This window comes from Bidens hawaiensis, unplaced genomic scaffold, assembly GCF_021521415.1.
Source record: "Bidens hawaiensis isolate Kalapana, Puna unplaced genomic scaffold, B.hawaiensis_p1.1 tig00021722_1, whole genome shotgun sequence".
NCBI lineage: Eukaryota > Viridiplantae > Streptophyta > Magnoliopsida > Asterales > Asteraceae > Bidens > Bidens hawaiensis.
Window position 1 is genome coordinate 276,707 of NW_027493381.1, and position 72,089 is coordinate 348,795.

At 36.2% G+C, this 72,089-nt stretch overlaps 2 protein-coding genes and 3 pseudogenes across 5 annotated transcripts; all 5 read right to left on the bottom strand.

The window, feature by feature from the left end:
• Window positions 1–1,451: 1,451 nt before the first annotated feature.
• LOC143564106 (ADP-ribosylation factor GTPase-activating protein AGD5-like) lies at window positions 1,452–25,389 on the bottom strand (annotated as a pseudogene). Its single transcript, XR_013140790.1, has 11 exons — window positions 25,262–25,389; window positions 22,807–22,865; window positions 22,615–22,705; window positions 22,481–22,535; window positions 22,315–22,405; window positions 22,038–22,229; window positions 8,630–8,813; window positions 8,289–8,470; window positions 5,835–6,089; window positions 1,917–1,975; window positions 1,452–1,821 (listed from the first exon to the last, which is right to left on the bottom strand). The product of XR_013140790.1 is annotated as an ADP-ribosylation factor GTPase-activating protein AGD5-like (transcript).
• Window positions 25,390–27,344: 1,955 nt separating this feature from the next.
• On the bottom strand, window positions 27,345–29,375 carry LOC143564113 (uncharacterized). Its single transcript, XM_077051488.1, has 5 exons — window positions 29,016–29,375; window positions 28,650–28,727; window positions 27,917–27,951; window positions 27,679–27,818; window positions 27,345–27,594 (listed from the first exon to the last, which is right to left on the bottom strand). The coding sequence occupies exons 1-5, from the start codon at window positions 29,373–29,375 to the stop codon at window positions 27,536–27,538; spliced, it is 672 nt and encodes a 223-aa protein (XP_076907603.1). The 3' UTR covers window positions 27,345–27,535.
• A 1,495-nt stretch (window positions 29,376–30,870) lies between these two features.
• Window positions 30,871–33,344, bottom strand: LOC143564102 (uncharacterized). The gene is made up of 4 exons (XM_077051482.1): window positions 33,027–33,344; window positions 32,831–32,953; window positions 31,812–32,102; window positions 30,871–31,116 (listed from the first exon to the last, which is right to left on the bottom strand). Exons 1-4 carry the CDS (start codon window positions 33,273–33,275, stop codon window positions 30,919–30,921), a joined length of 861 nt encoding a protein of 286 aa, XP_076907597.1. The 5' UTR covers window positions 33,276–33,344; the 3' UTR covers window positions 30,871–30,918.
• Window positions 33,345–38,826: 5,482 nt separating this feature from the next.
• On the bottom strand, window positions 38,827–43,046 carry LOC143564103 (uncharacterized; annotated as a pseudogene). The gene is made up of 10 exons (XR_013140788.1): window positions 42,871–43,046; window positions 42,681–42,794; window positions 41,103–41,367; window positions 40,894–41,007; window positions 40,007–40,156; window positions 39,863–39,940; window positions 39,560–39,781; window positions 39,398–39,484; window positions 39,104–39,316; window positions 38,827–39,013 (listed from the first exon to the last, which is right to left on the bottom strand). The product of XR_013140788.1 is annotated as an uncharacterized LOC143564103 (transcript).
• A 1,144-nt stretch (window positions 43,047–44,190) lies between these two features.
• Window positions 44,191–48,103, bottom strand: LOC143564107 (lysine-specific histone demethylase 1 homolog 2-like; annotated as a pseudogene). The gene is made up of 2 exons (XR_013140791.1): window positions 46,215–48,103; window positions 44,191–45,186 (listed from the first exon to the last, which is right to left on the bottom strand). The product of XR_013140791.1 is annotated as a lysine-specific histone demethylase 1 homolog 2-like (transcript).
• Between the last annotated feature and the right edge of the window lie 23,986 nt (window positions 48,104–72,089).

The window sequence follows — 72,089 nt, forward strand, 5'->3', positions numbered from 1 at the left end:
TATTAATGACTTCAGCTATTGAAAGTCAAAGCTACGTGTTACTTTCATCAAATATCTTACTTGAGACATATCGAAGATTAACAACAGCACATCATTTCCAGATTTCTCTAAGCACATTAATTATATGCTGATTATCTTTCAAAAAAAAACTATATGATGATTTCATCCAATTTTCAAGGGTCAAAATACACAAATAAAATAGCCTTAGGCCCAAAATGATAAGCCCGATTTTTAAACAAGGGTTATTACAAATATCCAACTTTTTAGAACCCGTTCAATAGAGAACAATTTTTAATATAAAATTTTTTAATTGTTTTTAGTGCTTATGAGATTTAACTAGTATTAAGGCATTGTGCAGCCGGGGGGGGGGGGGGGGGGGGGGGGTAAAACCATGAAAAAGATAACGTTTAAACGTTTTATTGAGCTCGTGTATAATAAATAAGGCAATACATGCATTTTTTTTTTTTTTTGTAAATGCCAGATTTTTTAACCATTTTTGTTTAGATTAATTTCTTATATTATTCTTATAAACATAATCATTATAAATCCAAACAAATTCCAACTAAAGACGGATAATCACTAAAAACTGACAGTAGGAAAGCAAACCCATAGTGTGTGTGCTACACGTTAAAATTAGCATCGATTTTTCAGCAATAAAAGCCAACGCCAATATGTCTCAACTCAAAATGAATTCTCATTACGCTTTGTTAGGGTATCACATATGTTGGGTTGACGGGGTTGAACCCGGATACAACTAGTTATTAATGTTAAGCACGTCAACCATAACTCAAAAACACTGAGTATCAAGTTGTGTTTCAAGTCGGCCCTTTTAATGTTCATTTACGAATTAAAGGGATACTAAGTCACTTGTTAACAATTTAAACAACTAATGAGTCCATCTCAAATGATTAAAGGGAGACTAAAAATAAAAGTACCTTGTACCTTTTAGGTAACCCCTTAAAGTCAAAATAGTAACATCTAACATGAACAAAAAAAAACTTCAAATTTTAATGGATAAACTATGTTATTAAACATATTGTGTTCGGGATAATCCCTTAGTGTTATACTTAGTTAATGGTGAGTGATGATGACTTCCACGTTGGCCAAAGACACGCACTCACCATTGGTTGTCTTATACAGTTGTACCTAGTGAGTGATGAAAATTTTTTCTTAAATGTTAAATGAAACATTAAAATAAAATATAAAAAGTAATAATAAGACATCCCCATGTAACTGGCTAGCTAGGTTATCAAACATCATCACTCGTGAACACTCTTCGTTCAGTTCACCGCTCATCTCACACAATCATACATCCCGGCATGGTATTAAGTGAGCGTCACACTCCTACGTGACCTACTCTCCTCTCACGGTCGCAATGTACACTATATACCAGATATACTATCAACATTAAAATAGGTAGAGCATGATCTTATCATTATACATAACAAAATAAATCATCCTCTTGAATGTATCATAGAAACATATGAAATCAAAGTAAAAGTTGAAAACTGTATCTTCCCTCTACAAATGGTTTACAATCCCCAACATAGGGAAAATAAGTTGATCCTTTTTCTTTATGAATATCACGCTTTATCATACACTTTAACCACCGCTCATGGTTTTGAGAACATCCCTTGAGTTAAAGACGAGAAATCATAATCTTTTGCTGACTGGGATGAAGATGTAGATGACACCTGAGTAGCACTAGACTGCGGTTTCGATGCTCCAGATGACCCCATGGTATTGAAAGAAGAATTTCGACCCATAATTCCGGGTGGCGTCATGCCATTGGTACTAGTGTTCATGCCCATTGTGTATATGCTGATTATACCCAAGAATAGATAAAAGCTAATTAAACTAAAATTCTCAAAAAACAATAAAAGCGTGGTGTAAATATAATCAAGGTAAAAGTATACCTGGATTGTGGAACCTGAAACGAATTTCCAACTGGATTTGCTGCTCCCATGTTTCCCATCTGGTTAAAATATGCAAATTATATGAGATTGCAAGCAAACACTCGTTTATTCAGCACTACCGTTTTGTTCGGTATCTATATTTGTATAGAAAATATTCGAAAGAAAAAAAAAGAATAGACAGAATTAAACCTAGACAAAAATCTGACCAATTTACCCATAAATCTGTTTGGTTATGTTTAAACTCTAACCGTCAAAGTTTAAACAAATTGGATAAAATAAAACGCTTTAAAAATGTTGAAACCTCAAAACATTTTATTAAAAAAATTCAATATCATTGAAACAATTAATATTTACTAATTACTATTTGCTAGCTGACTGTTAAATGTGTTAACAGATAAGCCTCTAAACAAGAAGAATTTCAGAGGAAGACAATAGTAGGTGCTTAAGGTCCATTTCGGCCGGTTTTGGGGACAAAAGTGCAAACCAAGCAATCCAAGTTGATTTGGTCGGGCGGTTTTAGCTTTTTGAACCGATATTTTCTTTTCATAAATAAGTAGTTAGAATTAAACTTATAAAATGATGTAGAAGGTTTATGAAATATTTATATGATACATAAACATAACTGAAGATTCAAAAAAGTGAAATAAAGGTTGAACGGGGGACGGTTCAGCAGTTTCAAGTTTTCTAAACCACCGGACGGATAGTTAAACAGCCAAAACCAAAGCGTACAAATCTCAAATCAGCCAAGTTACTTTAATTTAGATAGTTTGGGCGTTTCAACAGTTTATGAAATCAACACAAATGAAGCCAGGGTACTTTTGTTTTCTGATCTGATTTATGTGCCCTCTTTTCTTCATCATGTTCCTCCCAACGAAATTAATTCTTCGTTGATTGTTATGTTTTCTAATGGTTATGTTTGAATGTTTATGGGTGTTTTGGTTGCTTTTTAAAATTCACTAGTAATTAGGTTTTCTATTGATCCATCCCCCTTTTTAGAAATATATTGTTCTGAAAATCACGTGAAATTTCAAGCAGAAGTTTTGTAAGCGTTGTGTAAGTCTATTCAAAAAGCCCATGGCTCGCTCAAAAAAAAGCTTGTTCGAAAAAAGCTCGATATAAAATCGAGCCCAGGTGGCTCGACTTGATAGATCGTGTTATATACATATTATGATATAATTATCAACATGGGTCAAGTTATTCTACAAAGGGGAACAAAAATGAGAAGGATGAGAAGCCATAATTAGTTGACATGTGTCATGCAAGGACCAAAGGAAAAAGGGTATAAAAGTAATATTACACATTTTCTCTCTCCACATGCAAGTCACATGTTAATTCCCCCATTATTTTTAAACGTCTATAACTTTTTCATATGATATTTTTTAAAAAAATAAAATTCACCATAATAACAAGCGTTTTTTTACCTTTAATATGAGTATAATTTTGTTATATAAGAATAAAAAATAATTTACGTCATTGTGTCTTTTTGCTTACCATTGTGTCTTTTTTCGTCATTGTGTCTTTCTGTTTGTTATTGTGTTTTTTCGTCATTGTGTCTTCCATTTGATCATTGTGTTTTTTTTAAAATACTAATAACACCGTTGTGCAATAGTATATATATAATGAAAAATACTAACAAATTATCTAATACATAAAACACAATGATGAATGCATATTACACAATAACCTGAAACGTAAAACACAATAATGAATATATATAACACAATGACCTGAAATGTAAGACACAATGGTAAATGCATATAACACAATGGCCTGAAACGTAAGACACAATGGTAAATGCGTATAACACAATGACCTAAAACGTAAGACACAATGGTAAATGCGTATAACACAATGGCCTGAAACGTAAGACACAATGGTAAATGCGTATAACACAATGGCCTGAAACGTAAGACACAATGGTAAATGCGCATAACACAATGGTAAATACGCATAACACAATGGCCTGGAACGTAAGACACAATGGTAAATACGCATAACACAATGGCCTGAAACGTAAGACACAATGGTAAATACGCATAACACAATGGCCTGAAACGTAAGACACAATGGTAAATGCGCATAACACAATGGCCTGAAACGTAAGACACAATGGTAAATGCGCATAACACAATGGCCTGGAACGTAAGACACAATGGTAAATACGTATAACACGATGGCCTGAAACGTAAAACACAATGGAATCTATATATTACACAATGCCTTGAACGTAATACACAAACAACATAATGCTATTTTTCTCAAATTAAGTGAATATTGATCACAATGACTAAAACACAAAGATAAGTATAAAGACAAATGTTGAGCAGAAGGACACAATGACGCACAAAAGACACAATGACGTAATCTTTGTGTTAATTTTTATCTTTCATATGAGTATCAGTTGAAAAACACAATGACCGATATATATAACACAATGCATAAAAAAACCCAATTAAAAACACAATGAACAACCAAACAACACAATATAAAAAAACCCACCAACTTTTTTTTTTATTTTTTTATAACAATATGATATTCATATTAAAGATAAAAAACGCTTGTTATTATGGTAAATAAAATTTCTAAAAAAATGTCATATAAAAAAGTTATAGACGTTTGAAAATGATGGAGGAATTAACATGTGCCTTGCATGTGGAGAAAGAATGTCTTCATAAGTGGGTTATTACCTTTATGCCCTTCTCATCTATTTTTATTCTTGAATTAATCTCCAACATCCAAATCTAGGATCAATGGATTAGATTCCTTCTCATTTTTGTTGTCCTTTGTATTTTAACTTTACCCTTATTAACATAGCATATTATATACATGATGGATGGTGCAAAGCTAGCTGTACAAATTTAAAACTTTCCAAACGTTAGTTTTTGTTTCCAAATTTTACTTTCAAAACTTTAGTTTCTAAATTCCGCTTGACGATTACGTTTCCAAATTTTAGTTTCTAAAGTTTAAAATTATAAATGAAGTCACCATAGCCCATTAAAGATTTTCTTTTTTGTTCAAAACCCATCTTTTTTTTATTTTACAAAATCGTGTTAGCTCGTCGAGCCACGAGCTGGCTCGAGTTTTGTCCGAGCCGAGCTCAAGCTCAGTGTCACAGCTCGTTAAATAAAATCGAGCCAAGCCGGCTAGCGCTCGAGTGTCGACTCGAACTTAACTCGATTCGGCTCGGTTCGCTTTTATTTAACGAGGTGTGACATTGAGCTCGAGCTCGGCTCGGACAAAACTCGAGCCTGCTCGTGGCTCGACAAGCTAACACGATTTTGATATAAAAAAAAGGTGTTTTTGAACCAAAAAAAGAAGTCTTAAATGGCTATATGGTGATTTCACTTTAAAATTTCAAAGTTTAGAAACTAAAATTTGGAAACGAAATCGTCATGCAGAATTTAGAACTAAAGTTTGGGAAAAAAAACTAAATTTGGAAACAAAAACTAACCTTTGGAAAGTCTTTAATTTGAACAGCTAGCCATCATGTATAATTATTATTTATAATATGTATATAACACGAGTTATCAAGTTGAGCCTACGAATCGGGTCATCGAGCCGAGCCACCCCAAGCTCGAGCTCGACTCGATTACAAAACGAGACAGCTCAGCTCAGCTCGGCTCGATTTTATATCGAGCTTTTTTCGATCGAGCTTTATTAGGACGAGCTTTTTTCGAGTTACTTTCGAGCAAGCCGCGGGCTTTTTGAACACCCCTAATCAAAGATGATGCATATGATGTAAATCATGTTTTCCTAACATGAACCATTTTGATCCAACTTAATTGATAAAAAAACCGTTTTGATCCGAACCAAATTGAACAATTTTTATAACGGCCCGTTCTGACCCGCCACCCAACCCAACCCACCCGTTTAGCCAGACCTACCAAAAACCTAAAACACAGTAAATGAACTTTATACCTGCTGCAAATATTTATCTAATTCAATTTTTCCAGGAGCTGGCATCTGCTGCATTCCTGGGATTTGATAGCCAATATTTGGCCAATTTTGATTGGACGAATTTGTAGCAGTGCCACCTGGCACTTGTTGCCCATTCCCGACTAAATTTGGCAACCCGCCTGATTTAGCTGCAGCAGCCATAAGTAGGTACTGCTGTTGAGCTAGCATAGCAAGTTGCTGTTGATGAAGAGCATATGGTGATGTAGTAGTGTTACCCTGCTACGTTCATAAAAGTAAATTAATTAATATTTGTTATCTATGATTGTTATCTAAACAAAAGAACAATAATGTTCACCAATTGAAAAAATGTTGCTAATAAACAGCCAATATAATAGACTTTGTCAATGATAAATTGTGAAAACAAACAAGCTTATAGTGCGCACTAGTTTCTTTATAAATAAATTAGTGTGTCAAATATGACAAACAAAAACTATATTATTCTGACAATAAATCAAGTTTTGAATATAATGATTTACGAGATTTTATAGTTAAAAGTAAACTTTGGAAAATTTTCTCCACATTAGCCAAGTTCTGTTAAAAAAAACACAAGCCAAATTGACTCAATTGTAAGTGAACAGGTTGAAACAAGCAACCTCTGTTAGGCCCGTAAACGAACCAACCAAACACACACAGGACATGTTCGTGATAGTTCGTTTAACATTAACCAAAACGATCAAATATAAACATTTAAACAAACAATGTTCTCTTGTCTGTGTTCATTTGTAAAGAAAATGAATGTGTTTGTGTATGTTCATTAACTACATAAACGAACAGTTGACAAACACCAACGAACAAACATAACTGTACATAAATTAACGAATATAAACAAACATAATTGAGTGAACATGATAGAACCCAAAACTTAAAATAGGAAATTAAAGGATAGTTGACCCGATTCGAGATGGGCTAGTCTCCAGTTAGCCGATTCGAGATCGTAATTCTCCTAATACAAGGTTAATAAACCCTAATATTTTTATATCATAAACATGGATATCAATAAACTAAAACACCATCATATAAATAGACCTAACTATATTTATAGTGATGGGGTTACTTAGACCCTTCAGCATCCTCACCCATTTATTTCCCCGACCCTTCTACTTCCCTGGATCTGGCCCTAATACCCACCCGTATAGAAGATGGGTTCGTATCAATACATCCCGCCGGGCAAAACGACTTGTCCTCAAGTCGAGAAGGATATTTCTTGTACCAAGCGATTAACCATTCAATTGTAGCTTGACCAGCTTCTTGGACCCGGTAACAATCTGGAACTGATTGAAGGATCCAGAAATAACCTCGGATGGAACGAGATTGCCGATTGATATCCCCATATTTAATTGTTGGAAGAGGCATAGGTGTGTTGTGATTACTAGTTGAAGCACAAAGAGCCATTGCTTGTGACTTAATTCCACTCATGCTTGCTGACATTAGGTAGCACAGAACACCAGCCTTTTGGTTCTGTCCCTCTTCAAGTCTAGGTTGTTCTTCATAGACATGAAATTTTTAACATACAAAGATTCAACATCAGAATGTTTCTGAACTTCCTCAGTGACCCCGACACATATCAAGGTTGCTTAGTGTTACTTCTTGTTCAAACTCCTTTGAGCGGTTTCGTTTATCACAATTTTTAACACCCAGAGACTGATCTTCAATCTTCGATTGAACATCTGAAACATGTTCAGACAGATCTTCGGTCTTCAAATGAAGATCTAAAACCTGCTCAAGTCGATCTTCGTCAATGCTAGGGTTGTTGTCTGGGATTTTTTTCGTTGACCAGATCTTGATTGTTGCACGGGAGGCGTGTTCCAAACATCACGGATTTGATTTCTGCAACATCACCCCTCATTTGGGAGACTATGGCGTCGAGCTTGGTAGCAATGGCTGCCAATTGGGCGGCGATTTGATCGGATGTAATACTGCTACCATCGTTACCTTCCTTCTGGTAATTTCGGGCATGCACCATCGTGAATCCCGGCAATGGAACCAAATGATAGAACCCCAAAACTTAAAATAAGAAATTAAAGGATAGTTGACCCGATTCGAGATGGGCTAGTCTCCAATTAGCCGATTCGAGATGGCAATTCTCCAAATACAAGGTTATCAAACCCCAATATATTTTTATATCATAAACATGGATATCTATAAACTAAAACAAGAACATATAAATAGACCTAATTGGGATAATAATTGCAACATTTATTTCCCTAAACTTTTCCTCTTCATATTCCCACTTAATTAACTGCCTTGACCCACCCATGTTGGAACCGGGTATGTAGCAGAACACCAATTAAAAGTAAACGTGAAGGCCTAAAAATATAATATTAAAACTAGTCTAATTTGTGATGTGTGATATTTTAATTTCATAATGCATGACTATGTTTTAATGGGCCTAAAAAAATTAAAATGAATACATACCTTCTCAAAAAGACTCATAATATCATTTTTAACATCTTTTTTAGGCTTTTCTGATGCAATGGGTAGTGTGACAGCAGGTGAATCTTTAAACAGATCTTCTATTCCAGAATTGGGCTTGGGCTTATTGTCAGCAGGTTTTGTAATGTCTGTGGTTCCTGTGGTTGGTGCTTCTACAGGAGCAGCTGCAAAAAGTCAAACACAATACAATTAAAGTCAATTAGTTTTGGTAAGTCAACTCTGAAAATAGAGTGTTAGATGATGATGATGATGATGATGATGATAACAACAACAACAATAACAATAATAATAACAACAATAATAATAAAAAAAGTGAACCATACATTGAAATCCAGCCCATAGATCATCTGTAGAAGCTGCTTCTGGGACTTTCTCAGTAGGAGCATCGTCCATAGAAAGCATGTCAAAAAGATCAGTAGCAAAATCAACTTTGGGAGGAGTGACAGTTTCAACAACCTCCTTTGCCACCTCAGCAGATGGAACCGATGGCTCAACTTTTTGTACTATCTGTTGAGTTATTAATAACTTTTCATAACATAGAACATATAACAAATACTTATATATTAAAAGAACGTAAAAGCTTGTCCTAAAGATGATCATTTTGACCGATTTACTTATGAACGGGTCAATTTGGTTTGAGTTTAATCTCAAAACATGTTGAGCGTAACCCAGAGTCTAATTTTAGTACGTACAAATATACAATCTTTAAAATTGTTTCATTCAAGATTTAAAATGCTACTGTAGTAAAACTGTTTGTGTAATCACAATTAACAGATAAACTATTAATAAGAAGTTTTTAACAAATGAAAAAAAAATGTTGTTAGCCAACCAACCCAGTCTGTTTCAGCTAAAAGTGTGCACAAAACCAAAGTAACCAAACCATAACCCGGATAACCAATGTAAAAAACCAAAATAACCAAACCCAATAAAAAACCAAAAGTTTGGTTTTAAGCCTTTTAAAAAAAGAATTTCTCAGTTCGGTTTTAATTTTGCTATCAACCAAAACCGAAAACCCAAAAACCCGAAAGCCAATTTTTAGTACCTGGCTGAGAAAGAGTTACGGGGGTGAGTAAAATAGAAAAATACGCTGATTTATAAAAAAGTTTAATAAAGGGTGCAGTCCAAAAAATGTTAGTTCCAAATGTGTAATAATACATCAATCATTAATTAACAAAGCATACAAGGCCCAATGTCATTTATTTGGGCTATTTTTTTCGGCAAAAAATTTTCTAGCCCAAATGGTAAAAATGAAACCAAACCGAACCCATTGTGAATGGTTTTAAAAAACCAAAATTTCGGTTTTTGGTTCGGTTTGAGCCCAAAACCAACCCAAACACAAACCGATCCATACACACCCTTAGTTTCAGGCTTTCAACCTACACTAATATATGACAGTTAATCTTGGTAAAGATGTAATGTGTATTGTATTACGTAACATCATATTACAAAGGATATAAGTAATAAACATAATTACACACAAGCCCTTCTATTATACTAATATGTATGTATGTATCTAAAATGTCTAATAGTCCCCCTCAAGCTAAGCCCGGGAAACTAGCTGTAGCTTGTCCCGTAGAAGCATGAATCGATCTGAGGGCAGTGGCTTGGTAAAGACATCAGCAATCTGGTCATGTGTGGAGATAAACTGAACAGACAGTCTTCTTTGAGCAACCTTTTCTCGCACAAAATGAAAATCAACTTCAACATGCTTTGTGCGAGCGCGAAAGACTGGATTATAATCATAAGTATGTGGCACCAAGATTATCACACAATAAGACAGGAGCAGACTTAACTGGTACTCCAAGTTCACGGAGAAGCGCTTCAAGCCAAGTTAGTTCAGCAACTGTATCGGCTAATGCTTTGTATTCAGATTCAGTTGATGACCTGGATACCGTATGTTGTTTCCAAGCTGACCAAGAGACAAGATTAGATCCAAGATATATGGCAAAACCCCCTATGGATCGACGGTCATCTGGACAACCTGCCCAGTCTGCATCTGAGTAGACGGTGAGAGGTCGATAGTGAGCATCAGTATAAGCATGATGTGGAGCCAGAAGATCGTTGAAAAAGAAGACCATGATCTAAACTTCCCTGAAGATAACTGAGGATTCGTTTAACAGCTGACCAATGATTTTGTGTAGGTGAATGCATAAATTGACAAACTTTGTTAACTGCAAAGGCGATGTCCGTTCGTGTCAGGGTGAGATATTGCAAAGCTCCGACAAGCTGACGATACTTTACCGGGTTGTCAAAGGGGGAACTGTCACCAAGAGCTAGATTAGCTGAGGTGGAGCACGGAGATGAAACAGGCTTCGATGTGGAGAGACCTGCTTTGTTTAAAATCTCCTAGATGTACTTTTTTTGTGAAAGCAATAAATTAGGCCCGTTGGATGTAACTTCAATCCCCAAGAAATAAGACAGATTTCCCATATCGTGCAGAGCAAAGGTAGTACTCAGATGTTGAACAACTTTGTCAATGGCAGCCGGACTGTTGCCCGTCAAAATAATATCAACATACACGAGCATGTATAAAAGAGTACATGCTTGGGAGTAAATAAAAAGTGAAGGATCAGTATTTGACCCTTTAAAGCCAAGATGCTGAAGAGCCCCAGATAAGCGTTGGAACCATGCTCGGGGTGCCTGTTTTAGACCATATAGAGATTTGTGCAACAAGCAAAAATGGTCTGGCTTGGCAGGATCAATAAATCCAGGTGGTTGTCTTAAATAAACTGTCTCACGCAAATCACCATTTAAAAATGCATTTTGAACATCTAATTGTCGAAGAGACCACCCGCGGGTAACGGCCAAGGAAAGAACCATGCGAATTGTGGTTGCCTTGACAACTGGATTGAAGGTTTCATGATAGTCAATACCAGCCTGTTGATTGAAACCTTTGGCAAAGAGACGAGCCTTGTACCTTGTAATGGCTCCATGTTGATCCCGTTTGATCTTATAAACCCACTTGCAATCAACTACATTAACATTCGAAACTGGTGGAACCAAAGTCCATGTACCATTTTTCACAAGTGCGTTGTATTCAGCAGCCATGGCATCCCGCCATTGAGGGTATTTGTGAACAACGGTGAAGGTGGTGGGTTTAGTTTGGGTAGGGTCAGAGGTGGCGATAAAGGCAGATGGTTGGTAAGGTTTAGTTTTAGAGGGATTTGGTCTAAGGTTGGCAGGACGGGTGCGGTTGGGAGGAGCAGTGGTGGATGGTTGAGTGGGTTGGGTAGACTGTGTTTGTGTAGTTGTGGATTGTTTGGGACGTCGCTGATAGGTTTGAATGGAAGGTGTGTGGGTTGTTTGAGGTGAAGGTGGGGCTGGATTAGGGATGTTTGTGATGACAGGTGGTGTCGGTGTTGTTAGGGTTGGAGACTCGAACAAAGGGTATTAGTGCAGCCGGCCCTAATTAGGGTTAGCCGGCCCTAATGGGTCCCATCTTATTTGTTTGGGCCTAACTTGGAGAACAAGTTAGGAACCCTAGATTTAGTCTATATATACCCTAGTTGTAATTGTAATCTTGTGTGCCTTGAGCTTAATAAGAAAACCTAGTTGCAGCCCGTGGACGTAGGTCCCCTCGCGGGGACCGAACCACGTTAAATTCTTGTGTCGTTTATATTTTCGTTTATGTGTGTTTATCGTTGTGCATGTGTGTGCTGTTTCGCTTCCGCGCGCCGCTTTGTTCCTAACAAGTGGTATCAGAGCTTTGGCTCGTTGTTGCACACGGTATTGCACGGAAGAACGATTCGTAAAGGAGAAACCCTAGGTTGCGCAAAAAGGGAAAGAAAACAGGGCTGTTCGGGGCTGATTTGGAGTGAATTTGCAATTAGAGTTCCGGTTTTGGATCTCTTGAAGTTGCTGGTCTCACTCGGGTTTGCAGGTGAAGGTCGGGTCAGGTGTTTCGGGTTATGACATCGCGGGTATAAATGGTTTTGTTTATAGTACCAGGTTAATCTCTTTGAAGCCGCCGATTAGGGTTTGGTTATAAAACTCTTGGATTCGTCGAATAAAGGTTAGAGATTTAGTTAGTTTCTGTTGACTGTTTATTATCAACTGTTTGAGAACCGAGTTACGTGAAAATCAATATTTGGGTTTAGATTTGTCTGCGAAGTTTATTGTAGGAGCAAATCGGTCAGTTGACAATGTTCGGTAGAGAACATCCGTCAAGTTCTGGCTCGTACCATTGATGTGTTCACTGTTTCGATTTGTTTCCTGATTGCTATTGTTATAGCTGAAGACGGGATGGGTATGATCGAAGGTTTGACCGGTTTGGATTTCGGTTGGTTGGTTTTGTCAAAGGAACTTGGATGTGGTACTGTGGGATAAAACAGGTGAAAATGGAACTAGCAGGTTGGAATGCTTTGGGTTTTAAGTATTCTGATTCTGGTGTGCTGGTGACGACATAAGTGAAAAAAAAGGGAAGTCAGGTTGAAAGGTTTATTCGGTTAGGATTAGCTGATCGGGTGTACAATCGCGGAATCCTTGGTACCGTTTGCTTTCGGTAAAGCTCTACTGCTGTTAGTTATAACCGTTTGCCGGTTAGCTGGTCTGGAACTATGAAATTATTTCTTGTTCGGTGGTGATCAGCAGTTCGACATTTGAGGGGATCCGGGATCTTGTGCTGGGTGAACACGTTTACCGGGAAAAGTACGATCGGGGATAATCTCATGGAATGTTGGTTTTGGTAATGGGTTGGGATAACAGGGACAGTGGGAGCTGGGCATAGTTGACTTCGTGGAGCTGCATGGAGGTTCGTGACATTCTTTAGAGTCAATGTCAAAAGATAATGATTCTGCTTCTGAGAATGTGTCTGGGTTGATGCATTGGGACTCAGTGAAGGCAGTGAGACTCTTGGGTTCGAGATTCTGGTATACTTCATTTCATGTTACCCACTGTAGTGAAGTATTGGTGAATCTTATTGAAGACTTTGGGAAGGTACAAGTTTATGTATCGCTGGAAGAAGGGAACCAACTTCCGAGTATTAAAGTCTTGGCTCGCTGCATCGGGTAGAGCTAAGTGGATTCATTTTGCAAGTGTGAATCCTGGAGCCACCGGGATGTAGCTGAGTGCATTCGGAGGTTTAAACTAGGTCAGGGGTTTTGGAACAGTGGGAGCACGAACCGTGTTCTAGGTACAGTTCAAAACACCGTTGGGTTTTGAATACCGGAATTCCGAATGGGAAAATCTCTCCTGGGTACTTGCAGGTTTTGGAGAGTGGTGTTTTCTCTGGGAGTCTCTGGAGCCGGTAGTTCGAATCAGTGGGAGCCGGTTGAGATTGAGGATGAGTCAATGGCGGGTTTTGCCATGGCTGGGTCATTGATGACTGTTGGGTTGGAGCTCAATGGAGCTTCAACTGGCTCTTCAGGTAATTGAGGAGCGGGCCGCTGCAACTAGGAGGATTAGATTGAAGTCTTAGCTTGTTTATGGGAACTGAGGCTTGGAGGACTTCTTTTATTTGAAATCATAGCTTGTTCTTGGAACTGGAGGCTTGGAAGATTTCTGTTTTTAAGATTACTGGAGTTACAGGTATAGGGTTTGCTTGGATGGTGGATTGAGGATTGCTCGAGCCTCCAAGTGGGAGATTGTTAGGGTTGGAGACTCGAACAAAGGGTATTAGTGCAGCCGGCCCTAATTAGGGTTAGCCGGCCCTAATGGGTCCCATCTTATTTGTTTGGGCCTAACTTGGAGAACAAGTTAGGAACCCTAGATTTAGTCTATATATACCCTAGTTGTAATTGTAATCTTGTGTGCCTTGAGCTTAATAAGAAAACCTAGTTGCAGCCCGTGGACGTAGGTCCCCTCGCGGGGACCGAACCACGTTAAATTCTTGTGTCGTTTATATTTTCGTTTATGTGTGTTTATCGTTGTGCATGTGTGTGCTGTTTCGCTTCCGCGCGCCGCTTTGTTCCTAACAGGTGTTGGGGCTGGATCAGGGATGTTTGTGGTGACAGGTGGTGTCTGTGGTGAGGCCATAGGGGTTGAAATGGGATCTGGTGTGGTAGATGAGTTAAAAGAATTGGGAAAATTTGGAGGTATGGGAAATGAGGATACATAAGGATCAAGTTGTGGGGAAGGAGTTGTGATAGGTGGTGGTTGAGAGAATGGAGAAAGATGTTCATTGAAACGGACATGTCGTGCAATATAGAGGCGATGTGTGTGGGAATCTAGACAACGGTAACCATGGTGAGAAGAACTATAACCTAGAAAGACACACGGTGTAGAACGAAAATCCATTTTGTGTTTATTGTAAGGACGTAAGTGAGGATAGCATTGGCATCCAAACACACGTAAAAAGAAAAGGTCAGGTGCTCGTTTGAAAATGTGTTCAAACGGAAAGATTTTGGAAGCAACACGAGAGGGCATGCGATTTATGAGATACACGGCGGTGTCGAAAGCAAAGTGCCAAAAACGTTGAGGGACACCCGACTGAGCGAGAAGAGTAAGCCCGGTTTCAACATGTCTGTGACGTCGCTCAACAAAACCATTTTGTTCACTTGTGTGAGGACAAGATAAGCGATGTATTATACCAAGTGATGAAAAGTAGGGAGAAAGGGGTCGAAATTCACCACCCCAATCTGTTTGAATAGATTTTAATTTTGTGTTAAATTGTCGTTTAACCATAGCATGAAATTGTTTGAAAACCGTGCAAACATCAGATTTATGTTTTAACGGATAGAACCACATGTAGCGAGTGAAATGATCAACACAGAGTAAAAAGTAACTATCACCATTTGATGATTTAACAGGTGCAGGCCCCCAAACATCACAAAAAATCAAATCCAAAACATTATTACTCAGAAAAGTTGATGATAACAAATGAAGTTTTGAGGATTTCCCCATGTGACAAGAAGTACAAGAGAAACTCAAACTTTTATTACTGACAGGAAGTGAGAAATTTAAAATCATAGACTTCAAAAGATCTGGATGTGGATGCCCAAGTCTTCGATGCCATGTATCAGTAGAAGCACGAACAGCAGAAAATGCAACTTTATTAAGAGAACGAAGCACTGGAAGATGAATGGAGTAGAGCTCGTTGTCACTTGGACCCGTGAGGAGGGTATTTTTGGGTTATGTTGTGGTCTTAATAGGGTTCGGGTTTTTTTGGGTTGGGTTAATCGGGTTTCGTGTAAACTTGTCCTTCACAGCAAAAAAAGTTGAGTGAAATTCAAAGAAAACGTCATTATCAAGACAAAACTTTTGAACAGAAAGAAGGTTTCTTTTAATTTGTGGAACATGAAGTATGTCAGATATGGAAAAAGTTTGTAGTTGAATGAATTTTGGTTGAACCAATGTGTAATATAGGTAAACCCTCACCGTTGCCAACATGAAGAGAATCCTCACCGTAATAGGGTGTAGAATTATCTGTTATGTTGTGGTCTCCGATCCATCATGGGTCGGGTCCGATTTAGACGAATAGACAGAATTAGGAGATTAAGCTGTTTGAGTTTTGGCCAAGCCCAAAAGCTCTAATCAGGCCCAGTTTAGTTAAAGGGTTAAACCCTAATTGTCTAGTCTATATATTCTCTCCTGTACTTGTAAGTTGGTATCACTCAATAATAAGAAAACCCTAGTTATCGACAGTGGACGTAGGTCATACACCGTGACCGAACCACTTAAATCCTTGTGTCTCTTTCGTTTATTCTTTCGGTTTTACTATTGTATTCGTGTTTGTGTGTGACTCCGAACCTAACAATTGGCATCAGAGCCTGGTTCTCGATTATACACACAGTTCCGCCGCCGCTGCTACAGTTCCACCGCCGCTGCTACAGTACCGCCCGCCGCTACAGTACCGCCCGCCGCTACAGTACCGCCGCCGCCGCTACAGTTCCGCCGCCGCCGCTACAGTTCCGCCGCCGCTGATTAGGGTTCCGCAGCTGCTGGTTCGTTTTTTCTGATCAGTTTCCAGTCCTTTTATTCCATGGGTAGTTTGGTTGTTTGCTGTAATCAAAACTCAGTTTGGATAATGGCTGAGGACGGAAAGATCAAGATTGAGAAGTTTGATGGTCAGGATTTTGGATGGTGGAAAATGCAAATTGAGGATTTGCTATGTCAGAAAGACTTAATGGAAGCACTAGAAGAGAGGAAACCGGAAAGTATGAAAGATGATGAGTGGAAGGTACTTGACAGAAAAGCCATAGCTGTTATTAGACTCTCACTAGCTAAGAATGTGGCATTCAATATTGTAAATGAAACTACCACGTATGGTCTTATGAAAGCCTTGTCAAATATGTATGAAAAGCCTTCTGCATCAAACAAGGTATTTCTGATTAGACAGCTAGTTAACACCAGAATGAAGGAAGGGGCATCTGTTACCTCTCATGTTAATTACTTCAACACTATTATTTCTCGCTTGTCTTCTGTTGATATCAAGTTTGATGATGAAGTTCAAGCGTTACTCTTGTTATCCTCGTTACCCGAAAGTTGGTCAGGGACTGTTACTGCAGTTAGTAGTTCTTCTGGGAATACTAAGCTTACTTTTGAAGGAGTCCGGGATTTGATTTTAAGGGAGGACATAAGAAGAAGGAATTCTAGTGAGACATCTAGTTCTATATTGAGCACCGAAGGGAGAGGTAGGAGAAGAGAGAAAGGTAATGGCAGGGGTAGGTCAAAGTCTAGAAGAAGAAGTCAGTCAAAGCCCAGAAAAGACATTGAGTGTTGGAATTGCAAAGAAATGGGGCATTTCAGAAACCAATGCCCTAACCCCTCAATTTCAAAAGAAAAGAAAGAATCTAAGAAGGAAGTTAATCTGGCCACCGGTTCAGATGATTCAGAAGGTTCAGAAGAGACTCTTATCTGCTGTGTTGAAGAATCAACAGATTCATGGATTATGGATTCTGGTGCATCTTTTCATGCCACTTATAGCACGAAGAAGATGAAGAATCTCCGAACAGGTAATTTTGGTAAAGTTCGTTTGGCTAATAATCATGCTGTTGATATCACGGGGATGGGGGATATTGAACTAAAAACTTCATTGGGCACCTCATGGACTCTAAAGGATGTTCGGGTCGTTCCTAGCCTTAGAAGAAAGCTAATTTCTGTTGGGCAGTTAGATGACCAAGGATATGATGTTATGTTTGGTGGGGGTAAATGGAAAGTTGTGAAAGGGAATCTTGTGATCGCCAGAGGTAAAAAGAAGGGCACTTTATACATGGTTGAAATTCCAGCTGATGGGGTAAATGCAGTGACCAGTGGACCGAGTCAGTCTAGTTTGTGGCACCAACGACTCGGCCACATGAGTGAAAAAGGGATGAAAATGCTCGTTGCTAGAGGAAAAATTCCAGAACTGAAGAAGGTTGAATCTGAATTTTGTGAACCATGTGTTTTCGGTAAAAAGAAGAAAGTATCTTTTGTGAAGACCGGAAAACAACCGAAAGCTCAGAAATTGGAGCTTATTCACTCTGATGTCTATGGACCAACTTCAGTCTCTTCTTTGGGAGGATCGCACTATTATGTCACCTTCATTGATGATTCGACACGCAAGGTATGGGTTTACTTTCTTAAAAATAAATCTGATGTTTTTGATACTTTTAAGAAATGGAAAACTGCTGTTGAATTGGAAACTGATTTGAAGGTGAAATGCTTGAAGTCGGATAACGGTGGTGAATACGTTAGCAAAGAATTCCGTGATTATTGTGAAGAGTACGGTATTCGGATGATCTTTACAGTCCCTGGCACTCCTCAACAAAATGGAGTGGCAAAACGAATGAACAGGACGTTAAATGAAAGGGCAAGAAGTATAAGACTTAATGTCGGGCTTCCAAAGACGTTCTGGGCAGATGCAGTTAACACTGCAGCTTATTTAATTAACCGGGGATTGTCAGTACCGTTGGGTTTCAAGACACCAAAAGAAGAGTGGAAAGGTAAAGCTGCAGATTATAAGCATTTGAAAGTCTTTGGGTGTAGCGCTTATGATCTAGTGAAAAATGACAAGCTTGATGCTAAAGCTAAAAAATATGTTTTCATTGGATATGGGTCAAACGAAATGGGCTACAGGCTTTGGGATTTAGAAAGCAGAAAAGTAGTCAGAAGCAAGCATGCAACTTTTAATGAGGCTGAGTTATACAAAGATAGAAACACTTCAAAATCAAGGGTTCAGAAAGAGCAGGTTGAATATGAAATTGATGCTCAGAAAAAGACAGTTGAATCAGCTACCGAACCCGAGACAGAAACTGAAGAAACCACAGTTCCTGAATTTGAAGATGATGATATTGGTGGAAATGAAGAGTCAGAGGGAGTCTCTGACAGTGGGAGTTCAGAGTCTGAGGATGAACAGTCTCCACAAGAACCTGACCCGCCTCAGCACTGGGTTAGGAGGTCCACCAGAGTTTCTAAACAGCCGGTACGTTACAAACCTTCAGTTAATTATCTCCTTTTAACTGAAAATGGTGAGCCAGAGAGTTATTATGAAGCACTCAAGTTGAAAGATTCGCTCCAGTGGGAGCATGCTATGAAGGAGGAGATGAACTCTTTGAGTAAAAACCAGACATGGGTTTTAACCAAGTTTCCACCAGATAAAAGAGTTCTACAGAATAAATGGGTCTATAGAGTCAAGGAAGAACATGATGGGTCTAAACGATACAAAGCTCGTTTAGTGGTCAAGGGTTTCCAGCAAAAGAAGGGAATTGATTATAATGAAATATTCTCTCCAGTTGTGAAGATGACCACCATCAGATTGATCTTAAGTATTGTTGCTGCAGAAAATTTACATCTAGAGCAATTAGATGTTAAGACAACATTTTTACATGGTGATCTTGACGAGGAGATCTATATGGCACAACCTGAGGGATTTCAGGTTGCCGGGAAAGAAAAATGGGTCTGCAAATTGAAGAAAAGCTTGTATGGTCTGAAGCAGGCACCTAGGCAATGGTACCTAAAGTTTGATGATTTTATGGTGAGAACTGGGTACAAGAAATGCGAGGCCGACCATTGCTGCTACTTAAAGAAGTTTAAAGGCTCATATATCATTCTACTTCTTTATGTAGATGATATGTTAATTGCAGGATCTGATATGAAGGAGATTCGCAAGTTGAAGAAACAGTTGTCTGATGAATTTGAGATGAAAGATCTTGGTCCAGCCAAACAGATTTTGGGGATGAGTATATCCAGAAAGAAAGATGGCTCCATAACACTATCCCAAGAGAAATACATAGGGAAAGTGTTAGAAAGATTCAGGATGAATGATGAGAAGACTAAACCGAGAAACACACTTCTGGGAAGTCATTTCAAACTTACCAAAGACCAGTCTCCCAGAACAGAGGAAGAAAGAACAGAGATGGCTAAAGTTTCGTATGCATCTGCTGTTGGCAGTCTCATGTACGCCATGGTTTGTACACGGCCCGACATTGCTCATGCTGTCGGGGTAGTTAGTCGTTTTATGTCGGATCCGGGAAAGGAACATTGGGAAGCGGTGAAATGGTTACTCAGATACTTAAAGGGTACTTCCAGTTTGGGGTTATGTTTTAAGGGGAAGGATACAATTCTCAGGGGTTATTCAGATGCTGATCTGGGTGGATGTAAGAAGACGTTTAAAAGCACTACTGGTTATGTCTTCACAGTTGGGGGAACAGCAGTACGTTGGATGTCCAGACTTCAGAAAAGTGTTGCTTTATCAAGCACTGAGGCAGAATATATGGCAGCAGCCGAAGCAAGTAAAGAATTAGTATGGTTGAGAACTTTTCTTGAAGAGTTGGGAAAGAAACAGGCAGAGTTCTTCTTATATTGTGACAATGAGAGTGCAGTGAAACTTGCGAAGAATCCAGTCTATCATTCGAAGACTAAGCACATCGGGAGGAGATATCACTTTGTCAGAGATTTGATCAGTGATGGTGTTTTCAGTTTGAAAAATATCTCAGGTGCTAAGAATCCAGCAGATATGTTCACCAAGCCGGTGATGCTGGATAAGCTGAAGCTGTGCAGAGCTTCAGCAGGCCTTCAGGAATAATGTTGAGAAGGCGAAGGGTAACTAGGAGGTGCAAAACCAGATGGGTTTTATTTTACATGTACAAGGCAATGCAGGTGAAGACATTTTACGTCTCCAAATGGGAGCAGGTTGAAATGCTTGACGCATCCAAGTGGTGGTTTAGAGAAGATGTCTCGAAGCCCAAGTGGGAGATTGTTATGTTGTGGTCTCCGATCCATCATGGGTCGGGTCCGGTTTAGACGAATAGACAGAATTAGGAGATTAAGCTGTTTGAGTTTTGGCCAAGCCCAAAAGCTCTAATCAGGCCCAGTTTAGTTAAAGGGTTAAACCCTAATTGTCTAGTCTATATATTCTCTCCTGTACTTGTAAGTTGGTATCACTCAATAATAAGAAAACCCTAGTTATCGACAGTGGACGTAGGTCATACACCGTGACCGAACCACTTAAATCCTTGTGTCTCTTTCGTTTATTCTTTCGGTTTTACTATTGTATTCGTGTTTGTGTGTGACTCCGAACCTAACATTATCAAGGCTGTGAAGGTCTGATGCAACATGACTTTTGGAGCCAGTGTCGGGGAGCCATGCAGTTGATGCTTGTGAGCGGAAATCAGCATAGTTGGCAGTTGGTTGCGGTGACCTCAATGTATTCGGATCACGATTGGGGCAAAGAGATGGTATATGTCCGATTCCACACCTGTTACAAGTACCATGAACCAGGTTTTGATTAGTTGACCAATTAAAATGACCACGATTACCACCATTGTTGTAATAGCGAGAGTTGCCACGTCCCCCACGACCTCTATTTGAATAACCGCGACCACGGGAAGCATACATGGCCTGCGGTTGTGAAGATGGCGTCTGTGTGAGACCTAGTTGAGACATAAGCTGTTGAAGAGCAGCAACAGTGTCATTAGGTATGGAAGAGGTAGCCGTAGATGGGGACGGTTTAGTGGTGGTAGCCGTGAAAACCTGAGGAGAAACCGGATCAGGTTTCTTAACCATATAATCATGATCTGAGATAAGACCATTTAATTCAGAAAAGGCAGTAAGAAATTGACGTCCTAATATAGTGGACTTCAAGGTATTGTACTCATTACGAAGGCTAGTCAATACATGCATAACTAGATCCTTTTCTTTTACCGGTTCTCCGATGTTTGCCAAGGCATCAGCATACCCTTGTGCTCTTGTGAGATATGCTGTAACAGTTTCATCATCTGTCATCTGGATTCTGAGAAGTTGTTTTAGCGTGTACTCTCGAGAGGATGTGTTGGGAGCAAAAGCACGCTCCAAAGCCGGCCATAATTCACGAGAAGTGGTGCACTGAACATGTTGAAACACACCTTCAAAAATTGTTGAAAGAAGCAACATACGTACATGGGCATCATTGGAGACCCACGTTTCATAATTAGGGTTCGGTTGGGTTGTGGGAGGGATTTCTTTGCTGGCAGGAGTTGTATTTTCGGCTGTAGTGAAGGAGGGAAGCAACGCCATTGATTTGTATTTGCTAGAGATCAGTTGATCGAAAAAGAGGAGAGGAGGGTGATGGTGGCGGCTGTTTTAGGGTTGCAGAGCAAGGCTCTGATACCAAGTTAATCTTGGTAAAGATGTATTGTGTATTGTATTACGTAACATCAGATTACAAAGGATATAAGTAATAAACATAATTACACACAAGCCCTTCTATTATACTAATATGTATGTATGTATCTAAACTGTCTAATAATGACCCATTTCAACATTTGTTTGTTTTGACCCATTACCCGACCCACCCAGATTGTCACCCTTAATTGAGTGAGAAACACGTTTACATACATGATCAGGTCCTTTTGGAGGCACGCGAAGATTGATTCTTCCAACATATGTGTTGCTTTTGTTCGTATGTGCTTGAAAACTCTTCCTTTATTAGCAGGACTCTCAACGGGCCTAACAGGACCTTTTTCTTCTTGTGCTGCAGGAGGTGAGATTGGTCTTCCACCTTTAGCAACCCATCTCTTGTCTTCATATCTTTATAAAGCATATGGGTTAATAATATAGACCATAAAAATATGAAAATAAAGTGGCATCAAATTGTTACATAAAAGATACATACTTAGCACGAATGAAATTCTCAATGCCAACTCTATCATAATTCGGTGGCAGCTCGGCTTCCCAGTAACTATTGGACCTCTCATTTCCCATAGCTGAAAAAATAACACAAAATCATGTAAAACAATTTTAATGAGAAACATAGAAAACATGAGGAATATATGTCTTACATTGGATGAATGCAACCTGTTCGGGAAGCCATGTGTCCAGAGTAGCCGATCTCACCTAGAAAGTGGTGCATCAATAAATAAATGCTAGTTTTAACTAACAGGAAATATAACAAATAAGACTGACAGTTAAATACCTTTGATATGTGGACCCCAAGGCTTCTGTGGATACCAGAACATTGCATGCATATAAAGATGCCTAAATTCACACTAGCCCATCGAGGACCTCTGCCATGGAAGGTTAGTATCAGCATCTTATGTACTGATATAACTAGATAGTAATTAATAAATACACTTAAATTAATGATAGTCATAAATGCATCACGTACTTAGTTTTGCAATCAGCACACTCCCTGTTCTCAGGCAATTTAAGAAGCCCTTCTAGTATCTGAAAACAAGAAATTCACATAAAACCAGTCAAAAGCCTGCACAACCTTATGCATAGAGCACCACTTTTAGATCTACAATGCTCAATCTTGATGACCAAATCTACAAACAGATGATAGTTTCTCTTCTATATCCTTAATCTTCATCATTCAATCATCTCAATTTGGTAGAACTAGTATTAAAGTAGTAATAACGGATTGCAGTCCACCTAAGAAGTTGTAACAATCACTTTCTTTTAAATAAAATAAATTTTTTTATAGATAGACCGTTTGTAACAGGCATAATTATAAGGCTATATCTACAATAACTGCCTCTTGATTCACTCTTTCCATATGAGTGTATGCAAGAATGCCTAGGAGTTTGAGCAATTGAATCAAAATCATTCAATGATCATTTTGTGCCTGCCATCTTTCTCTTGTTACAATCAATGATGCATAAGTTTAATTAATCACATGATCCATCAATACAGCCCATATTATAGTAAAATCGTGATTGCTAAGTGATCAAAAGCCTTAAATTTACATTTGAAGATATATAAGGCTATATCTACAATAACTGCCTCTTGATTCACCCTTTCCATATGAGTGTATGCAAGAATGCCTAGGAGTTAGAGCAATTGAATCAAAATCATTCAAATGATCATTTTGTGCCTGCCATCTTTCTCTTGTTACAATCAATGATGCATAAGTTTAATGAATCACAAGATCCATCAATACAACCCATTTTATAGTAAAATCATGATTGCTAAGTGATCAAAAGCCTTAAATTTACATTTGAAAATACTTATAACTTGATTGACTACATATACATATAAAAGCTGTTCCATAAACTAATCCCATTTTATAGTAAAATCATGATTGCTAAGTGATCAAAAGCCTTAAATTTACATTTGAAAATACTTATAACTTGATTGACTACATATACATATAAAAGCTGTTCCATAAACTAATGATGCAAAAGTTTTGATTGCATGATCCATTAGTATAAGCATGGTTTTAACAAATTTATGAATGGAAATACTCCTTTATTTAACTACATCTACAAGCTGTTCTGCCTACAGATCGCAAATCAACTCTTATAACAACTAAATTCAGATAACTTTCTCACAGAGAATCAAATCAATCAACTTGCCAATCATACTACACTTAAATACTTCTTATATTGCAAAGCTGCAATTTAACTATGCAACAGTTTCAGATCTCTAAAATCCCTAAACAAAAAAACCTACTTAAACAGCTGCAACCACAACCAACCAATCAAATCGAATAACCTAACAAGCATCTTCAATCCAGTTTCAATAACCGTTATATCATGAGTTATTCAACTATTCAACTATGATGCAAAGCTGCAATTCAGCTATTCAACAAATTTCAAATCTCTAAAATCAGTAAACTAAAAACCTATTAAACAGCTGGAACCGGTAAACTGAACCGAACCGAAACGAACATCTTGGATCCAGTTCCAACAACCGTTATATCACAAGAACTAGTATATCAAAAACAGATCAGCTAGACCTAACCATACAAATTAACCTAAAACTCCTTTTAACAACTAAATTCAGATAACTTCCTCACAGAAAATCAATACAACTTGCCAATCAATCATACTGATCTTAACTCCTTCAATATTCACATATGATACAAAGCTGCAATTCAACAAGCTTCAGATCTCTAAAATCACTAAACAATAAACCTACTTAAACAGCTGCAACCTATTAATTAAATCAAATCAAATAACTTATCGAGCATCTTCGATCCAGTTTCAATAACCGTTACATCACAAGTACTCAAAACTAAATCAAAAACAGATCAACTAAACCTAAACTAACAATTAACTTAAAACTCTTATTAACAACTAAACTTAAATAATTTCATCACAGAGAATCAATCAGCCAATCAACTTGCCAATCACACTGATCTTAGCTACTTCTTATATTCCAAAACATACGATACAAAGCTATAATTCAACTATTCAACAAGCTTCAGATCTCTAAATTTAAACTAACAATTAACCTAAAAGCCTATTAAGCAGCTGCAACCGATGAATCAAACAAAACCAGACCGAATCGAATAACCTAACAAACATCTTCAATCCAGTTCAATAACTGTTATATCACAAATTCACGAGTTATTCAACTATGATGCAAAGCCGCAATTCAACAAGCTTCAGATCTCTAAACTTAAACTAACAATTAACCTAACAGCCTATTAAACAACTGCAACCGATTGAACCGAATCGAATAACCTAATCAACACCTCCGATCCAGTTCCAATAACCGCTACATCACAAATTCACAACTACTCAAAACTAAATCAAAAAGGCAGATCAGCTAAACCTAAAGTCAACAATAAACCTATAAACACGAAGAATTAAGACAGATCAAGTGAGATTATATACCTTTCGGTGCTTAGCATTGAGCTCTTTTGAGACGCCAGCCTTCTCGTTCATATCTGCCTATAGAATTAATAATAATAACGATCGGTTCCGATTGAGTATGAGATTGAGATCTGTTGTAACTCAACGGCGATGAATTGGATCGCCGGAGTGAGATCGAGATGATGATGAGGTGGATAGATAGATAGATAGATAGATATTTTGATTGTTTGCTGTTGGTTTCTGAGTTCTGACTGACTGACTCGTGCTTGCTTGCGGCGTCTACGAGCGGGTGAGCGTGTGAAGGGGCCTGATTACTGGCTACGGGTTAATAGTAGTGGGTTTGGTTTGCTTTTACACGTGCGATGGAGGTTACAAGCACTGGGTTCGGTCCTACACCTACTACTGTCACTCTGATAGATATATCTTTTTTTTTTTTTTTCACTTTTTTTTTGTGTAATGATTTGAGATTTTGAGCCAAGACAAATGTAAAAATTGATTCTTTGGCATTTGATGGTAAAGATCACGGTATATATAATATCATGAGCGAGATAAAAGCGTTGAGCTTCTTATGGGTGAAGAATAGATCAAAAATATGGCCTGATCGTGGGAGAGGTGGTGCTCTTTTAATTTTGTAATGTAATTTGGTGGTTGGTAGTTTCAGCTAGTTGTTTTTTTGTGTTGTTTTGGTTGTTTGTTTGTTTTTGGTGTTGCGACTTGCGAGCTAGCTTCTTGCTAGGTGTTTGTTTGGTTTTTATAATAAAGTTTTTATTGGCCGTTCAAAAAAGAAAAGACAAATGTAAAAGTTATTTTATATAAATGTTATAAGATTTAAGATAATAAATATGTGTCCTAGTTGATGAAAAGTGAAAACGAGGAATTTGGTTTTTCTAAGGAATGGAAAATTAAAGAAAGATAGTGAGAAGTTGGACGCAAAGCAGAAAATAGAAGACTAAAACGATTTGAATATCATTAAACAAATTAAATTTCAAGCTCTTGAACAAGAGCTAAGCATTTCATAAGTAGAAGAGCCGAGAGCGGAAAGGAGGACCACTTAGAGTAACGAGTGATGGATTGCAAGTTGAATCTGTGAGATACCCATGAGAACAATTGAGATTTGTTATCGTCCCACATGTGGAGGGTGGTTTTTTAACCTTAGTAAAAACAAAAGCATTAAGTAGTCTTCGCAATACCAAAAGGTGGTGTAAAGAATAGAGCGGAGATTTTGCCCCCTTTATCAAATTTTATAGAGTTGAAGTAAGCCGCAAGTTAATTTACAGAGGATACACCCAAGAAGTCAATACGATATACCATACCACAAGGACTTCCAATTCCATAAACCTTTAGCGAAAGGGCAAAGGAGAAACGCATTTCAATGGATTCTTCCTCGGGAGAACCAAAATGTAACCGAGTGAATGTTAACCCCCCCCCCCCCCCCCGCCCCTCAAAAAAAATTGGAAAGAAAAAAAATTGTTCAAGAACAAAGGGGTCTTGTTTTGCCATAATATCCACGAAAACCAGACAATTTGAGAAAGCTTCACGTGACCTAAGCAAAAATTTCTAACTAAACTCACCTACAATTGTGTATTTATAAACCAGTTGTGACTTTGGGTCGGTGCAACGAACGGATCGTGAAGTTTGGTTGCAAAGAAAGTAATTTTCCTTTTTTTTAAAATCCAGGTGGCAACCGAACAAAGATAAATATCACCGTTGGGCTGGTCATAAAATTAAAATATCTCAAAGATCCAACTATCGCCGTCAATCTAGAAATTTAAGTTGTTGGTCAAGTTCCCTGAGTCAGGATTTGGTGTTGTAAACGAATAAAACCTAGCCATACTCAACCTATGCCACCTCACCCGACAATCAAATTCCAAATGTGTGACAAGTGAGATGGTGACTACGCTCATTACTAAAAATACATCATGAGGGGAGAGAGTAGGCGGGAGTAGTGTTCTTCTCCCTCCATGCCTGCCAACTCATCACCTTCCACCCTCCCCCGCAACCATAACACAGCCCGAGAGTAACTATGATAGCAAACTTTCGATGGACATATATGTAAACTAACGTGTCAAGAGTGCGAGCCACACAAACTTTCACAAAGGCATAACACTCCTAAACAAAGTATATATAATGCCAATATGTTAACAATGACCCCTTATGACACTCCCATATCTTAAAATACAAGCTCAAACTTATACATGTGTGTTGGTTCTAACAACTACTTATGTGTTGTTCTACAACAAATTATATAATACATATTGACAACTTATCAAAATTACAAGATCTCAAACATGTATATTATTCTACATCCTTAACCTCGGCTTCAACATCAATAACAGCTCTAGATGAAGCCTTCCCTGCAGACATATATCAATGAGTAACACATACAAAACCTCGTATTATCAAAAACCCGAGCGTTTAATCATTGCAAATCGGTTTACCTTTCTCTTGTTGCGAAAACAAATCGCTAAATGTTTCACCAAATGTCGTAGATTCCTTGGAGGATTTCATAGCATCACCCACCACTGAAAAAGGTTTATTACAATAGGGACAAAGCTGCGGTTCATCAGTTAACATAGATCTGCAACCAACAATATAAGAACCGAATCACAAACAAGGTTCCATAGTCCACACAATCTTCGACTATAAGAATTATGACAATAGGATCGAGTTTCTTACTTAAAAACTTCAAATTCATTTCCACAACTCCGACACTGCACAACAATTAAAATGTTACCTCAACAATTGTAGGGCTGTAAAGTGTAAGCAAACCAAACCGGGCGAGACTTTGTTCATGTTCGTTCGTTAAAGTTTTATCAAACAACGGATGGTCCACAAACGCATAACCGAACGAAATTTCGTGTTCGTTCGTTAAGGAAATATATTTGTCTGTATTCGTTGATGCCCGTTCGTTAACTCTTTAAGCGAACACAAACAAACTTAAGTTTAAGTGAACATAGACGAACACAACCGAAATATATAAATTTGAAATAAAAACTGTTTATCCCAAGCATTAGATATAAGCACCCGAAAGATATATCAAGTTTAACTTAATATGAAAGAAAACAAGTTAAGCTAGTAAAATAATAACTAAAAAGTATAAAAAAATTAAATATTTGGATAATATATCATAAAATATAAAATACAAGCAGCCTTTAATAAACAAAGTAACGAACATGAACGAACGTTCACGAACATAAACGAACACGTTACCTGACGTTCATGAACTTTCTTCATGTCCGTTCATTCAATTAATCAAATGGAATTCCTTGTCCACGTCCGTTCATTTATTAAACAGACAAACGTAAATAAACTTCCCGCTAAACGTTCTTTTCATTTACAGCCCTAGTTACTTCCATAACAAATAACAAAACTCCCAATACAATTTATCATTATGAGTTAATAACCTTACTTTGATTTCAACCATATCTTTACTAGCCCACCAAATAAGAGCTCCCAAACCTAAAACCGGAACAATCACCACAAAAAGCTGCCATCAAAACCACAACATATTAGCATCACCTCATAAGTCTTCAACACAATTAGGGGAAAGTTAACGTACAAATTAAAAAACTTACTAAACATGCAAACCAAATATTGTAATTATATATACAAGTAGCGTAATTATGTAATTACATCACATCGTAGTGCATATTATTACACTGCTTGATTTTGACAGTTAACACGTTAATTTAATTTGTATGTGATCCAAACAGTCAAACACAATTACATCAAATTCACAATCTTTATTATATCAAATGAAACTTAAAGCACATACCCAAATGGAAACAATAGTATCAAGAATCCACCCGAGTTGACCAGTCAACGTAAGATAAGTCAACCCAATAGCCAAAGCAAGATTACCCAAAACCCTTGATGTCCCACCATCATCACCATTACCACCACCACCACCGTTGAATTTAAGGTTATTAAACCTTACAAGAACCAATCTTTTCTTATTATTATTAATATTTATGCTCTTGTCATGTAATAATTTACCATTGGATTGAAAACCCAGTTGTTGATGGTAAAAACAAATGTGTTTGTTAATAGAATTGGTGGGTTTTGTGGAGTAAATTGTTGGTTTTGTGGGTTTGTGAGTTGTGAGAATATGTGGGATTATTATTAATGTTGTCATGGTTGTGAAGATGGAATTGTGTAAAGGGTTTATGAATAATATTGGAAGAGGGTCATGGTTTTCTTGAAATGAATGAATGTGTAGTGTAGAGTTGAAGTGTGTGTTTAACTAAAAAAGGATATGTTTTTTCTAGGAGTTCGGATGTCTTTGAGGAGATGTTTTTTACTGTGTGATCAATTACCGTTAGAAGTTAGAACAACCACTGTGACGGTAGATTAATCAATCACTTTTATCTTGGGTAGAGTTGTACAAATCGGGTTTTTCAAATACCCTGTATCGGATATGGAATCGGTCCGGGTATGACCAGGTTGGCAACACCCAAGTCGGGTATAGAACAAAGTATTTTTAAAACCGGGTATTTGAATACCATATTTCCAGTTATTGGTAAAAAAACCCTATTTTCGGGTTTTTTCCGGCTTTTTTCTGGTATAGTTAGGATTTTTAAGGTTACACTTTTTAGAGGTATTTTGGGTATAAATAGGGTATTTGAAAAACCCGGTTCCGGGTATGGAACCGTTCTGGGGGTATTACCAAGTACAAATTGGGTCCGGTTCCGGATACGGGTTTTGATACTGAAATGCCCTATCCGTACCCTACAGGTATGGTCGGGTACATGTTCTGGTATTAAAAACTCAGGTATAAAAAAACTCAATTCCGGGTTTTTTTTTCGGGTCTGGTTCCGGGTTTTTTGTGCACCTCTAATCTTGGGTGTTTCTTTTAAAATTAAAAGGCATCAAATGGGTCGAATGCCCTGCGTCAATGGTGCGCGTTACTTTTATGACAGACTAGCACATCATACAAGTATAAAAATTTATAACATCTCATATGGCTTATATGAACATTTTAGGTCACGTGGTTAGTAACTATATACTCATATAGTCATATGGCCCTAAAAACGCTCATTAAGCCGGTGTGAGTGTGTGACCATGCGACCCATATGATATGATATGTAACTGGCATGCCGCGTGCGTGTAGTCTGCCTCAAATGATAATGCACAGTCTGTTGTTGGCATTCGCGATCCGATGGCAATGTGTGGAGTGTCAAAAGCTGTGAAGCTGCAATGAAAGAAAGTAACAGCTAACATAAACTAGGGTTAAGCTTAATATACCATATCCGGAGTCTCCACGAGCACACGTTTAATCATGTCCCATCCACGGGCGTCGCCTTTGCCCACGATTCTTCCCTTCCCTCTCTTTTCTCTTCTCCAACCCACAGTATATTTTAACAATAGTATTTAAAATAACAATAAACCCTCACTAATATATTTTCTCTTTTAAGAAAAAAATAAACACATTAAAACGCGTTAAATTTGATACTTCATATTGGCTATATTAAAATTTATTTTATTTTACTCCATTTCTAGAATTGCATCATACAAATGTGGAACAAAACACCATAAAATCTCTTCACTCAAAACCAATTACACCTTTAAACTAATCAAAATACAACCTCTTTATAGGAGGAAATATCATTATTGCATATATGTTTATAGCATAACCTCTTACATAAATACCATAACACCCTTAATATGAATACTTTCAATCACTCACTCTTCTTCACTTTCACATCAAGCTCCTTGTATGGTGCAGCAGTGTATGCATACATTTGGAAGATTGCGAAAAACACCATCTCCACAATCACCAACGCGTTTTGCAGCGCTTGTTGGATATGTGTCACGTCAAGCCAGAAGTGATCTGATCTGATTATCCCAACTGCCACAAGACCACTCAATACAACTCCCTGCAAATAATCACACATCTATATCAAACCTGAAAATCGTGTCACACATGTGAACACAAACACGACACAAATTTTCACAGGTTGACTGACACCCATTTTACCTGAACTTTTTTATCGCATACCGATGCTTCATAAATAAAACTTTACAACAAAACATAAAAATGTATATAAAACAACTAGATTTATATTAATAATTTTTTAAGTTTTAAATTTTGGCTTAAAATACCCAACCAATTTCATTTATGACATAAAACAACTCGTAAACCTGCCGGGGTTGACACGAATACAAATTTTTTATTTTTATTGCATACTCATACTTTAAAATTAAAACTTTAAAACAAAAAATAAAAAATGTATATAAACAACTGCATTTATGTTAAAATAATTTTAAGTTCTAAATTTTGGCTTAAATTACCCTTCTGACAAAACAAATTTTAAAAAAACGAAAAAGAAATAATAATAATAATAAATGGGTCAAACAGACAAACGTGACCCGTTTATTTAAACAGGTTAGCCAGTTTGATCCAAAACCGGGCCCAAACTCACTTATACTAAATTCAAACCCACGAATCCGCCGTGTGACATGAACACTACCTGTTTAGCTTAACAGGTCCTACCAGAAACTGACCCAAACCCGTCTATACTAAACTCAAACTCACAAGTATCGTGTCAGGTATGTAAGGCAGTAATTTTACCTGCCAAAAACAGAAGAAGACGATTCCTTTGACACATAAGAATTTAGCGAGTGGCTTATGTGGGGCCAATTCTTTAGCAAATACATGATAGAAGACCACAAGCGCGTATAAGGCTAAAGAAACCGATACGTTTAAGATCATGGTGAATGTCCAGCTCAGCCAGTCGGGATATATCTCAAGCAGTTGAAGAACGATCATCAAAACAGAGCACACGGGGCGGATAACAACAAACTGCCATGTCCAATACTTGAGGAGCTTTAGGTTTTGATGGTTCAAACGGACCGAATGAGGCTGCATTAAAATTGTAAATATGTTAGTAGTAAAAATGGTAATATGAGGTGGCAGTTTCAACCCATTTAGTTATGTACGGGTCGGTCTGGGTTGTGTTTTTATCCAAATGGGTCAAGTAAAAAGGAGTTAAAAAAATGCATACAACCTCCTAAATCCCTTTTTAGGTTATTACTGATGATATTTTTATATACACATTAACTTATCAGCAAAATTAAAAGAATGGACAAAAAAAGTGTTTGTTGGTGAACCGACCTGTTTTGCCACGTACATAAAAAGTTATTTTCACAAGGGGTGTGCACGAAACTGAGATAACCAACGTAACCTAACCAAAATAACTGAACTAAAAAAAAACTGACGGTTTGGTTTAAAATTTTAAAATCCAACTTTTTGGTTAGGTTTTGGTTTTGCATCAACCAGAAACCGAAAGAAAAAGAATTTAAGTAATAATATATAAGAAATTGACAAATGGAGTAACCCGAAGTTTAAGCCCAGATGATAAATCCAAAACCGAATTGTTATCTAAAATTTTTTATGTAATTGGATCCTTCAATTTTTAATATTATACAAATTATCTAAAACGGAAATTTTAGTAATTAGTTTGGCTGAGCTCAAAACCGACCCAACCATCTTAGCTCTATATAGTAAAATTGTATGCCTAAAAACCATTCAAAACATATATCAGTTTTCCAAAAATAATTCGTAAAAAGAAAGAAAAAATGTAACTTTACTTGAAAAAGAGTCATGGGAAATGAATGGTGAATCTCTCTTCCTTTGATCTCATCAGGGACTATATTCTTGCTAATAGATATATTCAAATAAGTATACAACAAAGCTAAAAACTTTGCCATCACCTGCATTTCACAAACAAATTAAATTCTTGAAACAATATGTTACCCGACATTAAAAATACATTTTAAGTCTTACCAGACCCTCGTAGCATTCTTTGATCGAATCCAAGAACACGAAAAACGTCTCGCTGCCACGAATATCAAGCAGCCCGACATAAGAATCAACAGCATATATCGGTGCCATTAAAATAATCACTAGAATCGCCTTTTGTTCTTTGGGTTTCTTCCAATGAGAAAGATGATCTCTAAACAATTTCAACGATAATAGGACTGTAATCGCTACTAAAGCTCCAGATACAAGCAAAGTTTCTTGTTTATGAGTCATTTTGGTGATCTTCAACGCTAGCCGATTAGAAAATCACCAAACCTGCATAAAAATGTTGTATCAGATGTAGAGGTGTTCAACAAATCAAATTTTGAATTATTCGAATGTTAAAAATTTTGAAACTGGATTCGAATTTTTGAAATCCGATAACTAAAGTTGAATCGAGTTTCGACTTTTTCAAGTTTGATACGAACACCGAACACCCATAGTTGACAAAGTGCTCTTGAAATTAAAATCAAATAACAAATCATTAGACCAAGTAACAAACTACTCGAAATTAAATAAACAAACTTAAAGTGTAATTATTTCTTGGGTTGATCATTAGATTAAATTTTAAATGTCAGAATTCTTATCATTTATATAGTTACTGGTGAGATCCGGTACAAATAAAATTAACCTACTAGACATACAAATAACTAGAGTAATTATGATATAAAAAATACAGTGTGTAATAATTATTCTCACGATAAAAGTCACTTGTATCTGATCCATACACTATACTAGTTATTATGTGTTTGCATATATAAAATAATATATAATGCATAATTTGAATTGAAAATCACAAATTCGAATATTCAAAAACCGAATACGAATCTGGGATACGAATCGAACCGAATTTCAAGTTTTCCGTGTCCGATTCAAATACTGAGCACCCCTAATTAGATCTTCAATTTACAAGATCTATATGGATTTAATTTAATGGTGTTTAAGATAATAATAATAATAATAATAACCTAGTAATTAAGTTGAATAGAGTTGGCTACATGTATAGTATACCAGACAGAATGAAATGATTTGAAACAAAAATTGAAGTAAATTATTAGAGTCAACAAGTTCGATACTGTGATCAAATTTGAAGACATAAAGATCGAAAACAAGAAGCAATTGCACACAAATGGGTTCATCTTTAATTAAGGTTACCTGTTTGTTTGTTTGTTTGGTTTGTTATGCCACGGAAGTACTGAGGATTGGTCGTGCAGACTGTAAACTAAATGATATTATTATTGATATTATAAGTTTATAACCAATACCCCAAGTCCCAACAATATGAATCCAGGGAGGTAGGTAGGTAGTGTGGACTCTGAAACTCTTAAATCACTTTTAAATAAAAGCATACTATTATAACCGAATTATTTATTATAGTATTTAGACCATACCATATGAAAAAATTATATTTGATTATTACATAATTGAATATAATGTAATTAAATGTTTTATAACTGTGATTAAGAAAACTGAAATGGAAATGTAATTCCGAGTATGAAACGAAGTGACAGGGTCGGCTTAACGATTTTGAATATCTAAATCGAAATAAAGTTTTACAGTTTTTTCATTTTTCATGAAAATTGTGAATTAAAAAAAAGCATGCGAAACCGGTATACGATCGATTACGATATCAATACTATTACGGATCTAGTCGTTAGATATGATTTACGATTAGTATTACGTTACTATGTGCAGTGTGTGTGTTGAGAGATTAGTTGGACAACATAACATTGCTCAAACGATTAATAAGAACTTTTTTATTTACTCAATACATTATAGGTATTTATAGACGATGAATTTATTCATTATACAAGTCATAGTGTTAACATCAAGCACATTTGTAGTTCACATTCGTTAACAAGCCTAACGAATGGACACGAGTGGACACATTTGTTATTGTCTACTCTAATGAATGTGCCTTACAATAGCGAATGTGCATTAATACAATTACCAAAATACCATTATACTTTATACATAGACCAAATATTTGACATTCTCCAATTTTGAGTCTCGAGTTATATCCGTATTTTAAACTTTTATTTTGTAAACACCAACTCAATTATTTTTAGAACCTAAATTAATTATTATATAATATTATATAGACCAAGATCATAAATAAATCGATGTTTGTCATATTATAGAGTCGTTAAGACAAACATAAGGGGTTTAAAATGATTTTTCGTAAACTCGTTATAAGCTTTGCAAACCTTTAAGCTCGTATTAAACTATTATTGAAACTTGAAGGGCCAAAGGGGTAAATTTTATACCCACCTATATATACAAACAATACCTAACCCTGACACAACATATTAACATCACAGCCGCCACCCTCCCTCCTCCATTTTCCGGCGACCGGAATAACTCCGGTGACACCTCCGGCGACCACCACCGAGCTCCGACACCACCATCTCCTTCCCCCCTGCATCCCAAACATCACCACCACCCCTCCTTTCCCCCTCGCGTTCCGGCAGCCCCTGTTCCCCTTTGTTTACGTTTTTCCGGCAAACCCAGATTCCGGCGAGAAGCCGCGACGACACTCCGGCCGCCGTGTTGCACTCTCTCCGTCCCTCAGTTCTCTCTCTGCTCTCTCTACCTCTCTTTCTCTCTTCCTCTCCTTCTCTCTTCGGCTCTCCCTTCTCTCCGCCTCGTTTTTCCGGCGACCGGCCGTGGCCCCGGTGCTCCGTCATCCCTCTCTCCGTTCTCTCTGTTTCTCTCTCTCTCTCTGTTATTCTCTCTCCCTGTCTCTCTCTCTCTCACGGCCTCTCTCTCCCTCGGCCTATCTTTCTCTCTCTCTCTCCCTGGAGGAAACCTTCTTCGATGACCGTGCTCGGCTCCGATATTGTTCTCGGCCAAACATCATGGTAAGGAGATTCAGAGTTTTAATTGTTTTTGTGTTTAACTCATAACCGGTAATCGAGTCGCGAGTCGTTTTCCCCTAAACCGACTTTTGAGAGTGTTTGGAATCATATTAATTATTTTATAAATCTCATAAGTTATTATAATAATAATAATAATTATTAACAAAAGAATATTTATTATTATTATTGTTATTATTATTGTTTAACAAATCAATTATTATCATCATTATTTTCATAACAATAGATTATTATTATTATGATTATTATTATCATTTTTATTATGATTATTAAGTAATATTATTAAATTATATTATTTTGAATATTATCCACTTGTTTTATTAAACCGAAACCCTTGTCGGGCCTAGTTGTCGTTTAACGACATCGTTACTTAAGTTATATTCTTATCACTAATATTACTTTATTAAAATGTGACAAGTAGTAGTTATTATTAATACGGCACATATAATTACTTATGTAAAAAAGTTATTAATAATAAAATTCATAAAATCCGTTAATAATGTAATCAACAACAAAAGTAATTATTATTATTATATTTGTTATTACTATTACTATTATTAGTTTTAACAACAATCCTCGAGTGGTAGTATATCTTTCTATATCATCAACATTATCTTATATATATATATATATATATATATATATATATAACATACTTTAAAATCATTATTATCATTTCTATCTTTACCATTAATAATATTATTATAAACTTTATTATCAATTCATTTTTATAAAACCGAACTCCTGATTTAAACCCGTCTTGTTTCTATTTAATATTGGTGTAGCTATTTAAAAGCTCAATCATATAATATTGTTTTATTTTAAATTATCAATTAAGTACGAGTCCCTAATCGTTAACAAATTTACCGTTAACCCGACTAATAACCAAACCTTCTCGTTCAATGTTTCAATGTAGTTTCAACTAAAGTTCAAGTTCATTAATATATTTTATTTATTCGTTTTCATTTAGCTTTCAAGTTGGATTCGTTCGTTTCGTTCGCAAGCTTTCTACATTTCGATCATTTAGTATTTCTCGATTCGTCAATTGAGGTGAGTACATTTCATCCCCCGTTTTCACTTTTATCTTTTGGGGGTAACATGCATACTTATTCAAAACAAGAATGATTTATTATACACTTTTCTCAAACCATAAACTTTAGGGTATATGATACTTGGAGTACTTGCTCTTTTGTGTGTTATATGTCTCATATGCTTTACGTGCGCGAGTGTTTATTTTTATGTTGTTGTTGAGCCTCATTAAGTATGATCATACGCTCCCCTAATTACTTAGCCTTGTGCTAGTAGAATAGGGCCTCATTATCCGAGTATGTCGGTTGTTACCGAGTAGAAAGGATCCTCATTTACATATGTTTTATATGCCACGATTGATGCTTTTATTTATAGTCTCATATACGTATGTGGATTTCGCTCATATTATATATACTCAAACTATGAAATTGCTCACCAACATACGTGTTGACAAAATATTATTTTATGCATTGTTACAGGTTTGACTTTTATCGACTTGAGAACTTGACGAAAAACGTTATTAAGACTATTAGGATATTAGTAAAACGAACAATATATTTGTTTACTTGTGTTCAATTTGTTGTATGACCAAGATGTGTTGTTTATTGATTTGTGAAGTAAATGAGTTGATTAAATATTGTCACTTTAATAGTGTCTTGTGTATTTGTCCAATCACGTTGCACCCCGGCATGTTCCGCCTTTGGTCGGGGTGTGACAAAATACGTTAAACAAAGACCGAGAAGCACAAAACGTGTATCAACAACCCATTATAGTTGGTCTCGAAATTGTGACCTATAAGTCTACAACTAAGCAACATATGTTTACCATAAGAGTTCTACACAATTTTGAGTTTATTCCTTCCATTATAATCTATCTAAAAATAATGTTTTTTTTTATTTGGATGATTTAATTAAGTGTGAGCCTAAAGTTCGTATTTAGGTTTGCTAACGAATGAATATCCCTGTTTAGAGAGGGTGTCTCGGGTTCACTCTAAGTAAACGAGTTGTTTAGAATTATTTGTTTAAAACGGGATAAAAGTAATATTTGTCATTATAAATGATTATGAGTCACACATAATAACATACACAACATGGGACACGTTCCTCACCGTGTTCTATATTTTGTATAATTTTGTTAATCAATTTGGCAAAGCTTCCGTGTTCCCATTGACATACGAAAATAAAGGTGATTGTGGGTCATACACATGGCATGGGATCATAACGTAGCATAATTGAATCAAAGTGTAGATCTCAATATCCATCAATTAAGAGGGTCTACCAATTTCCCATACCAACAATTCATTTGTGCTTACTATCACTATTGTTGCTTTTTATTTCATAAACAATAATCTTAAATTAAATATATATAAACGAAACTTTAAAAGCTCTCTGGTTGTTTATCACATCAACTCAAATCACCAGATTGTTTTATTTATATATTGACGTTTCTCATGCATTTTACCCGAATTCATAGGTATGAATAGCCTTTAAATGAGTTGTTATATCTCATTAAATTAATAATTAATCTCACCATATATTTGATATAAAATTTCTATAAAATAGGGATATAAAAAAACTAATATCCGATTATTTTTTAAAAATATATTATTTATAATTAAGAAACAATTTTATAATAAAAATAATAAGCGGGTCATGAATCTCACCGAACCCAGATAGTTTTTAAACGGGTTAAAACATCTCATTTATTTGTGAAATTATTTCATCATCAAACTTGTAAGTATACTATTAACTTCCTTCCAATAAATAAAATTAAAATCCAAAAAAAATATATAAATATTAGAAACAAAAAATGTAAAACAACCCCTGTATTACGAGAGATAAAAGCTACTGACTTACATAATAAATAACCATACATGTGTAATTTCTTATGAATATATAATCCCAATTTAAAATAGTAGGACCAGTTCAAAAATCATAAATTTAAAACTTGACTAAAAAAAGTCAAAGCTTCTTTTCATATAACCTTCTTCATATGGTTTCTAGCTTTCTACAAAGAATTCAAAATCTCACCCAAAACTAACCCCCACTGAGTCCAATGTGTGCCACCCTGCATTAACACATTTTAATAAAATCATCACCACTGCATAACCAATTATTATTTATTTATTTATTTTTCGGTGTTAAAAACGATCAGAACCTGACAGAAGACATAGAAAGGCTCCCGTAACGGTCCGTCACACGAGAGCTCACTCGTGCTGCCATCTATAAACGTCCCGTCAGCAAATATCACCTCCGATGCATAGCCAGCTGTCATGCCCGCAATCGGTTTTGTATACGAGCTTACAGGCGAGCTTCTTTGTACCGCCTCACAGAACGCAAGAAGCTTCTCTCAGCTTCCAAGTTGTACCGCCTGAAAATTAACCAAAACAAATAAATCTTTTTTTTTTCCTTTACAAAAATATAAACGAAATTATTATTTGGCAAACCGAACCTGTACTATATCGTGACGCGGTACTCGAGGAAGCGGTTGCACTTCGTAACCTTGGGTTGACATAACTTCAGCTATAAGTAACCCGCCCTTATAACAACGAAACAAGATTGTCATTGACAAAATTACCTATTTACCCTTACGAAAACAAGTTTAAATAAATACCTGAACTGCTTCGCCAACCATTTGAGGCGAGAGATATAACCCTTGAAAGAATGTTCTCATAATATCACCTGGAGTTGACCCACAGTCAACCCCGAGACCCGGTGCAGAGAGACGGGCTGCAGCAGCTTTTACCCATTTTTCTTTCCCTGCAACGTATCCGCCACCTGGTGCGATTGTTCCACCGGGGTTTTTAATTAAACTTCCTGCAATAAGATCTGCACCCTGTTTATTCGTTACCACCCAAATAAAAAATAACTCATTTGACGAAAACAAAAAAAACGAAACGAAAAGATAATAACATACCACCATTGGAGGTTCAATGGCTTCTGTGAATTCACCATAGCAATTATCTACCATAACCAAACAATTTGGATTTTGTGACTGCAATAACTTGTTATTGTAAGAAAACATAGACCAAAAGTATTATTATAAAAGTAAATTACACACCTTGATGATGTTTATTGCTCTAGAAATTTCATTAACACTTAAACTTTTACGCCAAGAATAACCGCATGATCTTTGAATAAGTGCACATTTTGTTTGAGGTTTTAAAGCAACCTCAAGAGCGTCCCAATCAAGTCCTCCATCTTCTGCAAGCTGAAACAAAGTATGCAAGTCGATACCGAAATAAACCGAACTGTAATCGGAATAATCGAACCCAATAAGAAACCGACGGTTTAGTTTAATGTTTTTTAAAAAAATTGATTTTTCGGTTAGGTTTTGCATCAACCAAATCCAAACCGGAAAAAAAATTTTGATTTTATGTGATTTATAAGAAATTAATAAACTTTGTAGTCCAAAAATGTTAGGTTCAAATATTTAATATAAAATTAATCGCCAATAACAAAAAAGTTAGGCCCAGTGTTTCAGGTCCAAATTCATTATTTTGAGCTTTTGTTTTTCGGACCAAATTTTTCAAAGCCAACTGATAAAACCAAATAAATCGAAACCGAACTGAACCCATTGTGAAAATAAAACACTGAAACCAAACGTTTTCCAAAAACGAAATTTTCGGTTTGAGCCAAAAACTGACCCAAACCGACCCATGCACACCCCTAGTTGGAAGTAGATGTGGGAAAATGGGCAAGGCAGGTGGGTTGTGTTACTTGTGTTTAAGGTGAAATGTGTTCGTGTCAAAATGTGTAATTTTGTACCGGCTAAAACATGTTGGGCTGAACTGAACTTTTTGATCAATAGTTAGTATCTCAAATATGATTAAAAAAATTATATTACTTGTGTAACGTGTTTGACCCGTTAGTAACTAAAACATAGCCCGAATCAACCCATTTACATCTACATAAATATTGAACTGAAAAAAAAAACAATAAACTTACTGCAACTTCTCGATAACTGATTCCAAAATCTTTCAAAGAACCTAATCCATTGCTATCTCTGATTCCTATCACTTCCTCAAGTGTATCATAAGGTGCACCCGCAACCGCCAAAAGCTGGTAATAACAAATCAACAAATAGTTTAAAACTAACAAAATAATAATATGCATTACAAAAATAAAACTAAATATACAATAAAATGAACAATTACCTCATCACCAGGCCTCAAGAAAGCAAAAAGAGCACATGTAATAGCATGAGTCCCTGAAAAAAACTGAAATTTAAGTGTGTTGAGTATATCAAAGTTGCACACAAAAATGATAATATAATTTTAAAAACATATGATTGATATAAAATGATAAAACCTGTGACCGAACAATTGCGGATTCGGCACCAAATATTTCTGCAAAAGCTTGATCAAGGGCTTCTCGGCCTCCGGCTTCTTCATGGCCATAGCCAGTGCAACCACCAAAATGCTAGATTAAAATAATCATTAAAAACTTAGGGGTTAGATAAAACACAAATGACTTTTATCGTGCGAAACATACAAATTTAAGACAAAAAAATATGCGGTGGAATTTTTGTAACTAATATGAATATATTAACTACGCTACAAAATACGTGGTGACAAAAATATATGCGGCTGCTTAGTGTAATTATTATTACTCGTATTTTGTTGTAGCGTAATAATGAGGGATAATGACCAAAATGTCCATTTGACTAGTCTACATCAAGAGAATGTCCATTTGACCAACCTCTTCCCAAAATGTCCATGTTAAATCATGTCAGCCCGCAAACTTTTAATCATTAACTCCACAAAACTTTAGCCAACCAGATTCTGCCACTTGTCCTAAAACCGTCAGTTCGACGATATTATTTTGGTGTACAACAAGATTATTTTGAACAAGTGGCATAATCTTTAGCATGGACATTTTGGTCATTATCCCTAATAATAATTACTCTACTTGTAAAGTGTAGATTAACTATTACATATTATTACTCTACTCATATTTTTGTTGCGGCGTAATTACGCTACTAGAGTAATAACGAAAAAAACCTCTCAATTTTTCGCTTACACTAAATCTTATCGGTATGTCATCTCGCCCGTAAAAACTTTATATCTTGAAGCTATGCTTATTATTGTTGTGCAAAAACATACGAGATGAAGAAAAAAACAACGCGGTGGCATTTTTGTAATTACTTTGAATACAGCATAATACAAGTAGAGTAACAATCCTCTGCTTGTATTTTTGTCGTAGCGTAATTACACTATTCAGAATAATTACGAAAATGCCATCATGCAATTTTTTACCTTCGGTTCGTACAGTAGGGGTGTGCATGAAACCGAAAGAACTTATCCAAAACCGAAAAAAAACAAACAAAAAAACTGAATTGAAACAAAAACCGACGGCTTTGTTTTATGCTTTCTTTTAAAACCAAACTTATGGTTCGTTTTGGTTTTGAATGTAACCAAAAACGAACCAAAGTTAATCAAATTTATAGATCTTTCATTTTTTTAAGTAAATTATTCGAATTTAGTAAATGCATGTAACTCAAATATTTTATTATGTGCAAAAACAAGATTCAGAGCATGTTTGAGATTGAGCTTGAAAAATGCTTATCGGTGTTTTCAAAAAGCCAAAAGTTAAAAAACAGTTTTCTAAAAGGCTCAAATACTGCTTTTAAAATGGAAACATTTTTCAAACTAAATCCCAAACAAGCTCGAAGCGACAAACAATTTGTAAATTAATAACAATTTAACATGAATATAATAAATTAGACAACATACATGTGATCCAACCCTAGCATTCTGAAACGCTTTAAGAACTCTAGACGTATTACACGCCACCAGGTTATCAACGGCTCTAAATTCAGGATACAATGCATCAACTGCACTTTCAACCTGCAATTTAAACAAGCCACAATCAAATTTCTGCTGCCAATTTCGCAAATTAATTATAATAGGCTCTGAATTGAACCTCTGGGACGAACAATGGAGTGGAGTGTTGGTGGGTATTACGTGTTGTGGTGATTCTTGAGGATGATTGTAATGACAATACGGTTCTTGTTGAGTTTTTTATTGCTTTGAATTTGAAGTGGGTTGTGGGTGTAGTAGTAGTAGTAGTGAAGGATAAGATTGCAGTCATTTTTGCTCAAAAAAATAAAAACTTGACCTTTGGGGGTGTTTGTCAATTGGAAGTTGGATTATAACATTTTGCTCTTTTCCTAAGCGCGCCGGGCTAGGCTCGTTTAGACTTATGAGCAGTGTTGTAAAAATCGTTAGGCGTTAGTTAGGTGGTGAAGCAGAGACTGGCGACTAGTCGGGATTAATTGGACTGCAAGTTATATGTAATTTTTCATATATGCGTACTTATACCAAATTTTATATATAAGTTTTCCAATTTTGACCGATCTTGACCAAACAGCAATCAATCGGCACCTAATCGGGATAATTAAATCATGCTTATGAGGGTTTGAGTTTGACTTGTTTCGAGCTCTTTTTATATAGTTTGGTTTGTCAGTTGCTTTTTTAAGGTCATGTTCGGCTCGTTTATTATTTATTATATTAATTTTAATTGTTTTAATTAGCTTTTATATATTCCTTTTGAAAAAGTTTAAAGAGCCTAATCTCGGCTCGAGGTTGTGTGTACACTGACTACCTTCACGAGCCAAAGCTCGGCTCGAGCTCAACCGAGTAATGTAAAACTACTTCTCATATAGTTCTAGGGTTTTATATATACAATGTCATTTCCACTTTCCTCGTAAGATTAAGATTTAAGGGGCAATTACTCACTTCAACATATTATGTTATCACCCTTTAAAGCGTATGCTTGTAAACAATATGAACAGAATTTTGGTAACTCCAGTAAACCAGGCGGTACCTTTTTAAGAGAATATGTTTTCTCATATGAACCATCATCCTAACCTCGGAACAATAGTAAACCATATTGGTGTGACCTCATCAATATGAAATGTTTACTTAAGCTATAGCTTAAAAGAAAAAAATTGGTTTCATGAGCTACTAAAACATTGAAACCTTCAAATGTGAGGTCTTCAAATACGAGTTTTTTGAATTTAAAACTTCATACGTATACGACCAGTTTTAAGATTGTGAGAATCATATAAACACTTTTACTTATTTTAAAGTAAAACATTAAGTGAGAGAAAGGTTACGTAACCACCAAACCATATTCCTTTCTCGGTTTTCAAAACTAGGGTTGTGCAAATTTCGGGTTTACCCAAAAGAATACCCAAAGCCTAGACCGATAACATAAAAAACATGCCTCGCATGTCCACAACTAAGCTTGTTTCATTTTTTGCATCCAAATGTTTTCACAGGATGAAAAAGAAATAGAAGTGTACAAGGATGATTACAGTTGATGAGAACCAAAAAAACAAAATCCATAAGACAGTATACATGAAAACCACCACCATTCAATGCCATCAGTCACATCAATGACGCTATCGCTCATGTCGATTCATCCTCCAAAACACCCATATTGGTCACAACCCGTCGTCGCACATAAGTCAAACCTTAAAAGGTTTGACTTCAAAACAATGTGTGCTTACAACAAACAACAAGATTCAAAGCTTGTGGATCATGTGTACGAAATTCGCCGGTTTCTCACCCTCCCTCTTTTCGAAGCAATACTTGAAATCAAAGAATTTGCTTCGAGGGCAAAACGGTCCAAACCCATTAGTTTCAACCCGAGGCTTTTATACAAATACACCATCCGACTTTCACCACCTTCAACCGATTCCAACTCACTCGCCTGTCCACGCGATATAACCGTATATAGCTTCAAAGGCTGACTATCGTTGACCTTCCCATTGTCATTACACATCTCTTTTGAACTACTATCGATCGTAACCATCAGAATTCCAGCTGACTTAGGGTCTTGATTTGACGGGTCGAACACGAAATGAAAACTCCCAAAAGTTAAATCGGGGTATTTAAACAGGTTTACAAGAATATCACAAACGCCAACGATTTTTCGGTTGTTTTTCTTAAAATGAGTTTGTTTAGTACTGCCACGTGTGGCTCTATATATGCATGAAGCTTCTCTTAAGCCGCTTAGATAAGCACCGTGCATGGTGGCGGGGTGTTGACGGTTGGTAGCTTCACCCGCAAAGAAAAGTCGGTTTTCAACGTTTTCTGCAAGTGTGTCATAATCACTACCCGAAGAGTGTACCCGTACGTGAGTATGAACCGTATGAGAGAGGATCGTTTCCCCATTTTGTACAAACGGATTGGATGGGGTCAGGTACATCAATACCCTTTGGACCGTATATGCCTGTGAAAATAATATCAAAAAACGCAAAATTAACTTAAAGATTGCCACTTTATTATTTTTCACAAACAAGTATAAAAACATAGCTAAAATAGCATAGCCAACATGTTAAAAGTCACCCAATGTCTACTTTTAACGCGCAAAACCTCGCTTATCGTGTTATTCAAAGATTTAGAATAATATTGTAATCCTATGATTTTCATGATCAGAAATACCTCGTTAAATATTTTACGAAACAACTATAAATATGAACAAGAAAGTGTACATAACTCGTTCGAACCCAAACCCGTTTTGGCAGTTACCCAACTCACCGAACCCGACAATCTTGCACCTCTAGAGATCAAAAACTGAACTTAGAAACTGTTACCTCTATTTACTTATAAATGGGTCAATGGTGATTGTGTTTTATCTTAAACGGGTCAAATAACAAAAACTTAGCTAACATTAACGAGTCAAATAAAAAGTGTCCGAAAAAACTGAAAACCAAAAAACCCGAAAACCGAACCGAATCACAATTCGGTTTTCGGTTTGGTTCCTAACTCCGAATTGTGAATTCAGTTTTCAGTTATCGACTCCAGAAATCTTGCTTATTCAAAGATCCGAAGCAAATTCAACAAGATAAACCAAAAAATAACGAGTTTAATCAGATAACTGATCCGAATAAACTGGTTTAATCAGTTGAATTTGGTTCAGTTACAGATATTCCTATCTCGAATCATTAGGTTTTCAGTTAGGGCCAAAAAATATTCAAAACCGATATCCGAGGTGATGAATACCCCTAAGTCAATCGACTAAAAAGTCCCCCAAAGTCTGTTTTTAACACATACAACCTCTTATATCATTTTTATTCAAAAACTTACATTATCATCATGATACTGTAACAATATTTTTTCGGTAAAAGAATGTAACATATTAATAATCTATGTATATTTTTGAAAAATGAACAAAAAAGTGCCTGCGGGTCAACCCAACCTAGCCCACCAAAAGAACCCATGTTGACCCATTGACCAAGTAATTATAAACTTTAGTACCTCGAAGGATGCTTAAAACACGATGCAGTAAAGTAGACGGCTGAGTCGACTCAAAAGTTCTTGCAGCTTCACCAGCAACCAATGCAACAAGAACCGAACCGCCAGAAACCGTATGATAACTATAAAACAAGAAAAACTCGCCCCGTGTATTACTATTCTCGCTAAGACACCCAAACGTATCCAAATCTTCACCCCAAAACACATTCGAAAACACCATCGCAACCTTATTCAACAACCCGAATCCCAACTTATCAATCGCTTTAAGTTTCCTTTCGGGTAATTCAGGTTCAAACTTCACAGTCCGTTTCTTTAACACACCAAGCGGAACCGTGCATAACACCATATCCGCTTGATACGTTTGATCCCCACAAACAACCTCCACACCTTTGTTACCGTACCGAACCGTTTGAACAACTTTTTCATAAAAAATCGGAACCCCGTCACATAACGCTTCAATTAACCGCCAATTCCCGCCTGCAAGAAAACAATGATCCCCGCCCATTTCGTAAGGATCGTCCTGATCCCAATACGCAGCCGAAAGATTCGAAAGACAACCCGCGTTCGCGTATTCCAAATTCGCAAAATGCCAATCGAGTAACTGCTTTTCCTCGCGAGTTTTCATGACAGTGTACAGCTGTCCAAGCTTTTCAAGAACCGAGCCTAATGATATATCAGCAGCTGACTTCCCCATAATTTGTCTAAATTCCGTAACTTTATCCAAAAGTCGGTTAAAAATAAACTCTATTTTCGAATCAATTTCATCACCAACGGGTCGACCTTGCGGGTCATGCAACGGGCATTTATCTCTAACTTTATGAAGCGGGATCGAGAGCTGTCGAGCCAACACGCCAAGCGGGTTCGCATGAATACCCGTAATAACACTACCACCGAGATCCACCGCAGCATAATTACCCTTTTGCCCCATCTTTTGCGTATAAACCCTCCCACCGGGCCGGTTCCTACCTTCTAAAACAACCACTTTAAACCCAAAAGCTAACAACTGTCGAGCCGCAGCCAACCCCGCAAGGCCCGCACCGATTATAATAACCGACCCCTCGGTCGCCTCTTCGGGCATCTGCGCCTTGAACGGCGGCGAAACCCCAAAATTAATATACCCATTAAACAGTAAAAAATCATACGCCGAATGTATCAACTGTTCGTACTCGTTACTAACCGTTTCCCTAATCTGCCCTTTCGAAAGCCACCCGTGGACGTTAGCTCTCCACCGCGATAAAATATGATTCCTATCAACGATATAATCGTTCTGCTGCTTCCCGTCTAACTCACTAACAACATTAGCCCGTATCTCTTCCTCAAGCAACGTGTCGATCGGAAACCCTAACGAAAGCGCTATCATCGCTTCCTTCTCGGTTTCTTTCTCCAACTCCTTCTTCGTTCTAAACCGCTTCCTACTCGACCCGCCTAACTGCTTCTCTAAATAATCATCCATCAGATTCTCATCGTAGCTTTTCGAAGCCGTGTCTTTCTTAACAACCTTTTCGATACCGAACCCGGAGTGGTTTCCATCGAATTCTAACTAAATAACACAAACCCAGATCGAATTTCAACAAACCCAGATCAAATTTGTTGTGAATGTTATGAATGTGATGAATTAGCACATGAAAAAGCCCTAATTGGTGGTTAAATTGGGGTCAAATTGAAGGTGAAAGATTGGTGAATCGTAAGGTAACTGGATTTATAATATGGGTTATGAATATATGGAAGAATTGAGGATTAAACGTACCGTTAGTTATCGGAAGTTGAATGGCGTTATCGGCAATTTGAAAGGTTGAGGGGGGAAAATTAGGGCTTTTTTTGGAAGGAAACTGACGGTGAAAGAATGTGTTTCGTTCGTTATTTGGAGGGAAATTGAAGATATTATTATTACTGGGCTTTGGAATAATTGGCCCAAATCGAAGACCGTGTTTTACGACGGACTGTTAAACTGAACAAAAAATAATTGTGACAACGTTGAACCACACATACTTTAATACACACAATATGGCGCGATCGTGATACGCCAATATGTGTGATTTAGTTATTGATGATTTGAAATGAAATCCGAGAATGTATGACGCGTTGACAACTGCTTTGCTTTATATAAGAAGGAAAAAGAATCGATTGTTATAGATCTTGTTATGATATTGTGTGTATAACTTAGATATTTAATGTTACTAGGTGCGATAGAAGGTGGTCAATTATTTAATTTTTCACGTAATGCGTCTACGTAGGGGTGTAATACGGATGTTGCTGAAATAGGTGGTGTTATGACGCCATGAGTTTGTGTCATTTATGTGCATTGATAATTAGGGGTGGGGAAGGGCTTGCGGGTTTGGGTTCGGGTTTATCCAAACCCAATCTATTTTCTATTTACCGTATTTACGAATGAACTCATATATTTTTGCGTGAACGAACCCATTATCATTAAAAAAAATAAAACCACTGATTATGAAAATAGCTAATTGCATAAATCACCTCTGTGGTGAACACCGTTTTGCATGAATCAACCCCGTTGTGGGTTTTTCGAGGTATCACCCTTGTGGTCAACATTTTTTTGCAATTGGTCCATCCATCACCGTTACTTCTTCTCGTTAAAATGAGGGGCACATCGGTCATTACACTAATAAAACCAACCCCACAAGAAACCCCCTCTCCTTTTAACAAGTTACTGTAGGACATGTGTCACGATTTTATAAACAATATTAATAAAACAAATAAATAATCTCTTTATACAATTTGGGAAATTGTAGTAAATATACCGTATACAAATCTAAAAGAGAATAACAACATTTATAACATCTATATACATAACTTGATTCATACCGAGGACATTAACTTGTGCTCCTATAGTGAATTCTATAACCGAGTCGAAGTCGAGTTGATCATCGTGTTGAAACCGCATCGGAGTCGTGTTGACAGAGACCTACCGAGACATGAGCATCACTTCCTAGTCGTGTCTTCTTATGTGGTCATTCTCTTGGTGAACTTGTCTTGATCACCAAAAGATATTCGTATCTTCCTAGTTGCAAGATTGAACAAACTGTAGTTCTCGGTTGTGGCTGAGGATTTCTATTGAACAGGGGTCCCTTAAAACAGATTCCGGGCTACCTCCGCGAGCCCGTCTGTTTCTCAGGTTACAACAGCCGAAGCAGTATGTACAACCGGGATTACCCTAGCACCCTAACTTTATTTATAATGAGAGATCGTGATCTAGAGAGAGAGAGAGATAGAGAGAGAGTTAGAATTGTGAACACATATCATCGGCAGAGAGCCATTTGGTTTCATGTGCATGGTAACGAGCTACTTAGGTTGTGTGTGCATTCAGGTCGTGAGTGATCTGATTTGTCGGTGTGTCGGTATATCAAAACTGCTCACCCACCTATCTATATATAGTGGTTTAGATGATGAGTCACCATGACACGTGTCAACACAAGACACACATACGTGACACATGCCACTAAGGTGTCACACATGCAGCACACACTCACCTGGTGACGACACATGCCACTGAGGTGTCACACATGCATCACACACTCACCTGGTGATGACACATGTCACTGAGGTGTCACACACTCGCTACACAATCGACACTTGTCATCTGGTTCAACCACCAAAAATGCTAAGGCGACTCGCAAGCGTTCTACCAATGTGGGACAAACACATTTCTTTGTTTACCAATGTTCAAGTTCTCAACTACACACTTTAGAGTATTGATATTGCATTCATCTTTACTATTTGGACTCATTAATAGCTAGATTATTAGTAAAACAAAATAATAAATATTATTAGTACAAAAATTTCCAACAATCCCCCACATGAATGAAGATCGATCCGTACACTCACGTGTCAAATAGAGTTACAACGGTTGAGCATTGCAGGATAGGTAGCGTTAGCTTTGAACCTTCCTTTGTGAAACATACTTAGTCTCCTATCGGTTGGTAGACGCGATGTCCTTGAACCAATCCCCTTCTGATGTAGACGTTATTACATTTCACACAACACTCTTCCTAGTCTGGTTAACCCCTCATTGTCGTGTTCGTTCTTGGTCATGGAACATTAGTTTGGTTCTGTGAGAGCTCTAGGATTTGCGCCCCCCACAAATCCATTCGAAACCGACCCCACATATCTCTTACATAGGTGATTTGATCCTCAAATCATTATGGTTACCATTATCCACATATCATTAACCATCACATAATTGATTTGACATTCAAATCATTAAAAGCTTAATGGTTATCATGATCCTCATATCATTAACCATATGTTATGCTTAGCCTCCCCTTGTCACTAACTATCATTGGAATGGACTAGGACGTTATTTAAACACCCTTCATTGTTTAGGGGGATATGAATATTAGCTTATGTATCAACTTATACATAAGTATACCCCCATAGTGACCACCCTTAGATCACGCAGTTAGGCTGTCCTATTGAACCTAGATCTTGGGATCTCCAATCTCATAGGTTAGGTTTTCCTTTGCACTCATTTTCTTCATGGGCTTTAGTCTCATTCCACAACTCCATCTTTCATCAACCCTTAGGTTGTTGGATCCAAAAACATTATCTATGACTTCGTCAAGTCAATACTAGATAATTGCGCAACTAAGATGAGTTGTTATGATGTGTTCTTAACTTCCAAGCCTATAATCATCTTCTAAGACTACAACGTTGCTAGATTCACTCCAAAGCTTGTTATAACAACTGTCTTTTGAAGAAATAGTTCTCATTTTAGAAAAACACATCTTCATTATGCCAATATTAGACATTTATCTAGATATTGATTTCAACCAATTGGCAGTGGAGTCTAATCACTAAATTAGCTCTTCATGACCATTGTGTACTTAATCGGGTCACATGTTTGCAATAATCCTTATGCCAATCATTCCAAGTTCAAATTCAAGACACCCTCACATTGAAGTGTTACTAAATAATATCATCTAACTTTCTGATGGTATAAAGAAAATCGTGGTAAGCTCTTTCTTTTGTTTTATCTAACTTACTGATTGGGTAAATAAAAGATTTTCCTTTCTACATAGGTCTGAGATATTATCTCAATCACCATTGCCCACATTTCTTGCATTTTGACATTGTTTGTTTAAGTTTACTTATGACCATATATCGATACTTATGATTGAAACAATACTACGCCATTGTATCAGTGAGTTCATCGATGTTACCAATAAAGCAACGCATGCCTTGTCATAAGCTTCGATCACTTTCTAGTGTCTAAGCTAATCCTTTTCATACGGCAGTTAACAAGCCATCACAAACTTAGTCGCATCTAGGAGAACTTGGAAAGTTGAGATCTACTCAAGATCCTCAAGAGTTATGTTACTACCTTAGATTAAATGAAATCTCTCTTTAACTTGTCTATACGCAAACTCACTCTCGTGTATGTTTTGAATGTTCCACGTTAATTAGTCTTCGCCAAGCACATAACAAGTACTAGTCTAGCATGCTTAGACTATAATACTTAGGCCTGTGAACAGAAGATGCATCATTCTGATTCTTCACAGCCTTAAGAGATAACATATTATCTCTTCACAACATTCATTTCTTAGTTTTAGACAAAATAATCTGATTTCATTTACCGTTTCGAAACCTCACTTTTAGAATGTCTTAACCCCAAAGTTAATCTCATTTGCTAAGGTTATAACCAGTTTGCCTTTAACCTCCAAGGCCTTAACCATTGACTTATAGAGACTTAAACATAAGTCTATAATCTAAGTCACGTTGATGAACACATTTATCACAACTTGATAAATGGTACTCGTCTATAATCACTATTATGGATTAAATGGAATCACTTAGATTGCCATTGAACAGAAAGGCAATTACATATGCCCAAACCGAGAACAAATCCTCCACATAGTTCAAACAATATTGATAGTGATATAAGTACGAACAAGGTCATCATTATTGTAATTCTCTTATAATAAATACCCCAAAATTAATTATAGTAATTTAGAAAAATAACATATATTCCTTTCATATATTTATAATCATCGAAACACACTTGTACATTTTCATGTTGATGCTCGCAACATTGAATGACATATCTCGTTCTTGTGTATTTCATTTTAATACACTCACGACGTTTGCACTTGACGTAATTAGATTATGATTTCTTGACACGAGCTTATTGTCAACGGAACAACTCTGAAGTTGTTTATTGTGCAAATCTCTTGTTGCATTTTCCATTAAACGAATAATATACAAAATAACATTTTGTAAGTCATAATACACATTAGTTTATTTCGTTGTAAAATTGCACGTGTTATCCGAAGATACTGAACACACAATAATACAACCGAAAATACAACATAATGTGTACATCTCTTTTTAACAACATTTCAAATGGATAAATTGACAACATCTAGACATCAATTCTCAAAGTTTTATTATCTTCAACACTTTTTAGATGAGCCTTAAACCTTTGAAGCCAATGCCAACCCTTAGGAATTTAGAAACCGATCCCTAAAAAACAAAAATATAATGTTATTAAATTAAATTTAATATAACTATTTATATAATTCTATAATTTTTATCATAACTCATTAGCTCATGGCCAAGTGCCAAAACCATTAGTCCATTATTCACGAGTCTTTGTTTAAACATGCCAAGTACCCAACCCATCTAGATAGTTTTAATTAAACCTATTTAGAAAAAAATAAAAAACAAAAGGAGCAACAATCATCCCAACGAACCAAACCAGGCAACCAACGATGCGAAAAGATCAACTTCAGATATTTGTAATGCTATTTGACGTATTTTTGCTGATTATCTTAAGTTAGATTATTTTGTAATGATATTTGAAATACTTTTGTTATATTTAACGTTACCATACCAAAACTCACTATAGCTTATATACTGCAATGTCATGGAAACCTAAATACAAATACGGTACCGGTATCTGTGTTGCTTGGATGGTATCGATCTGGTTCTCATTGTAAAGCAAAAATCAATTATAATATATCACATGTCTCTCAATCACCATTTACTATATAATAAGACAAAGGAGAAAAAAAAATAAAGAATTAATTTATGGATATGAATAGGGAATAGAATGTGGAAGAATTTTGAAAAATGATAGATAAATTTATAGAATGATGTTTTTTAGCTAAATTATATGGAAAATATATGGAATGGGATGTGAATGCTCTTATAAAATGCGTCAACCAAATTTACCTATCACAAAGAGAACTTCTAAGAAATTAAAACAACTCAAACCTTTAGAATCATATATATCTCTCATCCCACCGAACCCACCCCGCCCTCATGTGTACGCAGATATGAAGGTCAAGGCTATTAGAACAAAGATTAAAAGATATGATTGGACCTTTTGAAGATATCAATAATCTTATATCTTTATCTACAAGTTATTTTAAATTACCTATATGTTTCTTAGTCTAATTATGTTTCCTAGTTTATCTTGAATTTTTGTTTCCGTTAATACCCTTGGATTGTTTAATAATAAGAGAAAATTTATTTGGTCATTCGTTTTCTTTATCTTGTATTTTTTTAGATTTGTAGTTGTCTTGAATAAACCTTATCAGTAATCCAATAAAACCTTTTGACTATTTCTTGTTTGGTGTATCCACTTATGCTACTCATCTCATAGACGCCACACAAATCGGCCAATCCGATCTATATCCTTAATAAAAAAATCCTTAATAAAAAAATAAAATCAAATGAACTCTTCATTGCATAAAACTAAAAAGTTTACTATGATCAGAGAAGAGTAAACAATCCATAAGAGTTTGAACAATATCAGTGGTCATGAGCACGCTTGCAGAAACATTGTTTCTCATTTACTGTGTTTTGAGTTTATGTATAGATAGAAAAATGTACTAGTTGCGGGTTATTTTTGTAGGGATTATGATGGGGTTCACATGATACTTTTCATCCAGAAGCTTATCTATTTACAATTAGCAAGTCAATAGTGATTAGAAAGTTATGTTAATTTAGTAATAGTTTAATATTCGAGTAGAATGGTTTACGAGATTTTAAATTGTTTAATGTGTTTAAGTCCTACTAGTTGTTATTAATTTTATATATAACTTGTTTGGCCGTTAGAGATATAACATAACCTATATAGATTTTTTAATAAACTGGTCGAATTTGTCTCTAGCTTTATTTATGTCTGTGTATTCTCTTCGGGATATTATCAAGACAATAATAAATACGAGAAAATAATCTGCATTTTTTTCAACTAGATTGGTAACAACAAATCCTGATGGGAAAATATAGTCTAGCATTCTAAGAGACTAAAATAAAACAGTCAATGCAAGAAACATAAGGTTTTTCATGTTTCTTTGCTTTTCCTCTCAACCATGCATCCATCAATTCATCACACATCAAAATGGATAGACTATAAAGTGGGTACTAGCTAGTACTACACCAACTCCCTTTAAATTTAAACATTACTTTAAAATTAATAATATTTTTTTTAAACGGCCAACTAAGTAAAATTAATAATATCATTATTTAAAATTAATGATATTAAAGATGATTTTCTTAACAGCCAATATATTGAAGAGGTTATGTTAACTTGTAATTTATTGACATGTAAATTAGCCAAACCACACACGAGCTAATCGAGATTGGTTCGCAAAAACTGGAATCGAGCCGAGCTTAAACGAGTTCTAGCCCGAGCTTTACTTATTGAGCTTAAGCCGGCTCGCGAACCTAAATGAACCTATTATTTATATAACTTTTATATAGTATGCTTAATATGTATATTTATTTAATAATTATAATTACACATAAAAATATGTTAAATATAATTACATAATGCATATTGTGTTATATATATAAAATTACAACTAAATCAGCCCTTGCCATCATGGACTCTCAATTAAGAACCCAAAACTTTATGAATATTTTTTACTCTCCACCCAACACATCTTTCATCTCTCCAAGACTTCAACTACCTTACTGTCACACACTCCGGCCGTTGCCTCTTATAAGTTATAGGCTTGAAGTAGTTTTGGTGTTCACACTGCTGTTGTATCCCACCATTTGCCGGAAAATAATTCCGATGACTCCATTCTTCGCTTTAATAAATCCGGACAACTTGTAGCAGGTGCAAGTGGACTAGACAACCTTCATAAAATGTTAGTAATTAACTCTTTACTCTTTATTATTGTACGTCTTATGTTAGTTATTCAGCTTTACAACTGTTTGATACGTGTTTGGGTTTCTTAATTTGGTGTCGAGGATACATGTGATGTTTTGTAAATGAATATGGACTTTTTCTTCTTTAATCGTGACTAATTGTCCAGATCTAAAACCTTGTTTATGTTATTCATATAAATCAGATCTAGAAGTCAAAACCTATTGTTGTGTACGTGTTCTATAACTTTAATGGAAAACCCTAGATTTGACATGTTGAATATTATTGTTTTAACGCGTTATCTTATTACTTGCTGTCATCAAGGATAAAATATTTTGCTTATGGCTGAATATGCAACTACAAAGAATATAAGAAAACTCGTATACGAGACAACTCGACTGCCATCACTTCCTGTTTTCCGCTCTAAGTTGGTTTTCAATGGCGATACTTTTTCTGGAGACAATGCTACCAGCAAAAGAAGCCGGACAATTGGTGGCACGCTCTGTCATTATTAAATTTTTAGGTATTTTGCAAATCTTAATACCATGTTTTCCATGAGTGGCTTGCTTTTATATCATATATTTTATGTTAATTTCATTTTCGGAAGCTTCCAACTGACATGGTGGACATAGTTAACTCCATGTTCAGACAATATCGGAAAATATCACAGTATGTAGATGGTTCAAAATTAAGTAAGTAAAATCCTACTAGGCCCCTCAAAATTATCCAGAGCATCGATTAGTTTGATTATAGACTTAAGAGTCATTGATTTGATTGTAACTTTTTTATAGGTTAGGCTTCTACGAAGTAAGTCTCAAGTTGCTCTTATGGCCCGTCATCTTTATAAACTATAAATTTCTTTTGAACCCTTTTAATCCATTTTGAAACTTGGTTAATTGTGTATTCTAAATAAATTGATTAATTTTTGCACGGTTTTCCAACAATAATAATAGTTGATGGGCCATTCGGTAGAACAAGATTACGACAAGTATGAAATCGTATTGCTTAGACTACTCCCATTGTCAATCTCATAATGAGATTGGTGGGCCCAAAGTTAAAAAAATTGAAAAAGAAAATAATGCAATCTAGATTGGCAATCTAGGTTGGTGGAGCAAACATAGATTGCAATCCAAACTAAACCCCAATAACTTAATTATTTAATTAACTTTTAATATTCTAACTAAAAAAAAATAATTAAATACACGATATTTCTTAAAAAAAAATTATGAACATTCCGCTATAAATTTTATTAAAAACGGACTTCGTTAAAAAAACATTTTTTTTAAGTTGGGATGGGTTGTGAATGTGTATAAAAGATTGAGATGAGTTAAATTATGTAGATTGGAGAGAGAGAAATTAATTTTATAATGTAAGATTGAGATTGTGAGATTGTCAATGGGAGTAGTCTTATTGGGTTGGGTATTGGGCAACCCCTATGTTAAGTATAATTAAAGATATTACAAGAAGTACAAGTAAGTTGAACAAAACTCGTGTCTACTTTTTCTGGGTGACATGGGAACAAAATTATGTTTAAATTACATATATGTTTTTTAGTTTAATTATGTTTCCTAGTTTATCTTGAATTCTTGTTTCCTTTAATACTCTTGAACTTTTTAATAAAAGAGAATTAATTTGGTCATTCGTCTTCTTTATCTTGTATTTATTGGAGATTTGCGATTGTATCGTATAAACCTTATCAGTAATCCCACAAAACCTTTTGACTATTTCTTGTTTGGTGTATCCACTTTTGCCACTCATCTCATAGACACCATACAAATCGGCCAATCCGATCCATATCCTTAATAAATAAAAAAAAAATGAACTCTTCGTTGCATAAAACTAAAAAGTTTACTATGATTACAGAAGGGTAAACAGTCCACAAGAGTTTGAGCAATATCAGTGGTCATGAGCACGCTTGCAGAAACATATGTAAGGACCAATAGACATACAACCCACGATACTTAAGTTTCCAATTCAAAGAACGATGTCATCAAATGTCGATTTATTTATTGCATCAATTTCTCGACTAGTTCAAAGGGCATCTTGTCCACAATAAGTTGAAGAGCATTGGAATGAGAAAAAAGGTGGTGCCACAAATGGAATCTTAAAGGCAGCATAATGCCCAACAAGTCAAAAGCGAAAAGATCCGTATTAGCACATGAAACCTAATCATAATTCATAACACTTTTTAAAGACTATAACATGATGATAAAATGAACATATAATAAAAAGTTACCAGCTCAGGCACAAAGTCTGTTCCTTCTTTCACCTTGCTTCTTTAGTTCTTTGATCCAACTTTTTTTCATTCTTATCGGTAGCTCAACAAACTTGAAAGCCGTTATCAATTTAATTCAGTTAGTTAACCACACATATGTTATGAATAACGATCTATGCAAATACAAGATCATAATCATTACCTGTAGCAATGAGGCTTTCACCAGGAGCCAGAACACCACCACGAGGTCGCATATAGCAGCTCTTAGGCGCAGTCGTTTGAATCTAAAGGATTTGAAACAGAAAATACAACAAGATAGTTCATTTCCTGATGTCATTTCATAAATCAATTGGCTTAGAAATTAAAGTTAAAATTATTTGAAAATTAAGATACCTTGAAAGCAACATGAGAATTTCTATGATTCGTAATCCGAACAGTATTCCTCACTTGTTTACCAGGCTCATTTGCAACACCAAAAACCATAGCAAACAATTAGATCATTGTAATTTGACATGTAAATTAGCAAAGCTGCAAGCGAGCTACTCGATATTGGTTCGCAAAAAACACGAATCGAGCTGAGCTTAAATGAGCTCGAGCCTCCGAGATTTACTTATCGAGCTCGAGCCAGCTCGCGAATTTAAGTGTGCCTATTATTTATATTGTATAACTTTTACTCCCTCCGTCCCTTTGAAAGTGTCTACATTTTCTTTTTAGTTTGTCTCATTACAAATGTCCACTTTCAAAATTTATTAACTAATTTCCAAATTTACCCTTACACAAATCAGTCATCAAACTTTCTTAAAATTTTGTCTTTTTATATATATTAAGGGCATTATAGTAATTTGTTAATCAAAAAGTACAATCATTCAAACTTTCTTAAACTTTGTATTTTTCAAACTATGACACTTGTAGATGGACGGATGGAGTATATAGTATGCTTAATATATATTTGTTTAATTATTATAATTATACATAAAAATATGATAAATATAATTAAATAATACATATTGTGTTTTTTATATATATATAATTACAATTGAACATTAAATAATAACTAATAAACAATAAACGAGACGAGTCAAAGCTGATCTCGAGCCTAGTTCCTATAATTTGCAACTGTAGCCCTAAATTCTAATAACCGCTTGATTTTGAACATTATCATAATCTAACTACTGTTATTAAGTACATATCATTTTTGCTTAAATATTCACGAGTCGAGCTCGGGGTATTAAAATAAAGCTTGAAACGAACCGATCTGGAGACAAGTTCCTATAATTTGCAACCCAAACCATTAACCAACCTATTCCTAATTAAGTTAATGGGTCAATATTATCATCTCTTTACTTAATCTTCATTGGGATGGGTTGTGGTGTAAGAACATTCTTCTATAACATCTGCAATGTTTTCAAAACTTTTTTTAATACTATTGGTTTCATTAGTTGTTTGTGTTTGTTAGATCTTCTATATTAAGAAAGCTTCTCAACTTTAACAGACAGCGTTGTAAAAATCACGACTATACGCCGATGAATCATTGATTAATCATGGTTAATCCCGGTTAGTCTTGATAAATGTCCCAATTAATCATTAGCAGGGGCGGCCTAAGAGGTGTGCGAGCCGCACCCTCGGCCTAGCGTCCACTCAGACCTACCAACTAGTGACTAGCGATTTCTACAACATTGCTAACAGGTAATGCAAAAATGCTTAGGCAAAAGTGATACTTTTACTTGTAGTTTGAGAGCTGATTTGCCTCATATTTTTCCAAAATGTACTTTTAGTCCCTAAAATTTTCCAACATTATTACATAAGATAAATATTGTTTGTTGGTGACACAAAATCTTGAAAGGCATAATTAGTTTTAAAAGCCATAATTAGTTTGAAATATTTAGGTAATTCACTTGATATCTAAACACAATGTATGCATGTGGCTTGATGGCTATTGTTGTGCTTCTTTAAGCATTATATACTTCCATGTGCATGGTCGAATTCCTCATGGTGATGGTCCTTTCTTTCTTTTTTATTCAATGAATTTTATCTCTTCTTTTGCTTTTAATATGTACCATTTTTTTGAGATCGAGTGCCATAGCGAACGTAAACAAAACCGATCGAATCCGTTTCAAGTTAGCTTATAAATTTAATTATTCATTAAGTCGACGAACATTTTTATTTTAGCTCGAAGTCTGAGAGCGTGGTGGTATAACACATGAAGGTCTCCGTTCAAAAGAAATGTTTATGTATACACATAATATCTGATTTTAAACTTTCATTTTATAAAAATTTGAAATTTACCACTTATTTTTCTAAGTGCTACAAAGTTATTATCATGTACGTTATATTCAACTGAAAGTTGTTTCTTATACAAAAAATTTAAAGGGGAAAAAGAGTAATGTTCGAAAACTGGCTCGATATCACTCAGAAAATAATCGGAAAATGTTTGTTTGATTTTGGCTCGGTGTGGCTCATGAACAACGCTACTTGTTCAATTCGTTGATGTTTAGTTATATTAAAAACTAGGTAGTTAAATAAAAAAACCAAAAAATATGTAGCACACTTCTATATATGGTTCGTTAGCATTTTTTTTAATCAAGGAATTCGACCAGATCAATGGCCCGCCTTGAATGATCGACGCCATGATGATAAAAAACTTCACACCTCCCGTTCTTCATACATTTTTCAACATGAAAGATTGTGAAGTACATTGAATCATCTTGTCTTCATACTTTCAAGCACGTACTACCAAAAGCAGCACACCTGCTACGAGAATCAATCTTTGTGTGCCTGCAAAAGGACCAGATCATGTAAGTTAACTTGTTATCAAATAACTACAACCATACTTCCTGTTGTATGGTAGCAAAAAAGGCAGTTTAGGCATGTTCATGTTGAAACCGGTCATTTTAGTGATGGTTGAAACAATTGTGAAACCACGAAATCCGTGAAAACTCCCCCTCACCCCAAAATCAAAGGGTGGTGTTCAAGTTTAGGGCCGGCCATGGAAGTGTGTTTCATAGGTGCATCAGTGGCCTGTGTCCCACTCCTTTTGTAATAACTAATTATGTAGAAAACATTTACTCAAATTAACTTAACATTATGATATTGGAAAATTATATCGATTTTTAAAAAAACAAGAGTTAAGTGTTATTTTAGTATATGCAGTTTGTTCAAGAATACATCACAGTTAATTATATATTATAGTTTTTAATTAATTTAGTTGAAAAAAAATGGTTGTTTTAATGATTTTCATAAAGTTTAATTAAAAAAATTTTGAACGACAATTTTCTTGTGTATTAAGTCATCAAATTTTCCAGTTTGGAAAGCCCGGTTGTCCCACTATAACCAAACTATTTTGTCTTAAATGGGTCTACGCTGACTTCAGAGTTTGTCTTTGTGCCACCACAAGATCGAGCAGAACTTTCAGTCGTAACACGCGGCGGGACTGAAACCTGGACGGTACTGGGATTCGAACTGACAACCTCGCAATACATAACTCTAAGTCTTTTATTGACAATATCTACTAAAAATAACACAAGTGTGTAATGAAGTTGGGTATCCATAAATTCATAAAGTTTATTTATTTTTTTTGAAAAAGTGTATTTGGTGGCCATTGAAGGTTTACGAGTAGGTGACATTATTGAATGCGTAATTACTTAAGTGAGCAGCTTGTTGAACTACATTGTGTTAGAAAACCAATAATATAATTATGATCATTTCCCAAATTAGGAGATTTTGACAAATCTTTTATTTGACCGTTGGAAGCTTGATTCACGGGAGTTTTGTCATCTTATGCACCATTTTCTTGTAAAGGTAAATTAAGCCTTACTATTTAATTACTTCTCATTTCTTTTGTAATTCAACCAGAAATCTTAATAACATAAAAGTGTTCAATTCATCACTTTTCACTTGTATTCTGATTATCATAAACAATATGGTATCAAAGCAGTGTTAATGATCATAGGATCTTACTGCCCGTAACATACCTCGCTGTCAACATAAACCAACCAACCAAACCTTGGACAAGCGGCCATGTCTGTTTCAGGCGGTAACCTGTCCGGTAACCTCAAAAACCTTACAGTCCAAATAACCATGGCTGATTCGTCATCTCCGGTAGATAAAAGAAAAGAGAAGGCGTCGACCGCGGGCGCCAGATCTGACGCCACCAACACCAGCGATGACTGGCGCAAAATCGGCGGCGGCTCTGAAGCTAGTAACACCGGAGATGACCAGCGCAAAATCGGTGAAAGAAAAAGCGACTTTGGTGGTTTAGCATCTGCCATAGAAGAATCAATCAATCAATCAATCCATTCACCACCAATGCAGATGGGTTGAGCGTCTCTAATGGAGGTAACAGAATAATCTCAAACCCTTGTATTAGTGATCTCAATTTTATTAACCCTCAAGTTCTAGATATCTTAAATAAACCCCTTTAAATAATATATTAGTTCTAATATATGCCTTATAGATTCTGATTTGTTTAAAACATCCATTGAAGATTCTTTTTTTTAATAAAACCCCTATAGAATCTGTTAACTTTAATAATAACCCGAAAGAATCAGATTTTTGCGATATCGGCCAAAATTTGGAATTTTTTGCCTCGGAAAGCTCTCAAGATCTTGTTTTTCACAAAAATGACTTAAACATTAAAACTTTCAATCTGTCTTTACGTCCATTCATTGTCACATAAACTATTATCCATTAGTCATGTGACAAAGGAATTAAATTGCACGGTTTTAATGCATCCAACATTTTGTATTTTACAAGATATTAGGACGGGATCGATTATTGGGCGTGGCACTGAACGCCATGGGTTGTATTATGTGGATGAAGTGACTCACCATGGTGCTGTGATGTTAGCCCATGGAACAATAAATAGAGAAGCATGGTTATGGCATAGGAGACTAGGACATCCATCTATCGGTTATTTGCATATTTTATTTCCAAAATTATTTTCTAGTAATGAAACATTAAGTTGCGAAACCTGTGTCATGGCGAAAAACCATAGACATACATTTAAGAACACAAAAGTTGATTTACCCTTTTCACTTATTCATTCAGACGTTTGGGGACCAGCTAAAATTATTGGGGGGGGGGGGGGGGGGGGCAAAACTTTCGTTTGTTTGTTTCATTTATTGACGATTGCACTCGTATGACATGGATATATTTTTTAAAAAATAAATCTGAAGTTTTTGATAAGTTTACTATGTTTTATACCATGATACAAACACAATTCAAAACTAATATCCAAGTTCTTCGGTCTGATAATGGGGGAGAATTTCTTAACGATTATATGAAACAATTTTTCCAAACAAAAGGAATTATTCACCAAACATCGTGTTCCCACACTCCCAAGCAAAATGGCACTGTTGAACGGAAATATCATATTTTACTAGAAATAACCCGAGCACTTCTGATCGAATCTCAAGTTCCAAAATCTTTCTGGCCCGAAGCTCTTGCAACCGCTACATATCTTATCAACATATTACCAACAAAGGCGCTTGACCTAAAAACTCCTCTTCAAGCACTTTCAGAATTCACTAAATTACCTCCACCCCTTACACTTCAACCACGAATATTTGGGTGTTCGGTTTTTGTCCACATACCCAAAATCAATCGAAGCAAACTTGACCCATGTGCTGAGAAATGTGTTTTTGTAGGCTACGGTGTCAACCAAAAGGGGTATCGATGTTATAGCCCAAAAAAACGTCACGTATACACTACCATGAACTGTGACTTTCTTGAAACAGAGTACTTTTATACCTCCCAACACAATAGTGAGGGGGAGGAAAAACATGACACCTTGAGTTGGTTGGTTTCCAAAATGGGCCTCAACATCTGAAGAAATTAATCATAATAACCAACATGGATCAGCGACCTCACACCAACCTGGTGGGCCTTCAATTGGTGTTCCAAACCCAAATGCTCCTAACCATACATCTGGAGTAAGTAATTCTCAAATACCTGAAAGTATAACTCATGAAAATGTTGATATATCTAACAATCATGAACAAGAAGAGGAACAAATAGTGCGGAAAATAATGCAGGAAACAGTGCAAGAAGAAGGTGCAGGAGGAACAAGAACCTATACCAGAAGAAATAAGACAAGAAATGACCGAGAAATATGTCCTCCCACCAAGAGTCAATAGAGGAATACCAGCAAAAAGATACTCCCCAGATAAACAATCCAAATCCTCCAGATACCCAATAGCAAACATAGCCGAAGCAGACCTATCCGAAGAAGCCAAAGCTTTTAACTCTTCTTTATACGGTGAACAAATTCCGAACTCTGTAGAACAAGCCTTAAAATCCAAGAACTGGAAGGAGGCTATGGAAATAGAGATGAAGGCATTGATAAAAAATGATAAATGGGAAAAATGTAACCGTCCACCAGGGAAGAAACCAGTAGGATGTCGATGGGTCTTCACGATTAAACGCAAACCAGACGGGACTATTGAAAGATACAAAACACGGTTAGTAGCTAAAGGCACCCAAACGTATGGTATTGACTACCAAGAAACATTCTCTCTGGTAGCCAAAATTAACACAATTAGGGTCATTTTTTCAATCGCTGCTAATGAATGATGACCTCTTCATCAATTTGATGTTAAGAATGCCTTCCTTCATGGGAAATTAAAAGAAGAAGTCTACGTGGAAGCTCCACCTAGGTTCACGGAAAATTTCAAAGCAAAAGAAGTATGTCGTTTGAAAAGAACTATCTATGGGCTTAAACAATCTCCTAAAGCTTGGTTCGGCAGATTCACTTTAGCAATGAAGGGATATGGCTTTCATCAAAGCAATTCCGATCATACACTCTTCCTTAAAACCAGAGGTAATCTTGTAACTTGTTTAATCATATATGTTGATGACATGATTATTACAGGAAACGATGAAGAAGAAATGAAGAAATTAAAGGCAAATCTATTCAAAGAATTCGAAATGAAGGACCTAGGAAGACTAAAGTACTTTCTCGGAATTGAAGTACTAAGGTCTAAAAAGGGGATCTTTATATGTCAGAAAAAATATATACTCGATCTCTTAGCCCAGACAGGAATGATCGATTGCAAACCAGCTGACACAGCAATGATAGTAAATCATAAACTTCATATGGAAGAAGGAGGGGAATTGGCAGACAAAGAAAGATACCAACGTTTGGTAGGAAAATTGATATATCTCTCACACACTCGTCCAGACATTGCATATGCCGTAGGGGTGGTCAGCAAATTTATGCACCAACCACAAATCACTCACATGGATGCAGTATGGAGAATTATCAGATATCTCAAATGGACAACAGGTTATGGGGTTCTCTTTCAACCAAACAAACACCTAAAAATCCAGATATACACAGATGCAGACTGGGCAGGGGACAAAGACGATGGAAGATCAACAGCAGGGTACTTCTCACTAGTTGGTGGAAATCTAGTTACATGGAGAAGCAAAAAGCAAAAGGTAGTAGCGTTTTCTAGTGCCGAAGCAGAATTTAGAGGAATTGCACGGGGCGTGGCAGAAGTTCTATGGATACGTAAACTTTGACAGAAATTGGCTTTCCACAAACTGAAGCCAGTAGAATCATGTGTGACAACAAAGCCGCAATACAGATTTCAGAAAATCCAGTTCAACATGATCGTACAAAACATGTGAAGGTTGACATGAATATCATCAAAGAAAAACTTGAAGCAGGGATTATAAAACTACCATTCGTCCGATCAGAAGACCAACTAGCAGACATATTAACCAAAGCCATCAATTGAAGAATATTCAACAAATGTCTTAGCAAGTTGAGCATTGGAGACCCCACTACTCAACTTGAGGGGGAGTGTTAGAAAAACAATAATATAATTATGATCATTTCCCAAATTAGGAGATTTTGACAAATCTTTTATTTGACCGTTGGAAGCTTGATTCACGGGATCCTTGCCATCTTATGCACCATTTCCTTGTAAAGGCAAATTAAGCCTTACTATTTAATTACTTCTCATTTCTTTTGTAATTCAACCAAATCTTAATACATAAAAGTGTTCAATTCATCTCTTTTCACTTGTATTCTGATTATCATAAACAATACATTGTACGTTTACAAGTCGCTTTTCTCACATGGCACGGTATTGGTTTTTATGGCTTTGCAGAAACATCATGTGGCACAGACCTACAATAATGGTTTTGACCATTGTACAAATCATGAGACTCTTTTTCATTTCTCATAAATAACTTCACCATCTCACTTTTCTCACTATCAATTTTCATTTCAACCTTCACAATGTCGAAATTCAAGCCATTACTGCCTAGTTGTGGCCACTCTTCATGCTGGAATATAATTCTGATGATTCCAGAAAGCTCATATTAACAAGTGGACTAGACTACTTTCATAAAATGTTAGTAACTCTTTACGTACTCTTGATTATTAGCAGTGATATATTAGTTATTCGTCTTTTACAACTTTAACCGTTTGATACGTGTTCTCGTTTGGTTGGTGTAATGCTTCCTCTTAAAAAGAATAGGGACTTATATTAGAATTAGATTCACTTTTTTTTTCTTTAATTGTGTGATTAAAAGTCCAGATCTAAAAGTTTGTTTATGTTGTTCTTAAAAATTAGATGTAAACGTTTTATTTATTTTGTTCTAAAAGTCTAGAAAAACCCTATTGTTGTGAGTTCTAAAACTTTAATGGAAAACTCTAGAGTTGGGTGCTGCTTTCTTTGTTTTTTTCGTTTTTCATCATTCACGACTCTTTTACATCAGTGAGTTAAACCCATAAAAACCAGTGTTTTAAAAACCGGTTCAAACAAGCCGGTTAAACCGGATTTCGCACAGTAGGCCGGTATTTTGAGTCTGGTATTTTGACCGGTTTACTAGAACATCTACCGGCAGTTTTTGTCGAAAATATCGGTTTTTACCTGCAAACCGGTTTTTAGCCCTAGAATTTTTTATATTTGCGGCTAATGTTTTTTTAAAATTACTTTTAACACAACAATTAACATTCAAACATAGTAAACTTTATGACTATTGTTTTAATGAGTGCTTTTGCATTATTTTTTTAGTATGTATTAACTTTTGCATTTTTTTATAGGAATCATTCAAATTGGATTGTTTTTGGAATAAAGTTTACATTTCTAGGAAATTGCAAGGTAAACTATTCAATCGGTTGAACCTTCCGGTATAACCCCGTTCAACCGGCTGTGCCATTTTTAGCATAATCCGATACAAGTAAAATACCAGTTTTAAAACTTTGATTTTAAAGAAATAGACTATGAGATGTGTAAAAGAGAGTAAATCACCCAAAATAAAATGAGACATTTGGGCCATTATTCACTATGTCCAACCCAAACGTGTGTAAAAGCTTGTTCAAGGCTTCAACCCAAACGAATTTGGGTCATCAAAAATATTTGGGCCTTTATTTACTAGGTCCAAATCACTACCTTCACTAATCTCTGAAATGTCATAATAGCACTCTCTCTACTTATGGTACTTTAACGATACTCTCTTTATAATTCGTAGATTCATATGATGGTTGACAGTGTTTAGCAAAAGAAGTGAAGTTATGTAAGATTTTAATTTGAAATTAAGTTCGGTGGGTCATGGCAGAGGAATAACAATATTTGAAACTATCGCAGTACCATGTTGACATGTATACGCACATGAAGTTCCATACGCAATCATTCTCACCCACCCAGTCGTTGGAAATAATTGGAGAAATGTCCCGATAGCTCAAAATGAAGTTTTCATTGTTCACTATCACCATATGGTTGTTTTTCTATACGCCCATAGGGCACTTAGAGGGTCATGACATGACTATTTTTATTATATTAATTTTTAATTTAAGTATTTGTTTGTTTCTCGTTCCATGGTTTAATGTAACTTTTAATTTCTTAAATAAGTTTTATCATTACAAACGATCCCACCTTGTAGGGGAGATGTCAAATATCAGAATAACCTCAGAAGATCATATTGTTGTTTTTCTATATGCCCACGGAAACTTAGAGGGTCATGATATGATTAATTATACTACAATATAGTTAAAAGATTTCTTTATTTTTCGTTTTATTTTATTGTAACTTTTAGTTTATTAAATGAGTTCTCTCTATAATGTAATTTTAATTTCTTAAATGAAGGTATACTTCTTAATGTTTTAATGGTGATTCACTTATTTGCTAAAGACGTAGGTCACACAGTCTTTTTTTCGTAGTGCTATCTTGTTTATCCTAATTTCCTTCAACGTTCATGGATCACTCAATTTTTTTTGGAAAATTATTATTTTTAATCCCCAGTCTATCCAAATTTTGTGTTACTCATTTTGTGAAGGAAAGAATTCCATTCTATTCTACTTTTTTTAATTGTATAATGATACATTTAGATCAAACAAAACTTCAAAAACAACCATATTAACCTATAATTCAAATTCCAAGCCTGATTTCATCATATATCTCACCATACAGTTTCAACCCATCAACCATATTAACCTATAAAAATACCCATTTCACAACATATTTATTACAATAAGTAGATGTGTTTTCCGGCCAGTTGATTAGCATATATAGTTTGAATCACCAACGCTGCTGCATTTTCTTATCTTCTTCAATTGAAGCGTACATTTCACCAGAAGTAGTCTCAATCGCCATTTTTTAAGATCAGCACTTAGAAATCGAGCGAAAAAATAAACTAAATACTCATTAAGATTTGAGCTCTTTGGCGACGTTGTTGAGGAGCCGGAACGTTGATTCGAGCCGGTACGATAGGGTTATAGTCAGGTAGGAGTTTGGGGGTTGTACAATTCTAAAATAAATTCCACGGTAACTTTGTGAGGGAAGAAGAATATGCTTTTCAATATATACTAGGATCTATAATCACACTTCGCGACATCAAAACTAACTAAAGACACAGATTCAGTTAGTATCTACAGGTACAACACAAATTGGTAAACATTGTTGGAAGTAAGGGTTCTGAAAAGTTGTTCGAGACTAAGTTGTTTGTATTTGTTCCAACGAAGTGGAGCAAGGGTTGTGCGAGCCAACTACGAGGCATCAATCTAAGCGATTCAGATTGTGTGAAAATTGATCACTTATGTAACATCACTGAAATTTCGAGCCAAAAATGTCAAGATTCCAAAGTTAAGGGAGTAAATTCGCCAATTTCCAAACTCAAGGGTTTAAAATGTAATTTCTGATTTCCTGACCCATCGCGCTACGCGATGGATTAGAAGAGACACCCATCGCGTAACGCAATGGGTTACCTGACACATTGTGACACGTGTGCCACGTGGCACACGGTGGCACTGTCTGCCGCCACATGTCACCACGTGGCAACACGTGTCGCCACGCGGCACAACGCCTGCCAAGTGTCGCCACGTGGCAGGTCTAGTGGGTGACTCAGGCAACCTACTTTAAGGGCTTGCCAAGAGAGCCGTCGCGTACCGCGACGGGCTCCAAAATTTGGCTATAAATAGCAAGGTCTGGGTTCTTCACAACTCACACCAAATTCTCACACATATCTCTCTCTCTAACATATCTCTACACCTTGAAGTTCATGCCCTCGATCCATTTCGATAAACGTGCTCTGATTCCTCGATAAGCGTGCCATACCTCGATATTTGTGCCATTCCCGACGACATTCCAAACAAGAATGAGGTGTTGTTTCGACATCCCAACGATCCCTTTTAAGAAGTGTTGGTGCCTTGAGAAGCGTGCCAAGTGTGGAGAAGGATATCCAAGAAGAAACGAGGAAGGAAAAAAGTGTTGATCAAGCGGCAACGAAGTGCTGCTCAATTGAATAGGGTTTTATAAGCCGACCAAGGTAGGCATAATGTCCGAATAAAATAATAATAAAATATTAATAAAGGATTAATACCTAAGTCAAAATTATAATCAATACCTCGAGAATAAAAGAAATCATCATTTCATATATTAAAAAAATGTAGAAACACTTGTAAGCTCTTAACTAACATTTACAGCAACAAAATGTGTGTTGAATAAATATTCTTTGTTATAGATCTTATTTAAGTATAATGAGTATACTTAAATAATAAAGAAAAGAATACATTTCTTAAACAAGAAGAAACGTAGGGTTTTATAAATAAACTAAAGGTTTATAAATTACTATTAAAACTAAAGGTTTAAAGTAAAGGAGGTTTTGAACTAAAGGTTTATCGAGGTAAATTTTATAAAACTAAGACTAAAGGTCTTAAGCCGGATTGTATATCCGACTAATGAAAAGTTATACTCGTACTATAGGTGTGAGGTAGCAAGGGAAAGACCCTCGGACGGTGTTTGAAGCCGATCCCAAAGCGAAAAGGTGAATACGCTACACTTTTACAAAACTTGATTTCAAACGAGTCAACTTGATTATGTGAAAAACTTTACATGAGACTAAGTGTCTTTAAAAACATTGTAAATAAGAGTATAAGTGTAACACCCCGACCAAAGGCGGATTATACATCGGGGCGCCACATATTGTTTCATTACTCGTGACACTATTTGGGTGTCAATATTTAATAAATACATTCATTCGCGCACGCGCAAAGTAAACACAAGATAACATAAAGCAACATATTTCAATATATTATAAGGCAAAATATTCGAACAACAATAACTTGTCTTGATACATTTTAATCTAGGTCCAAAAGTAAAAACGTCCTACGTGTCCACAAGCTCCAAATGTAGCTACAGCAAACCTGAACATGTGTTAAAATAAAACGTCAAACACTTGCGTGTTGGTGAGAAATCAAGTTTAATACAATACATAGATAACAATAAATCTGCGCGCAACACGTGTATGTCTGGTGTTTAACAAGGGTGCAATCAGATTGTGATCAAGCCTAAATAGATCATAGCTCATAGTTCATAGTTCAATCCGTGCTCCCAAATGAGCACAAAAACGAGAAAACATCTGTGCAAGTGTAAACAAAGAAAACCGTAAACGATAGGTCTCCCGTGTTCATCTAATGGATCCATGAAAACTTCGGAATAGGCCGAACAAAGCGGTTAATGATACACACATACAAATAAACAGCCAAGTAAACGTCCTCAACACATGGGATACTGCGCGACTAAAGTTCATAAACAAGTTTAAGACTCTAAGTTTGTATGAACACATGAACATCCCAAAACATTAAAAGCAAAAAGGGATTAGGTACGAGATTACTCACTTGATAAACGGTGCGGTGTAAGATAAAGCAAGAACCAACTTTTAACAAGCACAAGTTAACCTATAATTAAAGATTATTGTTTTAATGATTTGATTTAAGTCTTGATTATAAGTTAGCATAATTAATAAGTAAATTAAACAAATTATTATATATAATAGATTACCGGAAAACAGGGCAGAACAGGAGAGACGACGAAGGCAGAGAGAGGAGGCGGCAGAGGAAGAACAACGGCAAGGAGTAAGAGAGAACAGGAGAGTTTAAGTGCTTTGTGTGTGAAGTGTTAGGAAAATAACATTATTATTTATAGGGAAACCCTAGGGAACACAATCCCTAGAAAAGGGGAAAAGATCTCCAAAAAGCAAAAGATTCCAAAAGCAAAAGATATCAAAAGATATGGCAGCTGCAGGAAACAAGGAAAAGCTGACAGGTAACAGTAAACAGGCATGGGAGGGTCAGATAAAGGTACTGGTCAAGCATGGAAAAGCAGATCTCAAAAGATAATGTCAGTCACTTTTTCTGTCAACCAATGGGGTTGGTGCGCATGCTGCGCCAAAAGTGGCTTTTCAGACATAAGATAGGTCAGGTCAACAGCACAGAAGATAAGACATCACAAAAGTAAACGGCTAGATTAAACAGAAGAAGAGACTCAAAAGGGTTTAGCGCGAGAAGGCATCGAGCGCACGCGCGAGGGCGAAGGCAGACAGAGAACAGTCCACAGCGCGCCGCGGGAAGAACTAAAATCCTTAGCGCGTCGCGGGAAGAACTACCATTCTTAGCGCGCTGCGAGAAGAACTACAATTCTTAGCGCGTCGCGGGAACAGTTCGCCTCGCGTATCGCAGGAACAACTGGTCTTCGCGCAGGCTTCCTTGTAAGGAGTCTGGCGCGTGGAGCTGCGCAGACAACCTTAGGCGGGAAGGAACAAAGGACAAGCAAAGAGTTAAGAGAAAAGGAGGGTTCAAGGCTTAAGGGCGGGACGGCGACAAGAGAGAAAGAAGGCGGGAAGGAAAATATTATTATTAAAGTATAAGTATAAATAAATATTAAATCATAAAAGAAAGAGATCGGATCGGAGAAACGGGTACCTGGGTCGGGTCGGGTCGGGTCAGATGTCACAGTCTCCCCTACTTTAAGAAATTTCGTCCCGAAATTTATCTCGAAGTAGGTTGCGCAGAGAACAGGTGCGGGTACTTGATCTTCATTTGATCTTCCCTTTCCCATGTAAACTCGGCTCCGCGCTTGGACTCCCAGCGAATTTTCACGATAGGGATACGACTGCTCTTGGTTTGCTTAACCTCGCGATCCATAATCTCAACAGGCTTCTCAACGAAATGCATAGATTCATCAACTTGAACTTCATCAAGTGGAATGTGAAGGTTCTCGTCAGCTAAACACTTCTTAAGATTGGATACATGGAACGT

Coding starts and splice junctions, on each gene's coding strand:
- LOC143564113 (XM_077051488.1), bottom strand. CDS start 29,375: ATGACAACATTAATAATAATCCCACATATTCTCACAACTCACAAACCC. Junction 28,728..29,015: donor ATACTATTGTTTCCATTTGG/GTATGTGCTTTA, acceptor TTTTGATGGCAG/CTTTTTGTGGTGATTGTTCC. Junction 27,595..27,678: donor GTTTTCGCAACAAGAGAAAG/GTAAACCGATTT, acceptor ATATGTCTGCAG/GGAAGGCTTCATCTAGAGCT.
- LOC143564102 (XM_077051482.1), bottom strand. CDS start 33,275: ATGACTCATAAACAAGAAACTTTGCTTGTATCTGGAGCTTTAGTAGCG. Junction 32,103..32,830: donor TTCCCATGACTCTTTTTCAA/GTAAAGTTACAT, acceptor ATTTTAATGCAG/CCTCATTCGGTCCGTTTGAA. Junction 31,117..31,811: donor TCTTCTTCTGTTTTTGGCAG/GTAAAATTACTG, acceptor GATTATTTGCAG/GGAGTTGTATTGAGTGGTCT.